We start from the raw sequence: 72,089 nt of genomic DNA, 5'->3' as shown, positions 1-72,089 counted from the left end.
GAAAGTGAAGAAAGGTTTGAGCAAATACAAAAAGAGACAGGCAAATTGCTACATCTGGTGAGTGGCATATAGTTCACTTCATTCTGACTCTCTCTCTCACTTAACTTCATAGACAAGCCACTGTCAGTTTAGATCAAATCTCATCTGATATGTCAAAATAATATTTTCTACATTAGTTTAGGTCATTATGCTATATGGTGTACTGCAGGTAGACTTAAGGTGGACTGCAGGTAGACTTAAGATGTACTGCAGGTAGACTTAAGGTGTGCTGCAGGTAAACTTAAGGTGTATTGCAGGTAGACTTAGGTGTAATGCAGGTGAAACTAAGCTGTACTGCAGGTAGACTTAAAGTGTATTGCAGGTAGAATTAAGGTGTAGCCTACTGCAGGTCGATTTAAGGTGTACTGCAGGTAGACTTAAGGTGTATTGCAGATAGAATTAAGGTGTACTACAGGTAGACTTAAGATGATAAGAATTTTAGCTATCTCAATCGCTGATCTTAATTTTAGAGAACAAAAATATTTTTGTATGACTTAAAGATAAACTTGCACAGAATGTTTACTAGATAATAACAGAAATAATAACATAATAACAGAAATAATAACATAATAACAGAAATTAGTGAAACATAATAACAGAAATTAGTGAAACATAATAACAGAAATTAGTGAAACATAATAACAGAAATTAGTGAAACATAATAACAGAAATTAGTGAAACATAATAACAGCCATTGTTATGGATATTGTTATCGAAATCTGGTTTTAACTCCAAAGCTTTACGGTTATGTTTTGAAATTTTCTTTAAAGATTGCTCATGATAATAAAATTTTCAAAGAGAAAGCCTTGAAATAATTTATAACTGTATCTGGTTAATATCTTTTTCTCATGACAGTAAATCATGTACCAGCAGCTTTTCAGACCAGCCGCATGATGGCTGGTTCTAGCATACTATCTGCTTTAGGTGACTTGAAGCATTTCAGAAGGGCAGACGGGAAAGATGGTAAGTTTATACATGTATAAGGAACTAACGCTAATATTAACAGTATGTACCGTAAGTGATTTATATATGTTACACCTAAGTTATTATGTTCTTTTGTACCTTTTTTTTCTTTATCTGGCAGATAAAGATGGAGCACCTGGACCAGTAGGTCTCCTGGACCTCGTGGCTCACCAGGCATCTCTGCACCTACTCAAGGTGGTTCCGTGTACACTAGATGGGGAAGAACAACGTGTGGGAACAATTCTGAACTTTTGTATAGAGGTATATACATGAAAAAAATCTAATTCTCGTAAACATGTGCTAAGTTCTTTGGCTTGACCGTATATCTCAAACCCCATAGAGACTACATGCTGTATTTACTACAAACCCTTTTACTGCATATGTTGCATGACAAGGGATGGTACAAGCTGCAAACCGTTACGATGTCTATGCTGCAAGTCACAAGATTTTAATATTCACGATCAGGTTTCATGAGTGGTACCAAGTACCAAAATTCTGATGGCGGAGTCAACTACCAGTGCTTACCTGTTGACCCAGAATTCAGCAAACCCTTCACGGGAAATTGGCAGGGTACTGAAATAGCAGGGGTTGAGTATGAAACAAAGAACTACGGGGTGTTTGATGGAGCGGCCCATGATCAGAATGTTCCGTGTGCTAGGTGCTACACCGAAGGGAGGCCTGCTGTAGTAATGGTGCCAGCCATGAGGAGTTGTGCTGAAGAATGGAGCATGGAGTATGAAGGTGTGAATACCTTATCATGATAACTACTGGTTATAGGGGTGACTCCTGAGATACATGCCTTAGACGACATTAGTACAAGGTCCTAATAGTTGGTGTCTCTTTAGGGCACATTGGTGTTACTCTGCATCTGATTGGCTAGGTAAATTAATGGTTGGCTAACTTTATAAGAAATAGCAAGCTTGTCAGCACAATGTATTTTTTAATTATAATAAGCTATAAATGAGTAATTTAGAATGAACTTGAGCAAGTAACTTACATGTAATTGGTCAATATGCATCCAGTTTGAGTGCTATTGGTCAATTAATAGCCAGTGCAGGTGTTATTGGTCTATATGCAGCCAGTGCAGGTGTTATTGGTCTATATGTTTATGTTTATATGCAGCATATACATGAAGGGACACATGAGGCGTACATGATGTACACATGAGGTACACATGAAGGTACACATGTACATGTAGGTACGCATAAAGTACGCATAAGCATATGCATGAGAGAACACAGGATGTATTTAGATTGTTATTATGAACTCCTCACAACTTAGAGAGAATTTTGGAGGTTTTACCTTGATTGTGGTACACAAGGCTATACAGTAACTGAGTTGGTGGGCTGTAATGATGATGTATAAATGAACCTTTATAAATAATGTAAGGTTTTTAGGCTATGATAATTGAATACTCGTCTTATAACAAATGATTTTGACATAAGCTTAAATGTTTTATTAGAATTCAGTCCACAGGCTATATATAGAGTAATTACCATATTGATCACGTGTCACTGAAGGTAGAGGATAACTCCAAGTTTAAGAAAGCAGTTTAACTCTAAGTTTAAGGTTTGGTTTCATTCCGTAGCATGATACAAATGCCAATCACCCACTTCATGCTGTGATGGGTATTTCTTTCAATATTTTGCCAAGGTACGTATAGGAAACCCGAAACCAATCTAGATCTTGTTTTTTACATCTTGTTTAAGCACCGCTTTTTAATCAGACTTGCAAGGGAGAGCATGTAAAACCTGATTGACACTGTTTGTCGGCATTGTCTCCTCAGTGACTAGTCGTCAACTATGTGCACTGTAAACCGTCTGTGCAACGCGCATCACTTCGGCGCAAGTGATTGGCTGCTGCGGATTGCTTAATCTATATTTCCTCCATAATCATTGCTGTGGGACTAGTATTTCATCTTGCTTGTGTAAAGAGAACACTACGCCGCGGACTATATTCGCTGATGTAAACACAAGTAGGTTTGTGGTAGTGTGAACACTGCTATCATAGGCGATCACAGATGTATTGTGGGATTAACACTGACATACCGTGATACAGGGTGAACCGGCCTTCAGGGATGCTTTATTTTTGTTAGTTGCACCTTCAGGGGCCTTACCATTCATGCTTATAATTTTACTACCAAACATTTAAAACTCCCAAAAATTATATTTCTCCTAATGTGCTAAACAGCTTTATTCTATAGACTTCGGTTGGAAAAAAAGTGTCATACTTTTAAAAAATACCCCTGCAATTATAAACTTGGCATGATAAGCTGACATTTTGAGCCGACAAAGTTCTATTCTGAATGATCAGCAAACTGAATGTTTTTACAGGCAAATCTGTTTAATTTTAGATAGTTTTATTTTGCTGAGAGGTCATCAGCAGGGTAAAAACTTATTATAAATACACAGTTCTATTTTAATTATGCTCTGTTTACACCTCTGCTCTAACTCACTAGTATTTAGTTATACTTTTAATTAACAAGGAGTTTAAGGTACCAAATAAGTGACATCGACCCATTTCAAAAATTTATGCAAATTCCTATAAAAATATGATAGGCCTCCATCGTAGATGCAGTAATTACAAGAATGCAGTTTTCTATGTTTATGAATGTAAAGACATTACCAATAAACTGGCATATGTATTTATCATACCCAAGATGCATTGGCTGACAGTTAACTGAACTATTTCAGTACTTTGAAACTACAGGAATAATTCATTTTGCAGTTTACCTCATGTCAGAATACTACAGGAGTACCAGCCCATCAACATTTGAGTGTGTAGATAAAAGTCCAGAGTATATTTTTGGAGAAGAAAGCAATACAGATGGAAGTGGAATATATTTTGTTGGCATAGAATGTAGTCAGGGTGGACAATGTCCACCATATGTGGGAGATACACCACTCACTTGCGTGGTCCGCTCTAGATGATTTCTCTAAACTGTATTGGCAATTTGAATCATGTGGAATTTACCTTTCCTATTGTATTGCTATGACTACATTCATCACATAAAATTCCTATTGTGTTTTCTCTATAAACTACAATTTTTTCTGTGTTCTCCTGTATTCCAGGTTTCTAGAATGCATATAATTATGACATGTTTTACTCATTCTACCATAGGACACTTATGTATTCGCGGCATCTAACTTTCGTGTTTTCGCGGTATCATCCTCTCGCGAAAGTTTCATGTGCGAAACTAAACTATCATAACAAACGAGCGAAAAAGCGAAACTAAATAGCTTTGTTCATTGATACTGTATAATTGAATTTTATAACGACATTTATTTTAACGTTTTTAACGACCACTATAGCATCGTTAAAATATAAACCGACAAAATAATTTGACTGTCAAAATTTATTACGTTATTATTTTGCAATTATTTAGGATTGTTTTCCATTAGGAATGATTTATAATGATAGGAATTTGATGTCAATGCACATGCATTAGTTAGCGTTATCGTTTGCTGGGGACATCAATCAATGCAGTGAGCACCGTGTGTTGAAAGAAAATAAGACACATGCACTGACACTCGCAGTACTACACAAGCAGCATGGCTCTGGAAAAGTTTGGATTCACCACTGACACCTCTCAATAACTTGTAATTTTTTGAGATTTGTTTTGTTTTAAGTAATGTGACTGACGAGACGTTTTTAAATTAAAATAGGCAAAACATGACCGCAGTTAATACGCTAAGAAAAAAAAACATCTTTTCCTTTTGAGCGTTTTAACAAAGATCAATTTTGCGGATTTTATTTTAAGTTCATTCGGAGGCTTTTGCGCTTTTTACGGGACACGGCCAAGCGGGTGATTGGTAAAACTTAATCTTTTGCAAACCTTTATAAAAGTCGTTAACAAAAATATTTTGCCTCTGATGATGATAATAATGATGCCTAAGAACCACTAAAAGTTGATGTTTGTCTCTATGGCTTGGAATGAAGTGACATTCTACAGCGATAAAAACCGCGTCCATGGCCGTTGGGCAAATAACTTTTCGAATAAAGGATGTTGAGGTCGAGTTATCTGAAGGAATTTATCATTGCGTTGGAACTGACCAAACAAATCCGTTTGAGTCGAACTTGCGTTTGAAATGAAATGTTACATTTTATCTGAGGGCGAGTTTTTCGAGTTGGACTGTACTTACCGTAAAAAATTCCCAAAAAGTTGGGGCGGCTCAGCCGGCCAGCTGCCCCAGTCAAAACTGGCTTGTTGATAGTCCAATAAACAAATGGCAGCAAGCGATCAAATTGCATTATCGACCTTGCCCACATCATTCTACCTGCGGTTCAAAATTACAAACTAGTCGCAAATTGAAATTTTTTTTATCGGTGAACCGAACCTGAGGAATATAATTATGTTTGTTCCACTGCATTTATTTTCACATCACTATATTTTCGCACTCATTAGAGCTGCAAAATTAAGTTGCTTCGAAATTTTACTCTGTGAGCTACTCATGAAACGAAATACTAGCGAAATATAAGTGTCCTAGGGTAATGCTAAGCTTATGTATAGAATAAAATTATATTGACAATTTGAAATTCATGTTCCCAGCCATATTACTTTGATATTAACTATTTTACTTCATATACTTCATACTGCTGCGAACAGTATGAAACCTTGTTTTTCTTTAAAGTCAGCTGAGCTTTTATGCCACTGAAAACATTTGAAGCTAACTTCTGCAAGTTTCAGTAAAGATAACTCTCTATATCAGTTTTAAATATCATTAGATAGTTTCTAGCAAAGATTGCTATATAGTAAAGCCCACACTTTTTTATATGTACTCGATGTAATGCATCTGCTCACATGCCTACGCGTACACATATTTATACTTCAGACAGCTAAAAGTGAGCAACAATATCTGATATCTCAAAATGAAAGCTGTTTTATAGCTTAAGGCTTGGTACATTTTAATAGCTTCTGGTCCAAAGACTATACATTAAAAGTGGGTTAAGGTATAAGACAGATTAAATTAAATTTGTACAGAAAGTTAATGTTTAAAAATTTATGTTCTATAAATAGAATAGTATAGAAGCCTACCAACAAGAAATGTCTCTTTCCAAGCATTTCACAAAGGTATTATTTTTGGCAGTGTTAAAAGGATAGCGAGGCAAACAAACATAATTACTTGTATGTTTAACCTCAGAAAATACCTTAAGTGATTTGTTTAAAATGACAGCAAACAACATTTACTTCATGCCCAAACAGCATTTATTGATCACCTTATCAACATAATTTTGTCCACAACCAACATAGTCCTCTCTAACCTAATCAATGATTCAATAGCATAACTGGAAAGATTTTTGGTAAAAATCTTGCTACATAACTTTTTTGGGCATTTAAATTTTGCAGAAAAGTATAAAATGACCCACATGTTTTTTATGTTGAGTTTTAATGCAAATGTCTCACTTAAAATGCTAGAATAAGCAACCCAAAAGGCGCATTTTACGCAAAAAAGGAGAAATAGAAATCCCTATTTTTCTACATGATACCACCAGAAAAGAATCAGAACCAAAAATCAAGCTAGTTTACAGGTAGAATACTGCACCAAGTCTCTGCGAACTAATAAAATTGAAAGAAAATTCAATGAGTAAATTTCTTAAAAATAGTTTTTATGCGGTAATGAACCAATTTCACATTCCTCAGTGGTGAATATAAAACTTGCTGATCCAATATGGCTATCAGCTGATCAGCTCAAGTTACTCAGCAATAACCATGCATAATTAATAAATAACAAAACCTTGTTCACACATTTAAAAAAAAATGTTTGAATGAATATATTTTAGTATAACATACGTAAGTTAAGAATTGATGGCTTATCAATGTTAATTATACTTGCCATTGGCTAATCAGCAGCTGCCCCAACCAATTAAATACTTGACTATGATTAGGCAAACGAGTCAAGCAATTGTTTAAAGAGAGCAGGTTATAAGGCAAACATTCAGTTGACGAACCTTTAGTTTGATAACTCTCATGAAAAGTTGAGATGGAGAAGCTACTTTTTCTCATCTTGCTCATCACTTCTGTAACACTCTCCTCTATTGTGGTCGGAACCTCTGAGGACAGGCCTGCTTCTAAATGGGAGACACCAAGTTTGGAAACAAGACTTTCCCAAATCGAAAATGAACTTGCGCATTTAATCGAGGTAAGTACAACAAGTAAGTTTGATGCACAAGCAGTAAGTTAGATTGAGAGGGTGTAATATTCAGAAGTTGGAAACGTTAATAACACGACTGCAACATCAGAACATCAATAGACCAGAATACAAAGGTCAGGGTTAGAGTTTTAGAAATTTGCTGTTTGTCATCAAATACCTAAGAATTTACTTTACTCCTCCAGCTATGAACGATAAAGCTGTATGTTTTCATTGTTTGCAGTCGTTGAAGAATATCCAGGAAAAAGACGATGAGCTACACGCTGTCAAAAAGCGTGAGATAATAGATGGTGCTTCAGTATCAAGTTTACCATTTGGTGAGTCTGCTTTGTACATACCTAACAGTAGCAGTGTATATATATGACATTTACTCATCTATAAATAATAAAAAAATGCTTATATATAAAATAAAATCCTAATATACATAGTATATATTATATAAAATATATATACTGTATATATGACATTTAATTATCTATAAATAAAAAAATACTAATGCGTATATATAATAAATATTATATGTAATATGTATACTATATACAAATATAGATAATATATATATACAGTCAAACATGGATAACTCGTCCACGGATAGCTCGAACACATGGTTAATTCGAACATTTCCTTTTGTCCGTTCCCACGTAATGATAAATTGCTATAGATAACTCGAACTCAACACTGTTAATTCGAACTGTTTTTTTGCCCAACAGCTACCGAAATGGCTGTTTTCGCTTTAGAAAATCACTTTATTCAAAGCCATAGAGGTAAACTTCATCTTTTCGTAATTCATAAGCGTCGTTATTACCACCATCGGCAAAATATTTTTGTCAACGACTTTTCTAAAAGTTTGGTGAAATTTGATTTATACTGCGATACGATGAATAGCACGGGCTAGCCGGGTCACGCGCGCAAGAATTTTCGCCACGCACATACAAAACAAAAATCGCATGTTGTTTTGTATGTGCATGGCGAAAATCCTTGAGTGCGTGACTCGGCTAGCCCATGATGAATAGTTTTCCGACGTTGATTCCGTGTTGAATCAACGTCGGAATGTTGAATGTTTAAAACGTCTTAAAAAATGTTGTAATTAAACGTATACGTTGTCTGAGCTACAAAAAACTACTCATCGTTTGACCTAAACACAGAATACGTGTGTACATTCAATAAGTATCTATTAAAAAAGCGTGAGTGATATAGAATGTACCGTAAAACCTCGTAAAACTTCTAATTGAACTGCCTCGGAGTGTTGCTCTTAATGAATCCCAGGTAAAGTAAGGTAATCTGCATAAACTTCAAGAAAAAACGGCAAAATTGATCGTGGGTAAAACCCCAAAAGGAAAAAATGTCTTTTCTTTTGAGCATTTCAACAACGATCAAGTTTTGCCAATGTCAATCTGAAAAACGTCCTGGCAATAACATCACCTCAAACAACAAACCAATCTCAAGTGATAGAAAAATCTCTATACTTTTTCATGAAAACGTTTTAAACTTTACATTAGAAGCATTTAATTTGAAACAAGCCATTTGTGCTTTTGATTTATATTATAGTTTGTATATGTACATGTATCTACTAATAAATAAGTAAATATATAGACTTGTGACAGTGCTCTGATAACTTGAATGCTCTGATAATTCGAACACTTTTGCTCGGTCCCTTGAAGTTCGAGTTATCCATGTTTGACTGTATATATATATGCATATATACTGTATATACAGTATATGTATATACAGTAGCAGTAGCAGTGTATATAGTGTGTCTATGACATTTACCCGTTTATAAATATCAAAACCTCTATGCATATTTATATACAGTATATATGTATATATGATATATGTGCGTACAGTATATATGTAGTGTATACATGCTATATATTATATATATACAGTATCTATTTTCACATATATATATATATATATACGAAATATTATAGATATATACTATATATCATTATAAATGCATATGTACTATATATCATATACACATGGATGTATAAAAAATATATATGATATCATTTATGTATGATAGTGAGTATACATTCATGTAAATATAAATTTATTTAAAAATTTTAAAAAATTTATTCTAAATTTGAAAATTTAAAAATTTGAAAGAATAACTGATATAATAGTAATAAAAAGAAAATATATAATATATATAATTGTATATTATTTTTTTATTATATATATAATATATAGCCTATGCATATGTATAACTACTTTTCATTAATATATAAATATATATACGGTATATTACCTTTTTATTGTATAAATATATATAAATGCATAGCTGCTATCACTCTATCTAAACATAAGCTAGACAAATAAAAAAGTACATATAGTATCCACATAGCATTGTACTGTCGCAACATGTTCTGCTATATATGTATATAGATATGCACATAAAAATGCACTATTAATTAATTAATCTTTAATCTATATTTCTCAGAGTATGTCCGTATGTCTGTCTGCATTCCGGCTATAGCTATTACTAGAATAATTGCAGCTGTACAACAATGCTGATGCAATGTCATGGAGTACTGTCATTAGAAGCCTAGCTTATTAAGCGGCTTAGTGGAATGTTCCATTGGTAATATGCCGGGCTAATAGCTTGAAAGTTACAGTTGTTTGACAAAATTTTAAAACCTTTACAGTTGTTTTTGTTTTTCTCTTAATTTATTTAAACTACGCAAAACACTTCTCTCATGATATGTAGTTTGAAAGTTGGAATGGGAAATTTTGGTACATGTTAAATACAAATCAATTTTTTGTCCAAAGACTTTTTTATTACCCGGGCAACGCCGGGTAGCACAGCTAGTATATTTATATGTAGCAATGTACACATTACATGCACTAGTATGTATTTGCACATAGATGTACATATAACATATACAAAACTATATATACATAGTAAGGTACGAGTGACATGTACTTAACAAGTATTGTCCAATCATATATAAACAGTATAATAACATATGGAGCATTTAGTGACAACTTGGTAGGCAACATGAAATATATATATAAATTTGCAGAATAATTGCATATGGCAAAAGTCTCAAAAAGTAAAAAATATTTTAATATTGCAGCGCTAAATATGTCAGGTTGCATAAGTATACAGTTGATCTTATGCAGATATGAACTTACACTAGTGATTTAATTGATAGTACAATAATATATTTTATAATAAATCATAATAAAACAACAGTGATATATCATACAATATGTCATAATAAAAAATAATAATATTATATAATATTTTATGTTGAAACAACAATATTTTATATTAAAATAACAATAATTTATTACCTATTACATCATAATAAAATAACAATAGTATACTATATAATATGTGATAATACCGCAAAATGGTATATTGCGTTGTATATTATAATAATAAAGTAATGTATTACACAACATATCGTAATAAAGCTGTAGTATATTAAATAATATACGCATGTAGCCTCTTTGCATATTCAGAAGGTTTGTTGTAGGTGATATGGGTGCACTTAAAGGATCTCCTGGAAAAGATGGTGAGTGGTTAAACACATCTCATACTGTCAGCAGTTTGTGTCTCATAGATGAATTGCAAAATGAAAATCTTTAAAACTACATTATAAACTATATGTACAAGGTTTACCCGGAGCACGTGGACCTGCTGGCCCTCGTGGACCGGCTGGACCTGCTGGACCTCCGGGAAAAGATGCCCAGTTACAAGGATTAGGAGGAGCCGTATACACGAAGTGGGGAAGAAACACATGCGGAAATGCTGAGCTTGTCTATAAAGGTAAGTGGTTTGCACTAAATATGTCATAGTGATAAAAAGGTGTTGATAAAAGCCCACTCTGTCGGCTAGTGGCAGGGTTAAACGCATTTAATTAAGAAACCATCAGATTGTAATAGATAATTTGAATCAGTAGCCTCTTGTATGGTGACTCTAACATCATACCAGTCTGCCAATTTGCAAATACAATACATATACACGTACATAATATATAGCAAATGAACAATTACTAAATTACCAAACTATTAAATTTTGCTGCAGTGTGGCGCTTCGCAAATAGTGGAGGCCTTCCTTTGGTTGGGCACGAGGTTCCATCAACTGGGTGCATTTGACTTCTAATTTGACTTGAATTTTTTTATTATAATGTTTTTACTGTCCTAGAATAAAGTGTGATTCCCCTTTATAAGATTAGGAGCAATGGCGCTGTCATTTCTAGAGGGGCGGCAGGAAACATTCACTTCGTAATGTAGGTGCTTGGTTTGTACTGAGGATATGCATTGCTCACAAGGCAGGATTATGAAGTGTTAAATCTTTTTCAATAAAATTAATAGTGTTATTCGTTGTCGTAAATTGTCCATGTTTATTTCATTTTTTTCTTTAACATTAATAAGGATACAGTGTTATGCAGAGGTGTACTTGCAACAATTTTATAGATAAACGAGGCTATTTATAATCCACGGGAGAGGCACAATATGTTTTCTTCATCGTAAAGAGGAGGAACAGAAGGGTAAATGACAGAGAATAATAAAACATTGCTCTAGTGTGGAAAGTGAACTTTTAAGATTAAATTGAAGTGCTGTATGTAGCCATCATACGTGATATACGCATCACAAACAAACACTTTGAAACAATTTCGATGAGCAGATTTGCTGATCAGTTCATTTAGTACAAGGCTGTGGTTTGGCAAGAAAGCTGTCAGTATGAAAAAAATACTTTTTTCCCAAAAGGATTTGCTGCCAGTGGCTATGGCTCTGGCAGAGAAGGCAAAGGAGGAGTAGGCTACCAGTGCTTACCCGAAGTCCCTCACTTAGCGGACGTGTCAGGTTTTCATGAATTCAAGAGCTCATATCTGGGAGAAGTGGAATATAATTCTCATGGAGCATTTTCTAGCTCAGTGGCAGATATGAATGTACCATGTGCAAGGTGCTATACAAAAGGTCGAGGCTCTGTGATGATGGTGCCAGCGAGAAAGTATTGCTATAGCGGATGGACCAAGGAGTACGATGGTAGGTACAAACTAGACGAAATAATAATATAGACACAGAATAAAGCTAATTAGCTAGAAGTCACTACAATTTTGTAGTGACTTCTACCTAATTTGTGTTATTTCTTGCCAATATTATTATTAATTTAAATAAATGTATATGGGATTTTACTACCTGGATAGATAGAAAGCCTACCTTTGGTTCCGCTGTCTTGTGACAGCTCATGGTGAGTCTCTTACCAGCTGTTGTAAACCAGAGCATATTTGAGATTTTGTTATCTGAATTGAAATAAATATACATTTAAATATCTTTTTACATTAAAACATTACTTTAAGTTTTTTGCAAACTAAACCAACAAAAGTGAAAAAGTTTTTGTTCTCGCTTCAAAATATGCAAAAAAATGCCACAAAGAAGTCTGCATGTTTGTAAGACAGCTTTAAACTTGAGTCATATATGACGCACACGCACACATGCGCGCATATGCACACACACGTGCACGCGCACACACATGCGTGTATAAGCACGCACGCATGCATGCACGCACACAAACACACATATATATATATACACACATGTATATATACACCGTATATATATATATACTGTATATTGATACTGTATATATTATGCCATGTGGATATACATGTATATGTATTTGTGAGGCTACATTCACTACTCATCTTCATTACATCATATTTTGTTTTCTTTAAAGATTTCTAATAAAAGTCTTAGATTAAAGCGAACAGCACAGACTGTTAAGACTTTTTAAATCAAGTTAATGACAGTCCAAATACCACCTAAACTGAACATTGAGCTGTCAAAGGTTTTAACTGAAACCAACAAAATCTTTCTAACTGAGAGCAGCAGTTATTATAGCAGTGTAAATAGTATAAGGAATTTGCACTTGACCTGCTTGGTTTACTTGCACACTTACTCATCCTTCTTAATAATACTTCTTCATTCAGCATTTGCTAGATATGTCCTTAAGTACTAAGGAGGTGAAACCAAAGCCATATTGATCTATATTGGAGCATATTGAAGGACATTGAAGCATACTAGAGCATATTGGAACATATTGGAACATATTGAGCCATATCGGAGCATATTGAAGGACATTGAAGCATACTAGAGCATATTGGAGCATATTGGAACATATTGAACCATATCGGAGCATACTGAACCATAACGGACATTCCTTGAAGCCTTAATCTCATGTTTAAAATTTTTGTGCAAATTTATGGCTGTATGGCAGTAAAATAATCATAGCTAAACATGCAATAGCGAGCTCTTTTTAGTAGCCATTTGCCTTTTAAAATGGAGAGCCATTGCAAGGCTCAGTTTGTTTAGAACTAACTAGAGTACAATAAGGAGGCGAATTATAAACCCCCTGCATTACGTAGCTTCTCAGGCTAAATAAATTTCTAATTTTTACTTCTCTACCTGCACACTCCTAAACACTCCTGTGTACATCGTTATGTTACAGGCTACCTTATGACTAGTAAGGAACATGAACAGTACAACACGTACATATGTGTAGACAAGAATTCGGAGGGAACTCCCAAAACTGATTCCGAGGAGCATGGCCACGAGCATTCGCATGCACCATCATTCTACATGGTTACTACACACTGTTCCGTGTTTGGTCATTGTCCACCGTATGATGACTACAAGGCGTTGGCATGTGTTGTGTGCTCTAAATAGGCTACAGAGACTCAAACCACACATTTCTGAAACAATTTTAATGTTATACATTTGTTGATTTGGCTATTATAAACTTTGAAGTAACTTTTATGAGTACTTCTTTGCTATCACATATCAGAGTGTTTGAAATAAATCAAAAGGGTTCATAAGTATATTGTCACTTGTTGTTAAATAGCCTGTTACGATAGCCAGGTCAATGACTTGCACAATTGAGTTGAAGACAGACAACTAGGCTTGTATTTGGACTAACAGACTCATCCAAGTATTTTTTTATTAGTTTGGCGGTCACTTCATTTTTCACTTTATGCTAAAATTCAGGATGTTAAAGTTAACAAATGCTACATATGGGCATTTCAATACAAACATAAGAGTTGTTCTACCATTCCAAGTCCCTGGTTTTAATTAGTAAGCAATGTAAAGTGGCAAGCTAGGGTGAAGGTAATTGTTTCCAATTATAATTTCAACATTAAAGTTATTAGAAAATTATCAGAATTCACAGCTACCAAAAATTTAATATATATTTTAATTACTTTTAATTGACTTTGAAATAAAAAAAAAACATCAGAGGGTTTGAATTTTTTGCCATCAAATTTTATATAAGCTGTTTTATAGCAATTATTAAAATGCCTAGTTAAGTGCTTTTTAGTCTATCATTGCTCATAAATCAGATTAAAAGTCTATTAAATTATAAAAAAATCTACTTTTTAAGAATGATGGGATTCTTATGCAAACCTCATTTAAGCCCACACTACAATCCTTTTTTATTTGGTCTTATTCTTTAGCTAAATCATGTTTACGAGCTCTAGATGAGGCCCTATTTAGTTTAACACAAGCAACGAGTGAGTAGTGTTAGGGAGGGCACTCAACTACAATTGCTCCTGTACTACAGGTACATCAGTTCAAAGCCTCTGGACCTTACTAAAAATAGCCCTAGAGTGGTTTATCACTGGGATACTAAAACTTTGTGCACAGGAAGCAATTATGCATTATGAAGACCAGACTGTCTGGTGAAAAATGAACGGCGTGAGAAATAAGCTAAACTTTGTTTTTTTTTAAATAAAAAAACCTATTCTAGCTTAAAAGAAGTTGTGGAGTTGCCCAATCAATTTTCATTAAAACTTTGCTTAATTTAAAAAACTAAATACTTTGATCAAAGTGTAATTTAATTTAATTTAAACTTTAATTTTACATAAATGGTTTGACTTGACGTTTCACTGCTTGCTTGAATTGCATTGCTAGTTTCTCATTTCCCCTGAACTGTCTTGTTAGGTTCAATTTCCTTTATCTGTTAGGGCAGACAAAGGAAATTGAACTGAACATTGTCTAAAATAAGGTTACTGTAGATTAAACCGGTTTTGAAAAAAATCTCTAAAGTAAATATGAAATGATGAAACAATTTAAAATGCCCTCTATGATGATTTTATGCTGCTTGATTTATTGATAACTGATAATCTATGCAGCCAAATTCAAAAGGTTACAGTGCTTTTTTACAAGTGTTTAACGATTGCCTATGAACAGTGAATTTGAAAAATGTTCTCAATGTTTTATAACAGCCAATTTTAACAAAGCTATGAAATTGTGATGTCACACGCTGTCATTAACTTTCATTGTCACTAAAACAAAAATCTGTTGCTAAATTTAACACTGAGATCAATAGAATAAATGTGCTGGCAACAGATAAACTGACATAGCTGCCATAACAAAGCTATTAGTCAACTCTCGTCACTCAAACATCAATCAGTCTCCTAGCAACCCCCCTATCTCAGCTCTTTTTTCAGCAAACACAAAGCGTTTTATAAGATAAAGTGAGGACGGGTCAATATGTAGGATGACTACGAATATCGAACTGTTTGATTTCCTAGATATTTATAGCAAAAAGCCAATGCTGTTGCTATCACAAACATCATCACTAAAGCTGCAATGTTATAATAATTATATGATTAACAAAGTAACAAACATGCATACCTGTTTTCTGTAGATTTGCTACTTGATACTATAATGACTTTGGGAAAATTAGTTTATCGCAAGATTTGACAAAATTCTTATTTTCCCAGAAAGCAAATGATATAACAGCGTGGAAGCAGCTTAACTAGTGGCTACAGGCTCATATGACAAATACTTATTACCTGAAGATGCTTGCAAGTATCATATGATGTACATGTACATGAACTTTATAATGTATTTTGTTGATGATAATGATTAAATGACATGCCTGATCATGTGCTAGTACCACCCCTCCCCTACATCGGAGTACGTGCTACATTCTCGTTTTAAAGAAAGCAATGGATAGTTTTTAAATAAAAACCAAGTGAATCTTAAATTTACTATATATAGATATTGCTGGAGGAACAGTATTTTCATGGAAAATGAAAAACTCAAAATCCCCTTCCTAAAGCAATTTGATAAAATCTTGAATTAAAAAAAATCCCTTTAAAGGTCCACTGAAAAATCTTTCTACAATCATATTTGCCTACTGTATATATTGCTAAAGGTCTTTGATGTGTTAAACTTTAGTATTTAACTGTTACAGAAGTCCTGAGCGCTTCAGTAAGTCTAACATGTACAGGTCTGTTTGAATTGCTGAATGTGAAAGCAACAGGACAACGTCAATTGATGCAAAACTAACTAAAACTAAAGCCCACTGTTTGGTTAAACCAAGTGTCAATATGCAGGGCAGTTATTAAGGTCATGTGACCAGTGCAAGTGTAATTATAATCAGGGTAAATTTCAACATGATGCCATTAGGTGATCTATGCAAAGCTTCAAGTGATACTAGTGTCAGCTAGTAGTAGTAGATGTCATGTGACTAACTTAGAAAAAGCATTGAACTTGCTGGTGAAATTACTAAAATAAATCATGTTTACAGTAATACAAAAAAATTGAAGAAAAAACATATTTTTGAACGAATTCACTATTTTTTCTAACAATTTGAAAGGTTTTGTGAAGAGCCTTGATTGTTGTCTCCTCATACCTTAACATAAATTCTATCATGCTGTAAAACAGCCAATAAAATGTCAGGTGATAAGGAAAAAGGGTATAGGAACAGGATGCCATGCGAATACATGTGCCATCAAGTGTAATTAACTTATTAGAGAGCAGGTAGTCTACCAGAGATGGCGAGGATTGTGTCTGTTGCTCTGCTCTTGCTTCTGTCTACACTGCTGACGGTTTGTGCTGCCGATTCACTAGCTGGTGATGCCCAGCAACAACTAAGTGAAGTTTCAAAGCTGGAAAAAAGATTATTAAAACTGGAAAAGAATGTGGAATCGATAAACGATGTATTGTTAACTCTGGCTGCAAAGGTGAGCGATCGTATGCTATTAGAAGTTTTAAGACCTTTCATAGTTTGTGTCTTCGTCTTTTGCATGACACTTTCAGGTTTTCAACACATTTCAGTTTATGGGATTTGAACAAACTGCATACAACATCAAACAATTATCTTGAGTATATCATTAATAGCTGGTTTAACAACCTTCTACCTAATATCTGTTCTCTTAGTAGAGAAAGGTATTTTAAACGCTACCTGTATATGTCAAACCATTGATTTAATTTTAATTGCTAACTGTCACCCCTTTTTCTTTTTTGTTTTATGGTTTTCGTATAGCATAAATTGAAAAAAATTAGTTTGAAATAAAATTTTTATCAGTAGAAAATATATTGAGATACTATCAAAGTCAAAGTAAAATTCATCTTTATATAAGATAAAGAAATACTATGTCTGGTCTATTAGACTGGTAAAAATACAAAAAGAAATTTAGCAACACTTATAATCTTTCCTGGCTGTAGCTGTTTGAAAGAGAACCTGAAGGTGAGAAAACAGGACGTGTGAAGAAGCGAGAAGCGATAAGCAGCAACTCTATATCAGCGCTACCGTTTGGTAAGTACAGGCTGCATGAGATCAGCTAAGGTCAGATGAGGTCAGATGAGGTCAGATGAGGTCAGCAGAAATGTGGTTCAGTAAAAAATATTGGCGTCAGTTGTGAAACCTGGGCCTAATTTGATTAACACGCACTGGATATCCTTGCAGAATTGGCTTAAAGACACAAAAAGCTTACAGGCTTCATTCTGAAGCCTCAGAATAAATATGTTAACCGAAGAAAAAAATTGCTTTGTATAAGGCTCGAACCCATGGCACTTTGCTTAGCGACTGCGCCAACCAGCCGCTTATTCTATATGCTACCCAAAAAGTGAACAAGAATACACAATGGACAATAATACCTTACACGAAGTTTAATTTACAATAATTTACACAATTTACATGGCGACCCTCCAGTAGCTGGAAATCACTAAAATCACTGGACTAAACAAAAGCTTTTATTGATGTATGATCAAAGTAGCAACTGCCTATGACCCACCTAGCTACCAATGTATTGACACACGCCATTAAAGATAAATTCACACAAAATTTCAATCGATTTTTTTAGAAAGTATTGATATTTTCTATCATTTGTGATTGTTTTTGATGTTTGAAGTAATCTGACTGCCAGAATGTTTCATGATTAAAGTCAAAAAAACTTGATCGTGTTTAAAATGATCAGATTAATTGCAAGTGCAATTATGACGTCCCTAGCTGCAAAGAGACGACAGAATAGAGACAGTTAACACGGTGATTGGAATGGAATAGTTGATATTGACTATAGCAACGAAAGCAACTTGTGATGTCTTTTCACACGGTTTTTCTTCCGAGCGTTTTAATCGCAATGAAGTTTTGTCAATTTTTATCTTGAGCCATCCTATCTATCAAATCACTTCAAGCTCCAAAACAATCACAAATAATAGACAAATACTGATACTTTATGATAGAATCGATTAAAATTTTGCATAAGTTCTGTAGATTAACAGTAATTTAACTCTGTGACAAACTCTTACAAAAAGAAACCAACTCTGAATGCTGTAAAGTAAATACACCGGGCAGATAATTCCTTCCTTCACTATAAACTAATTTTCATAATAGAATGTAGAGTTTTTAGAAATAGTATGAGGTCTCGAGAGTAGATAGCTACCAGATATTATAACCTGATTATTCAGCACTCCTGTCACTAAGGTGGGTTGCCATCATATGCTCTAGTTGGACTGCCTGCTTCGAGATTGCTATCAGATGCTTGAATTGACTATTTAATAATTTGGTCTTAAAGCAAGTAGCTACGAGATACTGTGATTAAATTATCAGCTTGATTGCCTCAGATGCTAGGACAGAACAATGCAATTTACGACTGCTGATTCACCTCCGGATACTGCAGCCAGTTGATCTAACAGTTTCGCTTTTGGCAACAGTTTTCTCTGGCAGCAATAGATGGATACTTGCGTGTTTATATACCTTTAACTTCATTTTAGCTATCAGATATAACAGTAAAAAGTTTAGCCAACAAAACATTTTGAAGAAAAACTAAATTTTTCGAAATGAGGAAGATTACGTACCTAGACAATGTAACAATATATAATACAACATGCGTTAATCAAATGAAGCATATACCATTATATACAGTGAGTCTGAGTGAGACTTAAAATATACAATAAAAATAGACTTAAAATATACGTACCTATAAAATATTTTCTCATATAATTTGGGCTATAATAGGTAACCGAGTAAATAATACAACAGGGAGGACAAATCCAAATATTGTTAGGGCTACCAGCACAATGCTGCCAGGCTGAACATGTTCTACTAGCATTGCAACTCACGTATAAAGAAATTCAGAGTATTAGATTAGAAAGAGTAGGTACCAACATTTTTAATTTTAATATATTACCTGAGCAAAAGTCGTTTAAATGGATTTTTTAAGCTATAATGAAAAAATGCTGAGGAACTGCGATATTTTTTCATGAGTTCAATTTTTACAGATGGCTAAACATTGCTTGTTTAGTATTGCTAGAGCTGCCCAAATTCTCTATGTTTAGTTTCCTTTCTTGGATTATAAAACGTGCTCTGTTTGCGTCTGTCATGATGTTATCATATGGTAATCAAGGAATTGTTTGTTGTAGGTGATTTGGCCGGACTGGCTGGACCACCTGGCAAGGATGGTGAGTTTGATCTGTTTATTTTCGGCACTTGTATGTTCCACCACCACCTATACATTAGCTTGTATTTATTGCTATTTTATCTAGGAAAACCTGGATTACCAGGAAAGGATGGAGCTGCGGGCCCACCTGGCCCTCCTGGGCCTCCTGGGCCTCCTGGGCCTCCTGGGCCGCCTGGGCCTCCAGGCGCTTCTTCTGCATCCCTAGGGAAAGGAGCGGCTGTTTACACTAGATGGGGGAGAACTACGTGTGGCAGCGACTCTAGCTTGATCTACCAAGGTCAGCATTCTATCAATGTTTTAGTAAGAGGGATATAGCACCCAGCCTGCAACTAGCGTTTTAAGGATACTAGCTCAATGCTTCAAATAGCAAAATTTTGAAAAATAGTGGAATACCTCTTTTGTTACTTACATGGACTTACATCAACATGTATACTACCTTTTGAATACATTATATAGACTTAGATGTATAGAGATACATATATACTACAAGTTGAATACATTCTATGGACATACATGTACGTGTATACTACATGTATATCACATGTATACTACATGTAGGATACATTCTATGAACTTACCTGTACCATTTTAGCTCATACAGAAAAGCATTTCATCAAGCAGTTGGCTGACATTTCCTACTAACAACCTTAGCCCTAAAATCATGGTTATGCTTTTTTAAAACTTTGGGATATTATGACTTGAGTAACAATTATATGGAATATGTTACATAAATACTTTAAAAAAATTTTTTTTTGTAATACCAGTAAATAATCCATAGCCGTTTAATTAAAATTTTTTGTAACTTGTAGCCCTAGCTCTAATTCCCTTATTTATACCACTGGCTATACTAATACTCTGTATCATTTAGTTTATACCACTGGCTATACTAATACTCTGTATCATTTAGTTTATACCACTGGCTATACTAATACTCTGTATCATTTAGTTTATACCCCTGGCTATACTAATACTCTGTATCATTTAGTTTATACAACTGGCCATACTAATACTCTGTATCATTTAGTTTATACCACTGGCTATACAAATACTCTGTGTCATTTAGTTTATACCACTGGCCATACTAATACTCTGTATCATTTAGTTTATACCACTGGCCATACTAATACTCTGTGTCATTTAGTTTATACCACTGGCCATACTAATACTCTGTATCATTTAGTTTATACCACTGGCTATACAAATACTCTGTGTCATTTAGTTAATACCACTGGCTATACTAATACTCTGTATCATTTAGTTTATACCACTGGCTATACTAATACTCTGTGTCATTTAGTTAATACCACTGGCTATACTAATACTCTGTGTCATTTAGTTTATACCACTGGCCATACTAATACTCTGTGTCATTTAGTTTATACCACTGGCTATACTAATACTTTGTGTCATTTAGTTTATACCCCTGGCCATACTAATACTCTATGTCATTTAGTTTATACCACTGGCCATACTAATACTCTATGTCATTTAGTTTATACAACTGGCCATAGTAATACTCTGTATCATTTAGTTTATACCACTGGCCATACTAATACTCTATGTCATTTAGTTTATACAACTGGCCATAGTAATACTCTGTGTCATTTAGTTTATACCCCTGGCCATACTAATACTCTATGTCATTTAGTTTATACCACTGGCCATACTAATACTCTGTATCATTTAGTTTATACCACTGGCCATACTAATACTCTATGTCATTTAGTTTATACCACTAGCCTTACTAATAATTTGTGTCATTTAGTTTATACCACTGGCCATACTAATACTCTATGTCATTTAGTTTATACAACTGGCCATACTAATACTCTGTATCATTTAGTTTATACCACTGGCCATACTAATACTCTGTATCATTTAGTTTATACCACTGGCCATACTAATACTCTGTATCATTTAGTTTATACCACTGGCCATACTAATACTCTGTATCATTTAGTTTATACCACTGGCCATACTAATACTCTGTATCATTTAGTTTATACCACTGGCCATACTAATACTCTGTGTCATTTAGTTTATACCACTGGCCATACTAATACTCTATGTCATTTAGTTTATACAACTGGCCATAGTAATACTCTGTATCATTTAGTTTATACCACTGGCCATACTAATACTCTATGTCATTTAGTTTATACAACTGGCCATAGTAATACTCTGTGTCACTTAGTTTATACCCCTGGCCATACTAATACTCTATGTCATTTAGTTTATACCACTGGCCATACTAATACTCTGTATCATTTAGTTTATACCACTGGCCATACTAATACTCTATGTCATTTAGTTTATACCACTAGCCTTACTAATAATTTGTGTCATTTAGTTTATACCACTGGCCATACTAATACTCTATGTCATTTAGTTTATACAACTGGCCATACTAATACTCTGTATCATTTAGTTTATACCACTGGCCATACTAATACTCTGTATCATTTAGTTTATACCACTGGCCATACTAATACTCTGTATCATTTAGTTTATACCACTGGCCATACTAATACTCTGTATCATTTAGTTTATACCACTGGCCATACTAATACTCTGTATCATTTAGTTTATACCACTGGCCATACTAATACTCTGTGTCATTTAGTTTATACCACTGGCCATACTAATACTCTATGTCATTTAGTGATTTTTAATGATTTTTAATGATTTTAATGATTGATGATTAATGATTTTTTAATGACTTTTTAATTGAATATGTTTTGGCAAGATCATAGAAAGCAAATAAAGCAACTGGAGTTTATTTCTTTAAATTAGTCAAAGTATATCCTGCAGTCGCTCAACAGCAAACCAATTACAAACTATTTGATTTTTCAAATTGCAAATTCCTCTAAATCTAATTCACATAAGTGATTTTGTGTGAGTTTATGATCATCGAAAGAAATTCATTTTAGTGTACTATCTTTCTTAACGATTTGAGAAGGCAAACTAGCATTCACTAGCCATGAAAAACATATCTGGTATTTAACTATTTCATAAATTTTCTTCGTCAATTGTCAATTCTTCTTTGAAGTTTCTGCGTTAATCAACTATCTGTGCTTTAAGCAAATTTGGACTTACAGACAGATTTTGAAAGCCTCTCTGCTAAGCAACAAAAATTTGAGACTTGTGTGCTAGTTATCAGTTATCAGTTTAGCTTAGTTATCAGTTTGTGTTCCTTAGTCAAAGCTGCCCGACCAATCTACCATTCTTACTGCAAGTAGCCAACCCTGGCAAACTTGATTTTGTAGGTTTCACTGGAGGTGCAAAGACTGGGAACTCTGGCGGCGGGGTCGACTACCAGTGCATGCCATATGATCCGGAGTTTAACAAGTTCTACTCTGGTGGAAGTTGGGATGGGTCTATTATGGCAGAAACCGCGTATCATTCCAAAAATCTTGGAATCTTTGCTTCCAATAAAGCCCTAAAAAGCGTACCATGCGCTAGATGCTACACTCGTGATAGAGCGGCCGTGATGATGATACCTTCTAAAAGAACATGCGCACAAGGCTGGACCAAGGAGTACGAAGGTAGACATCAATGTTAAAATCTAATCTGAATAAAACTTGGAACTTTTCAAATGCTGTCAGACAAGCACCAGTTTCACATAAAATGTAATTTTTTTAAAAAATAGTTGAACTAAATACGACACATGTTTCACACACAAAAACTACAACTCAAGAGAGCACTGAATTCATAAAAAACTACTTCTTATTTTACTATGCTACTAGACCTTCAATAAAGTTCTTAACAGCCGGAGTAGCAAAATTCACTTTATTCTGTGCTATAATAAGCACCCTGTCTGTCCATCCGTCTGTCCATCCGTCTGTCCATCCGTCTGTCCATCCGTCTGTCCATCCGTCTGTCCATCCCTCTGTCCATCCGTCTGTCCATCCGTCTGTCCATTCGTCTGTCCATCCGTCTGTCCATCCGTCTGTCCATCCGTCTGTCCATCCGTCTGACCATCCGTCTGTTTATCCGTCTGACCATCCGTCTGTCCATCCATCTGTCCATCCGTCTGTCCATCCGTCTGTCCATTTGTCTGTCCATCCGTCTGTCTGTCCGTCTGTTCATCCGTCTGTCCATCCGTCTGTCCATCCGTCTGTCCATCCGTCTGTCCATTCGTCTGTCCATCCGTCTGTCCATCCGTCTGTCCATCCGTCTGTTCATTCGTCTGTTCATCCGTCTGTCCATCCGTCTGTCCATCCGTCTGACCATCCGTCTGACCATCCGTCTGTCCATCCGTCTGTCCATTCATCTGTCCATCCGTCCAACTGTCCGTTCAACTGTCCATCCCTCTGTTCATCTGTCCAAAGCCACAAGTGGATAACGAAAAAAGAGAATGTTCGGCATGAGATTCCCACTCAGACATTTGACATGGCACCAGGTATGCTACCAACTGCACCACTGCCACAGTTTGGAATATTTGTCCGATTACTTATTACACATGATGATCCCTCACAACGCGCCCGTCTGCCAGGGATCGCTAAACATATTATGGAAATGTTTACTTTCCCATATCCATTTTTATAAACATAAATATTTCCATAATTTTATGGAAATGGATATGGAAATGTTATTTTAGAAATATGGAAATGTTATGGAAATGGAAATAATATGGAAATGAATTATGGAAATGTTATGGAAATGGAAAAAACTATGGAAATGAGTTATGGAAATGTTATGGAAATGAAAATAATATGAAAATAAATTATGGAAATGTTATGGAAATGGAAATAATATGGAAATGAATTATGGAAATGTTATGGAAATGGAAATAATATGGAAATGAATTATGGAAATTTTATGGAAATGGAAATAATATGGAAATAAATTATGGAAATGTTATGGAAATAGAAATAATATGGAAATGAATTATGGATTTGTTATGGAAATGGAAATTGTGACAAACACGTAATCCCTGCCGTCTGCCAACGCACTTGTATAGTTAAATTGTGACTGTCAACAGCAGGGAGTGTTGATAGCATAGGTTGATAGTATATTATATTGGCTAAGTCAGTTGCAGTTACAATATGGCAGTAGTGAGAAGTACATTAGTAAAAAGCATGCTTGTGTGGACCTACATATTTCAAAATGAAATAATTAATATTATTTTTGTGCCAAGCACTCAGAGTGAACTCTTGGTAGTGACTGAGGTTATTACAATGAAAGCTTAACTAGGGAACCTAAAAAGAACAAGATTTTTATTAACTCCACTGAAAATAAGCGGGTTCTTTTGGAACCAAATAGTTTTAAAAGGTATAAAAGTTACATAAATTTTGACAAAACCTGGATATGTCCTCCAGTGGCTACAATAAAAACTAAATTTAGAGTAAATATGATATTTCAAAAACTTTTAACCTTTAAACTTTTTAGTCTCTGTCTAATTTCAGCCTTGACCTTAACCATAGATTTTTGAGTTCACAGTCTCTATTCCTAAAATGTTTTGCTGCAGTATCAATGCAGTAAAGATTTTTTATATCCTGATCTTTTTAATCGAAGAAAAAACTTACAGCTTACCATTGCTAGCAAATATTGAAAGGTTTCAAATGACTAAAGCTTTAGATTTTACTTCAAACCTTACATATTTGCTTGTTAGGCTATCTGATGTCAGAGAAGTCAGGCCACAGCCATTCCTCTACATTTGAATGCGTCGATGCAACCCCCGAACACATTCAAGGAAAAAGTGATAACAATGATAAAGGCTTTTTCTTCTTTGTTAGGATGTACTGTAAAAAGAAAGCTGGATGTCTTCCTTACGTCGGTAACAAGGAACTGACATGCGTTGTCTGCTCTAAATAAAGTACTCCTCAGCCTATTGCGATTGGCAACCTTGACCTTTGATTAAGTAGCAAATGGTGACCCCTTTTTTGTGACAATTGTTAATATAGTCTCTGCATTCCTTGAGTACTGTAAACATTTTTATTTACACAGATGCATGGTTATGGTTACCCACAAACAACGCATGTCTACTGCAACGACAGTCTTTAAACATCACTTTTAAAACTGTAGGGCAGCTATCAGGTTTCTTTCATCAATCCTTTTTGCCAATTTGGTCATTGACTGAGGAGAAGATAACTTACACACACCTCTTCTGTACTTATTATTTTAATCTTTATTTTTGCGAGTGCCTCACCATTGTTGCTACACCCCTTTTTGCTACACCCATTGTTGCTACACCCCTTTTTGCTACACCCATTGTTGCTACACCCCTTTTATGATCTCAAAAAGAACTTCAGTTCTATCAGTTCTATCAAATTTCTATTGTGTGGTGGTCATGAGAGGTCAAATTAATTATCTGTTTGCCAAATATAACTTCTATAGGCCTCTGCAAATATTAGCTTTGGTTAATGGAAAAGTTGCTCACTTGCAGTCATTTTTAGAAAGATAATCTATTCAGGCTGACCAACAGTAAAGAACCATTTGAATAATTAAATTGAAGGATAATTTTAGAGAGTAAAAGCATTGTTTGAGGTGGTTGCTAAAACTGTTGAACACTCTAAAGGTGGTTGATCTATTATAATATTCCTAAATCACTGACAAATCACAATGTTGACCATGCTAAGCAAACACTGATAGACTTTCATGCTTAGATGTATAGACTTTTATGCTGTATGTCTTCAATTATGCGCAGCTTTTCGCAATAATATCATAATTCCAATTATATAATAATTCTAATTTTATAATAATTCTAATTATATAGTCATACTAATTATATAATCATACTAATTATATAATCATACTAATTATGCACTAGAAGATTGTCAACTGCTTTTCTCGAACATTTTAAATTACCTTCATTGACAACATTTCAAAATATATTCTTGCACTATATAGTTTGTCTTGACCAGTGTAATTGGAGGTTACTTTTGGTGATTATTTTACAATTATAAAGCAAATCTGCTGGTAGATAAACGAAGACTGTCTTGCTGGTCATTTCACTAAACTTTCTACCGCAGCTCTGAATATTAAATCATAATGTGATCAAAATCTCAAATCAAGCACTAAACTAAAAAGCTAACGTGGGCGTAAAGGTACAAAATTAATAAATAGCAATAAAATGAATTGTTTTCTTAGTTTCACAACTTTTATCGGTTCGGGCTCGGTAAACGTTCCACCAGAGCAGCCTTGAACACATTTCACAATATTTGTCACCTTAAATGCACCTCTGGTACAAATACTGTTTGCCTTTTTAAACTGGGCAAACATGATCGTTTGAACAAAGTGAAACTAGAAAAAAAAACTGTGTATGAATAACAGCCATGAGTTATGCCCTCATGCATTAAATTGCAGCATTAATAAGTACTTAGAGTTATGCTCCCATACACTGAAGTGCCGCTGTGGACCAGTGGAAACATTGACAATTCCTATCTACAATTGCGTTCATCTCATGCAATTCATACATGAGCGAGCAACTAAAATCATACATGCAAATGACAGCTATTTGGGTTACTAGACCGAAGCAGCAGGTGTGCTGCTATTAGATCCAGTAGTTTAAAAGAAAACAAAGTACTTTACTTACACTGTATAAACAAAAGTAATATACAGTGTAAGTAAAGTAATATATAATAACTTAAAAGTAATATAAACAAAGTATTAAATATTTTCTGCTGCTAAAATCTATGCTTTTTAAGAAGTTCAATAACAAGTAGGCTAAAGCCTGGGTCACACTATATCCCAGTACATCGGTGTTAATCACACAATAGTTTGGTGATCATCCGTGATAACAATGTTCACACTATCATAAACCGATTCTTTAGCATCAGCAAATAGCTGGTGGCATAGCATTCTCATTACAGGATCGCCGTCGGGGAAATGCTGTAATACTAGTCCCGCAGCAACTATCATTAATAAACATACCGACTGAGGATCTTCGACATTCAATCACCATAACTGACATGCTACGCATTGCACAGGCTGCAGTGGGTCTGCTGCAATGGGTCTGCTGCCGTGGGTCTGCTGCCGTGGGTCTGCTGCAGTGGGTCTGCTGCAGTTGGTCTGCTGCAGTGGGTCTGCCGTGGGTCTGCTGCAGTGGGTCTGCAGTGGGTCTGCTGCCGTGGGTCTGCCGTGGGTCTGCTGTGGGTCTGCCGTGGGTCTGCTGCAGTGGGACTGCCGTGGGGGCTTAGAAAACTATCATGAAAGTTTGACAACTATAATTTTTCTTGATATATCCGAATTGCCTCAATGATATCATTGGTTTAGGGGGGCACATGGTCGACAAATAATTGCTGAGAGGGCTATAAAAATGTTCTATAATTTTCACTTACAACAATATAATAGCTAGATAATAGATTCTGCCAAATGCTGACCACTGAAGTGTTGATAAAAAGGACATGAGATGGTCAAGCTTGTTACATTTTTGGGAACTAAAAATACTCAATGAAATAAGCTGATGATGTTACCAGTTGTCCTATCTAGTTTAACAAAAACTGGTTCAGTCGTTAGAACACTAACTTCGGATCAGTAGTTCGGTCATTTGAGTCACAAAATGCCTAATTGTGGTGTTAGGAGGGCATCCGACTACAAATGCTATTGTACTAGAAACAGGTATATCAGTACAAAGCCTGTGGACCTTACTAAAAATAGCCCTGGAGTGGTTTATCACAGAGACACCACAAACTTGCACACAGGAAGCAGCTATACATTATGAAGACCAGACTGTCTGGTGAATAATGAAGAGTTAGAGAAATAAGCTAGACTTTGTTCTTTTAAACAAAATAGCTTTTCTAGGTGAAGAGGTCGGGGAGTGTGTGTTTGCACATTCCATGACTTCTTCAGGTTAAATGTGCAAACATTCTACGACCTAAAATAATTTATCATTCGATTTACCTGAAGAAAATCTTTTTTTAGCATGAATGGATCAATTGTCGAAATTGAGTCAGAATTGATCAATTAGTCAATCAATCGAGTCACAGCAATTAGCTCTTATAATTCTAACAAACACGGCAGCAAATGTCCATCAGCGAACATAAATCATGCCTCAACGCCTTTTTCTCATAGCTTTCTTAAGCAGCTATACGTATACTTTTCTCAAACCTACAAGAAGATACTATTTCACTCAGCATATTCCTCAAAAGCACATACGCGGTCACATGTATCCATTGCATTTCGCAAAGGCAAAACCTGAGGCTAAGCCCTGACCCTAACAAAAATTACATTGGCGCTTTTTACGAGCATAAGAATTTGCATAAAATTACCAAATGAAACTAGTGTCACATCCCGCAAGGGAGTTTTTTTCCTAAAATTTTTGCTATGACTATCCATATGATATAACAACTGGCTACTAACAAACTTTCTAAAAGTTGGTTTAAAAACTTTTGTGTAAATCTTATGCAGTCAGCAGGTATTCTAACAGCTAATAGTTTTTCTAAAAGGAGAAATGTGTAAAGGCTTCAACTGTGTAAAGGCTTCAACTGTAAACAACAGAAATATTGTGTTAATATTCCTGTTGATTTTCTCTTTACTTGTATGCCAAAAATGCAAACAATCCAATTATTAGAATTTTGAAACTTTGTACTGGCTACATTTGACTTCTTTTTGCGTAAATAAAACCTAACAAAAACATGCAAGCAGGTTTCGGTAGAGGACGTGGTAGAGGACGTGGAAGAGGTGTGATAAGAGCGAAAACCCCAAATGTAGCGCCTTGCACGAGCGGTCAAGATAGTGCTCCACCAGAACGAGCACTACAATCAGAATGCGCATCGGATGACAAAAATGAGGACTTTGACTTGGAACAAGCAGCCTGTTCTTCTGGGAGGTCTTCGACACCCTTAGTAAGCACAAGTTTCTACCACATGTTACCAGAGATCCTACATGGGGTCGAACTTAATGGCAGAGATAACTTTACTTTAAACCAAATAGCTTATCACAGGAATGACAAAACTAATGTATTTGAAACCTATTACGTTATTAGAGATGCCATAGACAACACACCACTGAGTCTTATCATATGCGACATGACAGGTTCCTGTCGCATTTCTAGTGTAACGGGCGCAAATACGTTAGCTTCTGCTCAAAATTGCCAATTCAGAAATGACGATACAATTGTGACTTGCCAAGCTTTAGGCTATGGGAGGGTTACCAGATCTGCTATCACGGACATGGTTGGCACGGAAATGTACATGATCAAATTTAACTTTTCACGCCGTATGATAAAAGAATATTATATCACTAATGATATTCTTAAGGCAAGGATTTCAACGGTTCCTTCTCACGGAAGATTATTAATACAAACACAAACAGGATTAGGGTGGCAGACTAAAGTATTTAGTTTCATCCTTGCTGTAAAGGTTTACGAACAACTGTCCAAAGACTTTAACCGATTAAATGTAGTTGCTTGTGATTCAAGCTATGATTCTTTATTTAGAATAATTTGCAAAAAAGAAAACATAGCCCCAGTTCCCATACCTCCTTTTGAGCAAATTCTGAAGACACCCGCAAACCGAGATGTTGCCGTGTTAAGCGCTTTTCGTTCTGTTAACATTAAACGAGCTCCTCTGAGTGCTGCTGAAGGCGTAAAGTTCTATTTTATAACTTCATGTGAAAATAACGAAATACTATTTACCGTAGAAAAGAATCTTACAACTCCAATAACTAGAGTGATTGTTCGCTACGTATCACCACCCGATGTGCTCATGCACTTTGACCAACTGGCTACTCATTATGACTCCCGTGTTTTTGTACATAATAATTATATTGGCAAGATAAAAAATATGGATGATATAGTTTACTCGATGGACTATGAAGAATTGATGCAGCCTTGCTTTGAGTCCGGACAATCAGTAGGTTTTCAAAGAAAACCAATATCTCAGTACCCGGATAGCGTCAAAAGTCAAGATCGAGAATCAACAGCGAATATTCAGTTTGATGGAAAGACTGAACATATGACAATAAATGTCAGTGAATATTGGGATGTTAATTGGAAAGCCCTTATTTTAGCTTTTGCTCTCAAATTGAGTTACAGAATTAAAAGTACTCCAAATGATAAGACTAAGCCAAATCATACCATAAAGGATGTTACTAAAATGGCAGAGGAACACAACTCTCGGCTTTAATTTAATAAGAATACCAAGAAGATAGCAAGAATGCATAACAAAGCTTTGCTTCCTAATCTCATGAAAAGATATATTATATTTTAGTATCAAATAAGAATCATTAGTTTTAGTAATATTTTTTGGCACATATAATATAATATATACATACATGTATATAATATATATAATATAATGAGAAATAAAACATTTATGAAAACAAACCATCTAGAATAAAAAGCTGACAAAATCATTTGATAACATTATGTTATTGCTGTTGGACTCAGCTAGAAATAGATTTATAAAAAGAAAGCTTGCGTATAACTTTGACTTTGAAATTATGTGCTCATGTAAATTATCAACAAGTATAAAAAGCAAACGGAATACACTCTTTGACTATTTGTTTATTTTAAATTGACATGAACTTATACATGGGCAGATCTCATGCATAGTTTGCATAATAACTGCAAAGTAAGTACAGTTGACAACTATGAAGCCTGGTTCTCACCAATTCGATGTATGTTGGAGTTAACTTCACAATCATTTAGTGATCGTCTGTGATATCAATGTTTCCACTATCATAAACCTCCTTACTTTAGCGGATAGCTCGCGGCATAGCTTTCTCATTATAACATATGGTTGCAAAAACGATAAAGTACTAACCCCGCAGTAACTGTCATGAAAGAAAATATAGATTGAGCATGCAGTGATGGCCAATCAGCATCACAGAAACGGTACACATTGCACCGGGTGTGGTACACATTGCACCGGGTGTGGTACACATTGCACCGGGTGTGGTAAATGCTCGGCAAACGACCGGAAAAATTTGACAGCTGTTATCTTTCCGGACATATCTGCGTTGCCTTGCCAATGCCAATCGTTGATGGGGCACTTAGTTGACAATTAATCGCCGAGAGGAGACCGCCGACATACGGCGGTATACGGCGGTACAGTACAAACCATACAACCTTACAATACAATTAGAGAGTAAGTGAAGGAAGAGAGCCTGTTCACCATTCGGTGTACAAAGTTTATTGCCATATTTAGCAAACATTGTCTTACAACTTTAAGAAACGCAGGCAGCAATAATGCTTCATTTATGAAAAAAGTATGAATAAATATTTTAAACCAAAGTTTTCTCAAACCTTTGGTATGGGGCCACATCCATGACACAAGGTATCAAAGTCTTTGACTATATTGCATATCAATTGCATGATACTTGTCTGTATGCTATAAATTAGTCTATACAACTCGCTCAACGCTACCGCATCATTTCTGGAATCTGATAACATCACATGACATTCTTGGTGGTTGGTGAATAATCTCTGAAGAAGATGATTTCAGTATTGGCGATCCAGAACCAGAAGCACACCTGCAACACGAAATAGTAGAAGGTGGATAAACTTTGGAAAATCTAGTTAAAAAAATTGTGGTAGCTCACAATCTTTATACATTTTATTGTTTGTGTTCCTATTAAAATTAAATTTTTTATTTGTTTCCTTATTTTTGCAGAAATTATTATTATTATTTACTGACTACCGCTGACTATGATTGCACAGCTGATTAGATAATGTTTTATAAAAAACAATTTAACCAAAACTCACCAATCACGAAAAGTACGAAAAGCATGAAAAGTTTCACATTCTTTGGAATTTTCTATGACGTTATTTCTTTTTTCAGATTTAAGTTTGGCTCTTTAAAATAGTGGAAAAACTCATTGGGCATGAATTTAACAACTTTCTATATATTTTGCCACTTGATGTGTGAGTTATGTGCACGTACATGTAGATCGCAAACCGTAACTGCAGCTGTACAAAGAAATTTAGATTTGTACCAGTTCAGATTTCTTTTAGCTGCTGAATATATGTTAACACTAAACAGCTAACTACAAATTGTGAGTTATAAAAACAGTAGACAGTAACCAAGTAAGTAGGTATAACCACAAATTATAATAAAAGTAGATTACCTCGGGGTTCAAAAGTTAACAGTTTCGTATGCTTTCATTATTGGAATGTTATGTACAACATATCTGAGCTGTGGCCTATCCATAGGGGATAATAGTAATCACGTTTTTTTATTTATATCAACTATAAAGGTGTCAGAGATGGCTTATTCTGTGTGTCATTATTTATATCAACTATAAAGGTGTCAGAGATGGCTTATTATGTGTGTCATTATTCAATCTAATGACTATTCAAGGACTTTAAAATAAGTTATGCCCAGTAAAATGTACAGCAATGTTATCTAATTGGACATAAAAGAGGATTTCCTTCATGGACAGCACCAACCAGGTTTTGAAGCACCGAGTTAAATTCCTAAACGTCTGCTACTGTGGCTGCATGTTTATGTGAGCATTGCTATTGGCTATTGCTGCGTTTCCAGCTTAACAATAAAATGCTTCTGAAGGCATACATCTAGTATAAATTATTCTCCGTCATTGAGTTTCCATGCAGCCCAAGAAGCTAGTGAGTAACAAGAAGCTGTTAACTGCAGTGCCGCTGCCGGTGCCGAGCTAACAGTATTTAGTTCAAAGGTTAAGTTACTGTTCAAGACAATTTGGGTGAGAGATATTGAACTGCTTTAGTTATAGTAGCGCATCAGCAGAAATTCATTTTCATGCTATATGTTTGTTTTGATAATTTATAAGTTTGCACTTTGAACTTCAAATTATACTTATAAAGGGTCAATTTTTAAAATACTGAACATTTATTGCTGCAGTAGAGATTACAAGTACATGTAGTTATCTTGAATTTGATTCCTACCTTTTTTATATCAACTCGTTTTGTTTTATAAATGGACCTATTTTTGGTGATTGAAGTTTTCATAAATTTAGGTGATTTTATTAAACGGTGGATTCTAAAAAGATAAACCTTACAGAAACCTTGCAAATGCTGAAAAATTATTAATAACAGCAAAACCAGCATATATCTATCCAAATATGCATGTATCTGCATATAGATAGATGTATATATGTATATACATGTATATTAATCACGCACACACACTCATGCATATACATGTATAATTATAGACCTACAGCCTAGTAACTGCACAATCAAGATACAGATGTAAGTACCGAATCAACATTTCTAGTAGCTTATACAGCTCCATTTCATGTTATAATTTATACAGTTCCATTTTATGTATATATATACATATATAGCCTATAAAACTATGTGTACTAAAAAACTACAAGTTTTGTTAAAACATTTTATTACTTAAAGTTTTGTGCGTTAGGCTTGCTCTCCTCAGATAAAATGTTAAAAATAAATATTCCACTAGCAGTAATGTTAAAGCGTAGATAAGCGCAACAAAATGCTATCCAGTTGCCGTCATGCCAGTAAATTCCTGCTAAGAAACAGTATTACTTAAGACTCTGGCTTTTAGCTTTTATACTATATTACTGCTAGTGGAATATTTATTTTTAACATTTTATCTGAAGAGTGCAAGCCTAACGCACAAAACTTTAATTAATAAAATGTTTTAACAAAACTTGTAGTTTTTTTAGTACACATAGTTTTATATCAGCTCTGTTTTTACTCAAAACATTGAGCACTCTTTCTACTAATGTGTATAAATATAACTTATATATATATGTATATATATATGTATATATATATATACCCATATTTCAGAGTTAGGAGTTGAATAAATATATACCAGTTAGGAGGTTTCGGAATATAAGGGATTAGGAGTTAACGCAAATATATATGGGTAAGCCTCCTATATGGTCTAATTTATCTACATTGTAGATATATATATATATATTTATTCACCTCCTAATTATTATATATTTTTATGGAAATTTTAGGAGAATATGGTATCATACAATATATATTCATCGCCTTATCATACTTTGTATATATGCATTCTAGAAAAACTGTCAAAACTTGGAGAATGTCTAGATAGTTGTTGTAAATTACATATCAATTTGAAGGAAAAATAATTCATACCTCAATGAGTAAGCAAAAATAATGATTACCAGTTAGCAGATTGCTACAACTTACACATAAATTAGAATGTTACCATTGTAACTTATGTAATAGTCACAATGGAAACATTACATAGCATGGCACAGCTTACCTACCCTTTAGTAAGATGCCGTAATCTATATCATTTAGGAGTTTGCTATAACTTGTTTGTTTGAGAGGCTGCTCTGATTTACATATAATAAAGTATGTTGCTATAACTTATAGATCACTTGAGAAAATGCTATAATTTGAATTTCACATAGTTGGTAGCAATTATCTATATATCAGTGAGAAGGCTGCTATAAGTTATATATTATTTAGGAGGCTGCTGTTATTTATAAATTGTTTTGGAGGTTGCTATAACTTACATATCATTGCAGAGGCTGCTATGAGTTACATATAGTTTTATATCAGCTCTGTTTTTACTCAAAACATTGAGCACTCTTTCTACTAATGTGTATAAATATAACTTATATATATATGTATATATATATGTATATATATGTATATATATATATATATATATATATATATATATATATATATATATATATCTATATATATATATATATATATATATATATATATATATATATATATATATATGCATATATATATGTATACAATGTATATATATATATATACATATGTATACATACAATGTATATATGTATTTATGCATATGTATATATATATATGCCCATTTTTATTTATTTTACAAATTAAGGAGTTAGTTTCACCCACATACATTTTGTGATTTCATCTCAAGCACTTGTATGCAATACATATATAATATATAATAATACATATATAATATATAATAATACATATATAATAATACATATATAATATATAATAATACATATATAATATATAATAATACATATATAATATATAATAATACATATATAATATATAATAATACTTATATAATATATAATAATACTTATATAATATATAATAATACATATATGGTAAACTATAGGAAATATTAGCCTGGCGGTGTCTAAGCCGTAGTTGGCTAGCAAAATTGAATTTCTTAAAATGAATTGGCTAACAAATAAAGTTTTGAATTAAAAATGATGATCTTTTCTATAAACAACTTTATATTAACTTACCTAAATGCCAAGAGCTCGCAGCGCTATCTCATCTAGGCCAGCTGAGAAGCGATGCGCTGCACTACGGGGGTATGTGTCGCGTCTCGTTCCATTTATGTTCAAATTCATGTAAGACTGGCCTCCTCGGAACCTGAACTGTTTGAATTTATTGTTGAGTCGTCTGCAATAAATTGGTGCACAGCCTTTAATAATTAGAGATTATAAAGCAATTGAAATAGCCTAAACCTAAAGAGGGTTCGAACAAAAAGTTTTGACGTAACACAATTTTTGTCGTTCGCTTTACTTTATTTGTGTAATCTTTATGATTTTTTATAAATGTTTCTTCTTTAGGCTGCTGAAAACAGCTCTCTTTGATATCTACATCGTATGCACAATAACTGGTAACATTTAAACCAATGATTATTTTACCTACAGAAACAAATGAGGGCTAATCAGCTACTGAAGTCACTCAGTAAGAGCTGGATTACCTCTTACAAATGATAGTGAAATACGTTTTCAGGTAAATATATTAGTAAGCCTGCTTTTATTAGAAAAAAAGCCATAAAAACCACTCAAAGAAATTATAACTTGACCACACCTAGCTATCTGTCATCTACCTGAAAGTTAAAGAAATAAAAATATGCTTTTATCCGCCTCATCTCTATGTACTCCTAGTGATGAGCTAAATGGAAAAGAATTTCTTGGTTTCAACGGCCCGTTAGCACGAGATTTTTGGTAAAATAATGTAACTTACCCAGTTTTGGCAAATCTAGTCCAGTGGTTCATAAGATTAGTGGCGAACCTCTCCTCTCTTCTGTTGTATCGCCCACCTACAACATAAAAGTATTTCTTCCTGCATTATGACTACTCACAAAGCCTAGCAAAGCCTACAGTTTGTGTTGCTCAAATAGTTTCAACTTTACAAAACTTAAGACACCATTCATGTGTAGAAGACATCTTATTTCACTTTTACCAAAATGAGCACAGATGAGGTGAAGTATATGAGAAAAATGTTTAAGAAAAATGAAGTCTACTCTTCTGGCTTGTTGTAGAGTTCTCGTAAAGTGTTGTTGTTGTTGTAAAGTTGTAAACTCTTTCAGCAATTTTATAGGCTGAAATATTATATTGAAAAGCTTAGTTTTTTCTAATAAACTATGAAAAATCGATCATAATTTTATCCATACATAACATCAATAATTTACAGTTTTCTAAAATATTATAGGAAATTTACACTTATTTTAAGTAAGTCTACTAGTGAAATATGATAGAGGTCATCCATATTATGAAGAGCACAAATAATCTAATTGCACAGTAAACTTGAAAACGCAAATAGTTAAAAAATAAGTAGTATGATGTTACAAGACAAAAATAAATGTATTATAAAGGTGTTCTAAACTTTACTAAAATAACAGACAAAAAGGAAAAAATAAATCAAGGCAGACTGAGACACAGCAATGTAGGAAAGCATAGCATCAAGTGGAGAGAACTATAGAAACTAACAGATGGTAAAAGGCGGAAAATGAGCTGGGAGGAAGTCAGTGGTGAAGCCCAAACCACAAAACAGCCATTGTTAAAACAAAAGAATGCGTTTGTTGAGAGAGAGTGAGAGAGGGAGGAAGAAAGAAAGAGAGAGAGAGAGTGAGAGAAGGAAGAAGGGAGAGTGAGAGACTACAATAACATTCAGTTACCAAAGCTAGTGAACATTTTTGTAATTATAAATGCTCTATCATAAAGACACTGTAATTAAATCGGCTTAAATAGAGGCAAAAACTTACAGCGAGCTAGTCCTGTATGTGAACATATGCTTTCCGGTGCCAAAACAGCTCCAATTACAAAAGGGACTTCATCTCTATGATTAGCAGCTGCATTCAACCACTCTGGCCCAGCAGAACCAGATAGTCCATTACCAGGTGGATTGTAGGTGAACTCATAGGCATATGTTCGTCTGGAGCTTGTCTTACTGTGGATCTGAAGGTGTGTTATAGAAGGAATCTTGAAGCCAATATCACCTAAAAGTTAATCAATTTACAATACAGCTGCTGTTGGCAGCAGAACAGGAGAATGGAAACTGCTGTTGGCAGCAGAACAGGAGAATGGAAACCATCTGAGAGCAAACAAGCACTAATCAGAATAAAAAAACTATTCAGCTTTTCTTCGCTAGAAATTACCATTACTAAATCGTTGCTATAACTGTTCTTGGGATGACATCTTTTCTTTTTCAATACAATAAAGTAATAACTTAACCTAACTGCAAACCTAATCCATGGCTAATCAGCAAATCTAGCAAGTTTGTGCAGAACCACATATAAAACACTTTTCACCTACCATAACCTAGTTACTTAATTAACAACTTGATAATCGAACTTACCAAAAAAGTTTACAAAAGCTTCGAGTCGACGATCATCAATAGAACGACCTTTGCTGATCAAAGGAGTTGGCTCATTCATATAAAATTGGAGTGCAAGAGTAGTGATGAGATCTGCACTTTCAGAGAATGACCCTCTCGAAGATGCTTTAAACACTTCCCCGAATACAAACTCTGAGATACCCTGTGATAAATCTTGGCCAGTTATTGCTCGGTTGATAGCTTCTACAGCTGGAACGTAAACCAACCCATCCATTGTATTCCAACCCGAAAGGATGTCATAATTGAGAAAGTTTCCTAAACCTTGACTGCCATGTTGCAAATAGTTATCTTTGGTAAACTGAACGAGATGCTCCCCAAAAAGGGGTGATATGAAATCACCATCAATGGCAGGATTGTACATTAACGTCGGGGTGCTAGCGAGTAAGGAGTTCATAGGAATGGCTCTAATGCAAGCGAGTTCATCCCTTGTACCATTGCATCCAAAGGTGGTACTCACAAATTGAAAATTTGGCTCTGGACGAATGTCTTGAAATCGAAGCGAAAAAGCGGATCCACTCTGAGTTATACCTCTGTGAAAGAGATTTGGAGGAGTTGTTGGTGAAATCATGTGATAAGTAACGGCAATTGCACCAACTGACTCTCCAACAAGAGTTATGCTGTTGGGGTCACCTCCATAGTCAGCAATGTTGTTCTTTACCCACATAATTGCTAGCTGCTGATCCCAAAGACCATAATTGCCTGGCAGTCCATCATTTGGTGAAGAAAGAAACCCGAATGCGCCAAGACGATAATTTAGTGAGACCGCAACTACATCGTTTGCGGCAGCTAAGACATCGAGAGGGTATTTATCGCTTGATCCTGTTGTTAGACCTCCTCCATGAATCCATATCATAACGCTCTGTAATTAAAGTGACAAGATTAGTTATAAATTAATTTTGCTTGTGTAAGGCTTAAAAACAAACTTGAACAAATGTTTTGTAGATTTTATCAGAAAATATCAGTATTTTTTTGACATTTGCGATTGTTTTTGATGTGTGAGGTGATCTGATTGCATGGATAATTCTTTTTTTAAAATTGAGAAGAAAACCTGATTGTGAATAAAATGCTCAGCAGAAAAATATGTGCGAACTGACATCTCTAGCTGTTATCGTTACATTAGTTGATATCGGCTAGTGCGTTTATGTTGAATTGTTACTCGTCTCTATTTAGTCGGTCTCTTTGCAACTATAGACATCACAATCACACTTTCGATTGATCTGAGCATTTTAATTCTAATATAGTTATATCGGTTTCCATCTTGAAACATCCTGGCAATCAGATCCTTCAAAAAAAAATTTAATGATAAAAAATACTGATACTTTCTTACAACTACCACAACAATTTGGTGTAAGTTCACCTTTAATAATTTTATGCGCAGCAAGTTTATATGTCTGTCTGTCTGTCTCGTAGAGTTTGTGAGTGAGTAAGATTTTCCCAAAACCATGATTGTTACATATAAGAGTATTTACAACCATTATTTTACATATATATTTTTGAAAAAAATATTAAGATGAAAGTAAACTTTTAGTAATTGCGCTACAAATTTGTTTTGCCCGATGCACTCATCAGCCGCAGTTGGACTATATATACATATAAATATATATATATATATATGTGTATATATATATTATATATACATATACGGTATATATTTATATGGATATTTGTACATAATATTATACTATATGTATTATATATACATAACTATACAATATTATACTAAATATATATTATATACATGTATAATACCCCATATAATATATGCATATATATACATTTGTATATATACATTTATTTAGAATTAGTTATTGCCTTTTTACTTAAATACCTTGAGGCCATTTCGACGCCTGCGCTTGGGAGTAAAAACGTTGAGTGTCAGACAATCCTCACTGCCAATAATTTGTCCATTACTAAACTGAGGACAGGGTGAGCCATAGGAAGTAGCAATGAGTGGATTTGAAGCAAAATTTCCATATGGCTCTGGCTTCTGAAGTCTTTCAGCTGTTCCATATGGTATTCCTACAATCATCAATTTTCATTAACAATTAAAATATCAAATATTTTTGGTGTAGTAAAAGACTATAGACCAGCGCAGTAAAACGTTTTTTAACTTTGGCCCAGCAGCAATGGTTAGAGTTAAATTAAATCTTTCACAGCTAGCTGTGTCTTTTAAACATCTAAAAAAGACTAGATATATGACCATTACGACCATTACAACTACAGACCCAATCTTTTACAGACCATTACAACTACAGACCCAATCTTTTACAGACCATTACAACTACAGACCCAATCTTTTACAGACCATTACAACTACAGACCCAATCTTTTACAGACCATTACAACTACAGACCCAATCTTTTGCCGACCATTACAACTACAGACCCAATCTTTTACCGACCATTACAACTACAGACCCAATCTTTTACAGACCATTACAACTACAGACACAATCTTTTACAGACCATTACAACTACAGACCCAATCTTTTACAGACCATTACAACTACAGACCCAATCTTTTACAGACCATTACAACTACAGACCCAATCTTTTGCCGACCATTACAACTACAGACCCAATCCTTTACCGAGCATTACAACTACAGGCCCAATCTTTTACAGACCATTACAACTACAGACCCAATCTTTTACAGACCATTACAACTACAGACCCAATCTTTTACAGACCATTACAACTACAGACCCAATCTTTTACAGAGAAATTTATTTTCCTTGTTCTTGGTTCAAATTCTTTTTCTTTCATTAAAAGTTCTTCATTGCACCGCGTCGTTCAAATTTGTATTAGCCTTGAGAATAAATACAGCTAAGCTTTGAGTTTATGAAATAGAAGCTGCCTTTCATGAATACTAAAGATTAGCAAACAGATTATGCTAACAGCAAAGAATACTGGTTTGTTAATCCTTGTTGACAGACGATTAGTCAGCGTTAGTTCGCGTGCTCTGACAACTCAGAACCGGAAATTAGACATTTTCAAAGCTGATGATGACACCTCCTATAAAGTGCAGTAGAAGGATGAGAGCAAATACTAATAATTTTATTCTGAAGTCTTTGAAAGTTATTTATTAGCAAGCTGTAGCAAGAGAGATCAATGTTAAGGTGTGCACAAACCTTTTTATAAAACCAAAAACAGTACTAATTTTACGCAATTTGCTTGAAATTAGTGCAGTTTTGGTTTTATAAAACTGCACTAATGACATCTTGTATTAGTGCAGTTTTATAACCATTTGTATAATAAATTTGTGTCCGCCGTGGCTAAACTGTAAATTTAGACAAAATTCTAAACTTTCCTTTATGCTAAATTGTCAATTTTGCTCCATCAGGTAATTTGAAAATTATGTTTACATATACTTGCATTTGAAAGGTTTTTAGTGACACCGTTTCCCATTTAATGAATTTTTCTCATTTTGAGCATCAGAAAACCGACGATGAAAAGTGTAAATAGCTTGGTAAATCGAATCCTTAGAGAATACGCAGGCGCAGAAGCTCACTCAGCGAGTCAGAGATAGTGAAGCGGTGAGCGAAACTCAATACATAAAAAGTGTTGTGTGCAACTTTCACAATGAAGTAGTACAGATTTGATGACGCATCGTTATAACAACCCTTCCCTTGAACTCAGCACTGCTGTGACCTAGAAACTAATTTTGTCAACTGGCAGCACCTGCTATGCTTGTTACAACCTTTTGTATAAAAGTTCTCTTATCTGTATTTATCTTGGATTCAAGTGTTATATAGATTGTAGAAGACCAACAAGTCTACAGGCTTATGACACCAAAACTGAAAAATTGGTAGATTTTATGGAACTTTAACGGTGTGAGCAATTTAAAAGCAGATCATTATGACTGACCTTTGAACCTCTCTGATGCATATCATGCTACGCACTTAAAATAAGATAATAATTTTTTGTTGTAGCATTAAATATTTGCAGATATATCATACCTTTTTACATAGACTGCTAAAGAGTCTATTCAGAATGAACAGGAAACAATACAAATTATACTATTAGCATATTTTATATGCTAATAGACATCTATAAAGTTTGTATTTATATTTGCAACAAGCAATGATTACTTAATGAGATTTTGTAAGCTTTGCATAAATTTGATGCAAAAAGTGGAATAAAACTAATATTATTAGAATAAATTATTTAGAAAAAAGTTGTGCGATACAAACTTGTTCACTGCTGCTGAACTTTAATGCTGATTTTAAAACACTAATTAGGCAAATTTAATTTTAACACAAATTTATAAAATACACTTTTAAATAAATTAAAATGCAACCTTTACTCTTCTAGCTAGTAATTTCATTATTAATTAATTAAAGGATTTTTGCGGTTTAACTTTTGATATTGCTTTCAGTTTTTATGGCTAGTCACACCTGTTGAAGATTTTTTAAAAATTACAATATTTTAAATTATAACAGTGATTATGTTCGATATGCAACAAGTTGCCTTAAACATAATGTTGCTTTAAGGCAAAAATGAAAAAGTAAGTTTTCTTTTGCTCCATACCCAAGCAAAGTTAAAAAAACTTTTGCGCAATAATTTGATTTATTGTCATAGCTCCTCTTCTGCACTCGTGAAATCATAGTTTGTATGTGAAGACAGACATATTCTTCTAAACTAACCAACTTACAAAGAATTTGTTAATACAAAAAAAATTATGTAGTATTTTTAATAAATGATTTTCAACTTTATTGAACAAATAAGAAGATTACTAATTAAGTGAATCCGTAACACTAAACACCTGCTAATATTTTACAAAAAATGTTACAACTTACCGAGAAACTTAGAATATTCATCGCCTCTAATAGAATTTTGAGTTCCCGAGATTCGTCCTAAGGATGTGTCAATAGTAACCAGCTGTTGAGCTGCCACCTCTGTGAGTGAGCAGCAGGCAGATGCTAAGAGAAGCTTCCAAATTAAGCCTGACATCATTCAGCAATGACTAGTGTAATGAGAATGAAAGGCTTGTCTCCTCCAGCACTATTTATACTTTGCAATCGAGAGAAGAAGAGATCTGTGTGTCAACATGTGCCAGTGTAGTAAATGCTAGCGTAAATACCGTACTTGAGCGGTTTACATTAACAGTTTCAACGCTTCATGGCTGAGTGCCAGCTGTGAATACTTTTATGATTGCCAAAATCAGGAATCAAGCGAGAAGGATTTGTTACGTCAGAAATGGTTATGACAACATAAAACATGCTCAAGAACAGGAAGCTGGAAAACTGCCACGCAATCATAAGTTATTCAAAGCAAACACGCCTATAGCTATGATTTACAGCATGTTATGACATATTCATGAAAAGTTGTAAATCCTTGAGCAAAATTTTTTTTTATGGTATATTCTTTGGTTAACTGACATTTGGTAAAATACCCAAGGTTTCTATATACATGTGTATGGGTAAAGTTTTTTCTATGCAAATGGCAATTTACGACTTGACAAAATACTAACAGTTTCCCTAAAACTACCCAAGCAGTATAATGATTAATTTAAAACAAAACAATTTATCTTTATTCATTGCTTTAATACTCCCTAGCACTCTATGTTAGCTTCTGACCTACATAGACCTTGCTAATTTAAGTTGGGTAGTTTTTTTCAAAGCATGTCTCTATTTAGTCATACGTCAACTTTTAAAGGTGAACTTGCACAAAATAGTAGTAAATTTTATCAAGAAATGTTAGTATTTTTCTATCATGCGAAATTTTTTTTGATGTTTGAGGTGATCTGATTGCCAGGATGTTTAAATACTAAAATAGACTAAAATTGATTGTCATTAAAAGGCTACGAAGAAAAATACCGACCAAAATTACATCACTAGTTGCGCGGCTGTTGGCTACTACGTGAAAATTGTAACGTTACACGTCTCTATTCTGTTGGTCTTTTGGTTGAAGTGCAGCTCTAGACTTCCCAACCACAGTTCCGGTTGAATTTAAGCGTTCCAATAAATGATATCATTCAAACTATTATAACTCTAGACTGGTTAGGTATACAAAAGCAAATGTTACATCAACGTAAAGCTTGGTGTCGTAGCTTTATATTTACTTTATATTTTTTTCTTTGCATCATTTCAATAGTGTAAGTTTACCTTTAAACTTACCGAAGGCTTTACTAGGTACAGAAGCATGTACTGCATATCTTAGGCCTTTTTTACAAAACTATAGCGTGAAATGATGAAAAGAATTTTTACGAACAAGCTTAAAACGAACAAGCGTTAGACATATGAAGGGCTGCTAACGGATATCATTGCGCTTATATCGTTCAACATCTGTCCAATATATATGATAGGGTTTCAAATATTAGCTGGCATATATTTTTGGCGACATACCTAACACGGTACACTGACAAAAGTTGTCTCCTTCCGATAGTTACCTTCTTCATTTTTACTCTGCGGAGGCTTATATTGTGGTCTATTTAACATGAAATGGTATTCAACACCAGCTCTTCACTGACCCCACGTCATCATTGATGACCACTCAATTGACTTATTCATCATCCTTTACTATGTACTTCAGTTGATCTGTAAAAGGAATAAGATCTACTGTTATCTGTAATGACTGCCTTTAGTCATTATTGCCTCATCTAATTCACGCAAACGCACTCAACACTTCAGTAAACATAGTTTGACATAGGGAAGTCGATCAACCGCTAACACCACCGCACGCACGGATAATTAACCTTAGCACACCTAACGCGCTAGCAGAGGTTATTTTTATTTATTGGCAGGCTCAAGGTGATTGTGTTGGTCAATGATTGGATGACTGAACTGCGTTATTGCTAAGAAATATTGGAAGATATTTCCAAGACATTTCAGTTTTCTATTTTACATTGGAGTTGACTAATCATCTACACACCTGTGCCAGGAATAGTTGAAACCAATGACAATAATTGCACTTTTTCATTTTGATTCAACTGTAAGTTATTTCTTGCGCAAGGAAAACACGAACCAACGGGTTCCTTCGATGGATTATGAAGTTATCATAATTGTTTGGAGCTGGCTGCTAGCCTAACACAACTTGAAAAACTTTGAGAAGGCAAACAGTCGCTAACAGTCTTTGTTTTAAGGTCACTTTTATTTCTGTTGCAGTCGCTGAAGACAGGAATTTTAATAAAGAAAAGTAAAATTTCATAAGTTAACTTTATGTATCCTTTATAGCTTTCTCTGGCTTAGCCAGTCATTTGAGCCAGTTTACATTTATAAACTCTGCTTGTATTTTTGGAAGCTTGTTTGCTTGGGTAATATTTGTTGTTTTTGATTTATTTATTGCTGAACATCCCTCACAGTGTACAAAATTATTTTACCTGAACTGTTGTGTTGTTTACAAGTACTTCTTTTGTAAATATAGTCACCGGAGCAAAAAATTTCATTACCATAATACTTGATGTTCTTCGCTTTCTTGCTTTCAATCTACTGCAATCTGCAGCCTCATTTAGTTCTGACTTGGACTACTCAATACGAATGACATTCAGTGAAATTAATGACATCAGTGCAATCAGTTAACTCTTCTACAGAAATATCTAACAGTATTGTTTAACAACAAGAAAACAACTTCATGCTACAAAGTTTATCGTCTATCAGTCATCATGAATGATGTTGTGCTTTTATGTTATGTGCATTAAATTATGTTTCATTTTGTTATTGATAAAACAAAAAGCTTTACAAAGAGATAAGGTTTTCAGCTTGTAACCAAGAAAAATAATTTTTCATGTCCTATTGCCGCTAATTGCAATAAAGAGATTTAATCACAATAAAAAGTATTAATGAACGGACGCTTATTTTTAGCATGCAAGAAAATTACAGATAAATAAAAAGTAAAGCAACCAATTAGTTGTTAGTTGTTGAGACTAAACATTCCTAGAATAAATCAGTATAGTTATGGGGTTTTATAGTTATGCATAGATATTGAACATGCAGGATATTACTGATGTTCATTTTTTATTCATTTATGTCTATCAGCTTTTTATAACAAACTCAAAAGCGTTTACAAAATCAAAAGAAATTGCATAATTTTTCAAGTAGCAGCTTAAACTAGAAGAAATATCATTAATATGCCTCTGAGAGCTGCCTTGTACAAGCTCCAAATAGAGGCTGACAGAACACCTACTGGCGTGTTACCTGAGGAGTGTGTGCCTCATTACACTAGGAGAGGTTAAATCATAAACATGCTTCAAGCCATGAATCATATACAAGCTTAAAATTGATGAATTGATAGAATGTTAATGATTGATGACGATGAAAATGTTTGTTACTCAAGCGCATATGTATGGAACATGACTCGGTTGCGTAGAACAGAGTGTACATACGTCATTAGAATCAGTTTTCTTGCTTTGTACATGTGAAGCCTTTAAGAATCTTACCACACAGTTGATTATGTTATCTTGTGAGATTCACGTTTTTAATAAATTGCGGGCAATATTTTTATTTGACTCTTTGCTATAGTATTTAAACTACACTGCGCATTACAAAATACTTCGAGCTATAAACTAAACCGTGCGCTATAATGCTCAATCTATAACATAAATGACATATTTCGCTAAGCAGTAAACTATAAAATAGATTGTATGCTGCATTGTACTGTTGCTAGGCAACAGTAACTGTATCTGAAAGTGTTCAAAGGTCAGCTTATGCATACTTTTAACTATTATCGTAGTCGGTTAGTCTGATCTAAAATACCAAGATAAGAGGGGATATTTTTAATGATATGCTTTGATATATACATGAAAAAGATGGAGGCAGCCTTTCCTAGACAAAAGATACAAATTCTTTAGCCTTGTCATTAAGGTACATGTATCCTAACCGCATTATTTTTTAGAAAGAGAGAAAGAAATGAGTTACTATAAAATAGATCAGCTAAGATTGATAACTAACTTAATATAAAATGCATACAGTTTTTGACTAAATACAATTGAGATAAGATTTTTATGCAAATATTTTGGTAATCCTGGTTTTGTTGCGTAGCAAATGGTAACAACCATTTGTGTGATCCAAGACTTGACGCTAAACGCTCATTCATCTTCTAACTAAACATCGGTTCACCTTTCATGTACTACATTCATCTGCATTAACTCTGAGGACTGCAAGATTGCTGAGAGAGATAGCATTTCTATTAAGTGATTTTTGCACCAGTTGACATTCTGTACTATAAGATATGGGGATTGCACAGGATGCCAGGACTTGCCTTCTGAGTAAATTTATTCAGCACCTTTAAATTTAGGCTAAATTTTACAACTGAACTAAATCTTATTAAAGTCTTAATAAGTGCTATTTTACAGCAAAAACTATTTTGTTTAGAAGCCAGTTGAGTATTAATTGCACACTTCTATTATGGAGTACCTACAGTATTCTGATGTATTACTTAAACACTCATGACTCATCTCAATGACTCATCTAGATACACTTTACTGACTTTCATTCAGTATACCTAAATTCACTCTGAATTGTTATAGTCAGAGGACATACATGTAAGACATACTTCTCTTTCTCCTATTTACTAGGTTGACTAATAGTATACATAAATGGGTGAAAGTTCTTTATCAACAAATCTATTTAAGTAGTCTGCCAGCTCACTGAACCAACAATACCTTTCCTCAATGCTTTGAATTACTTACGTGTTTTTTATAGTGGACAGAGATTTTGCGTTCTCAAATACATATGCATAAACTAAAACATTATGTTTGATGATTTTATCTAATGACAGCTAAGTGAAATAACTATTTAGTTATAATTAGAATGAGATACTTATAATAGGTAACCACTATACAGCACTTAAATAGGCTAGTATAGAAAAAGTATTTATTACAAAATAAGGAAACAAAAGTGAGCCAACCATGTAAATGTCGTCTTGAGTGAATTGTTAACCAATAAGAAAACGAGTTTTCTTCGTGTACCAAAAGATCTTGAATTGGTTAAAACTAAATTACTCGATGTTAAAATTAGAATAGGTAAATTCATCATTAAAGAGTTCATCGCCTTCCTCATGCCTAAATACTCATTTCTATTCCTTGTTTTGCAACTCAATAACTCAGCATTAAGATGATTAGAAATGAATTCATGAGCCCTGCAAACGTGTCAGGAATTTCTTTTCCTGCGGCTCTGAAATAGACCTTGAAGCACGTGTCAGCTGAAAGTAAACCAAGCTGCAGTGATCACTGACAAGGCAGAGACATAACCTATAACATTGAGATGTACTACTACCCTGGCAGTCTAATGTGTTGTAAAGGAGTTGAGTTCGAAACTCAGGCTACTATGCTGATTGTGTTAATTTGAGTCGTGTACTAAACATTCTTTTATCCTAACTTCTCACCATGGCTTACAACAGACAGACGGACAGACAGATAGACAGACGAACAGACAGACAGGCAGATGAACAGACACATCTTTTATTATCGGAAATATTTTTCTTTTACTTGCTTCTAAATCAGCTCAACAACTCTTCTCAAGAGAATAATACTTATTTTTATAAAAAATTTCAAAAGCTAATAATACATCTAGTATTAGCTTTCCGTGTGCCTGTAATCTTTTAAAGCATGATAAGTATAGCATAGCACATAAAAGAGTATTTTATGCAGGGTGAATAACTACAGTAGGGTATAAAATGTAAAATGTCAGAGTAGATTGGCAGAGGTTCTGGCATCTCAGTCATCAATTATGATTATGTTAATGCACTAGATACAAATTTTACAAGGATAACAGAAATATGGCATTGCGAATAACAATGCAATACATTATGCATTTCAATGCAATGCCTTATGCATTACTATTCAAAGCGTAATATATTGCAGCCTTTAATAATCTATGTGATGCATGATAAAATTTATAATTATATCGTGTTGTAATATACAACACCTAATTATATATTGCTTATTTCATATATGCCTCCCATAAAGTAGTTAAGATAATGTTTAACTTGATACACAAGGAAATGATGACGTGATGAATAGCCACAGGTGAGTTGATGAAAGTTGAGCTTTCCATCTTAATATAGAGAATGAATAGTCTTAGCATCAGTTCCTGTTAGTATTCTTATACATTAGGTCTGGTTCCTTCAACATACTCCCCTGCTAATTGATATAAAAGTACTTTCAACTAGCTCTTGGTCTGTAAGTACTTGACTTTTTGTTGGATTTCTAAAACTAATGAGGCTATGTGTGTGGCATGCATTGAGTTTTGTAAAAGTTTGAATGACCACTATAACATTATTCTAGCTTCACCTATTGTGAAATAAGTCAGCAGAAATAATATTTACCACCGAGTAGATTGGTTTGTGAAAATTGAAAACTTTGCCAAAAACTAATCACTGCGGAGTGATTGCTGACTCTACACTTGTTTGTTATAGCTTATCTTGAAGAGAAATGGCTGCCAAAACTTCTGTTTAAGAAAATACAAAACGCAAGAAGCCTAATAAAGTACACGTATGTTCCTTTTCAAAGAGAAGCATGATGCATACATAAGAGACATGGTCAAAGCTTATCATTATTGTTGGCTGCACGGATAATTAACCTTGGCACACCCGAACGTGCACGCTAGGCTATCTTTAGCCATTGGCATGCTCAAGGTGATTGTGTTGGTCAATGATTGGTCCACTGAACTGTGTTATCGCTAAGAAATATTGGAAGATATTTCCAAAACACCTCAGTTTCCTATTTTGCATCCGTGTTGACCAATCATCTACGAGTACATACCTGTGCTAGGAATGGTTGAAACCATTGGCATAAATTGCACTTTTTCACATTGAATCAACTGTAAGTTATTTCTTGCACAATCAAAACACCAACCAGCAGGTTCCTTCAATCGATTACATGTATAAAACTAATCATTATTGTTAGGAGATGGCTGCTAGTCCACAACTTAGTGAACTTGAGTAAGATAACAAGAAGCTAACAGCCTTTATCTCAAGAACACTTTTATTTTTGTCGCGGTTGTTGTAGACATGAATTTTAATAAAGAAAAGTAAAAATTCATAAGCTAACTTTAAGTAAGATTTATAGCCTTCTCTGGCTTAGCCAATCAATTGAGCCTGTTCTCTGGCTTAGCCAATCAATTGAGCCTGTTCTCTGGCTTAGCCAATCAATTGAGCCTGTTCTCAGGCTTAGCCAATCAATTGAGCCTGTTCTCAGGCTTAGCCAATCAATTGAGCCTGTTCTCTGGCTTAGCCAATCAATTGAGCCTGTTCTCTGGCTTAGCCAATCAATTGAGCCTGTTCTCAGGCTTAGCCAATCAATTGAGCCTGTTTACATTTAGAAATTCTGTTTGTACCTTCAGAAATTTGTTTCCTTGTGTAATTTGTTAAATAATTTATAATTCATAAATTTATTGCCCAAAAATCACTCATAATGTACACACTGGCTTTATTTGTACTGTTCTGTGACTTACGAGAGCTGTTTTTGCTGCACAATTTTGATCACTACAAAACCTGGCGTTATTTGCTTTTTTGCTTTGAGTTTATTGTAACCATAGTCTGTTTTAGCTCTCAATCTGACAATTCTATACTAATGACATTATACATTTTGTTATGCAATCAGTTAAGTCTTCTACAGAAATATCTAACAGTGTTTTTGAACAACCTGAAAAGAGCTTTATGATACGAAGTTTATTGTCTAACAGTCACCTTTAATGATTTTGTGCTTTTATGCTTGTGTAATGGATTTATAGCATACATTATCTTTGCGATATGTTGGCCATTTTTGTTTGGCTGAGCATTTTGCCTTCTTCATGACAAACAACCGGTAGACTGGAATTACAAAATGATGAATCATGTTGTTTGCTAAGAAAGGTGGTTAGCTTGGTATTTCTGCTGACTCCGGAACTACAGCCTACACGTGAAAGGATAATGATTGGAATAAGTATATAGAGACTTTAAGTTCATTGGTCGACCATTTATGTTTAGAAGGTATATAATAATGTGTTACCTTATTTTTACTGAGTCTTTGTCCTGCTCTTATCTGAATATCATTCTAAGTCATATTCTATATTCAAGGTATGTCTTAGTCTGAACTCGTAAATAAAAGAAATTATAACCTGCAAAATTAAGCTTGTTGTTATATCTATCAATCTAAATTGTGGATAAGAGGTTTTAGTTGCATGCTATGCTATATTAGGCTGTAACGGCTTATCACCGAACAGCGTTGGTCTATCAATATCTGATTATCTCAGATATTGTTTGAGTTTGTACAACTTTCCATAGTCATCATATCACTATGTCAAGTTGATTATCCTATGTCAATTGATTGTCTTAATTACATAGGACTACGTTATTGAAGTGGCAATTATAACACGAAAGTCATCCTTTCGGGGTTATGGGGTTACACTAGTACTGTTCATCACAGTTTAGTGTAGCTGTGAGCATTATCAATAACCCGGAAGTCATCCTTTCAAGGTTATGTGGCTACGCTAACACTGTTCATCACAGTTTAGTGTAGCTATCTAGGCCTATTTAAATATTAGGGTTAATGTTAGTCTGACAGCATTTAAACTATAGCCCGTGAGTTCTTGAAGGTGTATTAATACGTAGGTATTAGGGAAAATCCTTCACACTTTGTGCATTAAATAATGTTTACTGTTGTTATTAATAAACCAAAGAGCTTTACAAAGAGGTAAGGTTTTTAACTTGTACCTTCGAATAAAAATTTTTTATGTCCAATTGCAATAAACTAAGTTCAATAAAGCGATTTAATCTCAATAAAAAGTAACAATGAACGAACAATTATTTTTAATATGCAACAAAATGACAGATAAATAAAAAGTCAAGCAACCAATTAGTTTTTAGTTGTTAGCTGTTGAGACTAAACAACCACAGATTAAATGAACACAATTAAGGTGTTTCTTACTATAGTTATGTCTAAAATATATTAAACATGCAGAATAATTATGATGTACGTATTTTATTTATTGAGACCAATCAAAATTTGAAACAAAAAGACATTTACAAAATAACCAAACAAGTGCTGAAGTTCTCATGTAGCAGTTGATGCTAGAAGGAATTATCATTGCTATGCATACGAGAGCTGCCATGTACAGGCTCCAAATACAGCCTGGTGGAACACCTACTAGTGTGTTACATGAAGGGCGTGTACTACACGAGGAGTGTGTACTAAATGAAGAGTGTGTACTACGTGAGGATTGTGTACTATATGAAGAGTGTGTACTACATGAGGAGTGTATACTACATGAGTGTATATGATATGAGTAGTGTGTACTATATTAGGAGTGTGTACTACATGAGGAGTGTGTACTACATGAGGAGTGTGTACTACATGAGAAGTGTGTACTACATGAGGGGTGTGTACTACATGAGGAGTGTGTACTACATGAGGAGTGTGTACTACATGAGGGGTGTGTACCTCATTACATTAAGACACTGTAACTTTTAAATTTGCTTAGAAGCAAGGAATCATAAACATGCTTAAAATTCATGAATCAATAGATGCTGATGAATATAGAAATGCTTGTAATCCTAGCGCGTGTGTATAGAACATGACTATGTAGCTTTGAATAGGGCATACATGCGTCATTAGGATCAGTTGTCTTGCTTCGCATATGTAAACATCTTTAACAGTTCCACACCCTCAGCACCCCGCTGAATCATTTATTTACATGATTCAATTACTCTAAGAAATTGTAGAGAATATTTTCGTTTGATTCTCTGCTATAATACTTACACTACATTGTAAAATATTTTGAACTGTAAATTATCTGATGCATTAGAATGTTCACTGTACAACACAAATGACATATTTCATTATGAAGTAAATTTTACAAAAGATTGTGTATTGCATTGAGCTTTGTTATCTGTCAATAAATGTATCTGAAAGCATTTAAAAGCTAGACAATGCATACCTCTGAGAGTTCATGTAGTCTGGTAATTTGACCTTACAGACCAACTTAAAAGGAGAATATTAGACTTTATTATGCTTTGTTATAGACATGAGATGAATAAGAGCAGTCTTTCATAGAAGAACGACCCAAATTCTTCAGCTATTGTCACTAAAGTACATATATCATAACTGCATTATAGCCTTATTTCTAAAGAACACACCTTTACAAGCATACATTGCATCACACCTTGCATATAAATGCACTTAGTTGAACAAATATTGAGCATTCCATACCTAAATAGAAAAATAGAAAAAAGGGATTGCTAGAGGGAGACAGGAAAAGGAAGGAAAAGGGATAAAGAGAGAAGAGAGCAGAAAAGTGATAAAAAAAGGACAAGTAGAGAAAAGGACAGAGAGAGAGAGAGAGATAAAGAGATAGAAGCAAAGGTAAGGAGATGAAAAAAGATAGAAAATAGAGCAAGAAGCGCGAAGAAAAAAAGAGATGTAAAAATAAAATGTTAAAAAGAAAGAAAAAGTGTGTGAAAAAGACAATAGGAGAAAATGAAAAAGATGAATCACTATAAAATAGATCAGTTAAGGTTAATAACTAACACAATAGAGAATATGTGCAGCTTCTTAGTAATAAGGATCGTGAAAAGCTTTTTCATACAAATGTTCTAGTAACCCTGATATTGTTGAGTAGCCATAACAGCCATTCATACAATCCAAAACTTGACTTCAACTATACATTCATCATTTAACTAAACACTGGTTCACCTTTTAAGTACTTTTATCAGTGTTAACATTGAGGCCTGTGAGAATGATGAGAGATTGTACTTTTACTAATTGAATGGTTTTTGCACCAGTTGACATGTTTTATCTAGAATTTACAAAGCGGACGCATAACCTACTATATTCAGGTGCGCATGAAGTCTGATGCAAATTAAGTATCAAGTGTGCCATAACAGATCATCAGGTGTGTCATATGAAATTATCAATAAATGGTGTTTTATCAAACCTCATCTATAATATTTCTGTTCACTTTAACCGTCATGAAGCGCAGCGAATAAGCATGTGTACACTAATTATGTCATGTTAGAAGGAGGTCGATTGATATACATGTAGGTGTTGGAGTGTCAGGCTACCTGGCTGAATGTCATGAGTTTGAGTCCCATCCTAGGGAATCTTTCGTTGCGGCAGCTAACCCTGGCTTCAAATGGACGAATAGACAGACAGACGGTAAGACAGACAGATGGACAGATGGACAGACAAACGAATAAACAGACAGACGGAAGAATAGACAGACATGGCTCTTATTATTGAAAATATTCTGCTTCTATCTGCTAATAAATCAACTCAATAACTTTCTCAAGTGAACAATACCTACTTTCAACAGAAATTTAAATGGCTAATAAGAATACAGTTTGTAGTCACTTCCCCTGAGGCTAAGATCCTCTATAGAATATTTCAGGCTCATCAAGTTATGTACACGTAAGTGATAAATATAACACTGTACATAAAAAGTTATTTATAATATATTGCGCATTACATATGCTGTACAATGAATCACGTAAAAGTAGTAAAGATAATGTTTAACTTGATATACAAGGAAATGATGACGTGATGAATAGCCACAGGTGAGTTGATGAAAGTTGAGCTTTCCATCTAAATATAGAGAGTGAATAGTCTATATCACCTCTTAGCAACAGTTTCTGTTAGTGTTCCTATACATTAGGTCGGGTTCCTCCAACATACTCCACTGCTTATTGATATAAGAAAACTTTGAACTAAATCTAGGTCTCAAAGTACTTGGCTTGGTGGTTGGATTTCTAAAACCGATGTGTCAGTAAAAACACACGAGAGGGAAAATGACACATAGTGGACATACATTTATGTAGCATGCTCAACTACATACAGTATGTATAAACTAAAATATTATGTCTGATGTTTTATCAACTGATAGCCAAGTGAAAGACCTATCTAGTTATAAATAGGACAGGATAGATTGATAGGTAATCATTTTACGGTGAGAAATGTGTTTAAAGTACAGGAAACTAATGTAAAATAGGGACATCAACTGGATGTAAATGTGAATGTTCAACTATGTGAATGTCCTCTTGAGGGAGATATTAGCCAATAAGTAGCCCGGTTTTATTTGCATATCCTGCTTGAGTTCTGGGATTGGTTAAATCAAATGGCGCAATGTTCAAATTAAAATAGTTGAATTCACCATTAAAGAGTTCATCGCCTTCCTCATGCCTAAATACTCATTCCTATTTCTTGTTTTGCAACTCAATAACTCAGCATTAGGATGATAGGATGATTAGAAATGAACGTATGAGCGGTGCAAACATGTCAGGAATTTCTTTTTTCGCAGCTCAAGTGTCGGTTGGAAGTAACTCAAACTGCAGTGAACACTGACATGACAGAGACATAACTCAAAATTTTCAGATGCACATAAAGCCTGATGCACAGAAGGACTACTAGTGCCCTGGGAGCCTAGTGAGCTGTGAGGGATCACCAGGTGTGCTGAACAAATTTATCACGAAGTTGTCTTTTTAAAAGTTCATCTGTATTATATCTGTTCATTTTTTGTCAGAAAACACAGGGAATCAGTATTTGCACAATAATCCTGAATGACTAGAGGGCAGTTGATTGGTGCAGGTGGAGTGTCAGACAGCTAGCTTAATGTTACGAGTTGGAGTTGCACAGTAAGGAAACTTTTATCCTCACCTCTAATAGACAGACAAACAGACAGACGAATGCATGAATGGATGGAAGGACAAAAGGACGAATGGACAAACTTGGTTCTAATTCGAAGAAAGATTTTGCTTTTATCTGCCACCAAATCAGCTCAGTAACTCTTCTCAAGTGATTAATACTTAATTTTATCAAAAAATCAAAAGCTAAAAATAGATTTTGCAACAATTTTCATTGAGCTAGTCGTTCTTTATAGAATGTTCCAGACAAATCAGCTTCTCTCAGTGATAAATATAACACATAGCAAGCTATTTTCTACAGTGTGCATAGCTATTATAGCAGGGTATAAAATGTACGGGTGAATTGGCAGAGGTTTTAGAATAGCAGTTATCAATAATGATTAATTTAGCAAGATAGAGACAAATGTTTTAAGGAATACCGAAATATTGCATTTTATGTAAAATTTTAATACATAATGCATTTCAATGCAATTCACTATGCACTAGTTTGCAAGGCAAATTATATTGCAGCTTTGCATACATTATGCTTGATAATGCATTAAAATTCATAGTTAAGTATGTTGTAATGGGTAATGTATAATTGTATATTGCACATTACATATGCATTACAATGCACTATATAAAGTAGTTAAGATGATGTCTAACTTGATGCAAAATGAAAAGAATGTCGTTATGAATAACCGTAGCTGAGTTGACGGAAATTGAACAACAAAAGTATATATTTACTATAGTAAGAGTGGTGTATGTCCGTGTGTCCATTCATCCAAAAGCCATGGTTAGCGGTTGGGGTAAAAGAGAACTTTTAACAAGACTCCAACTCATGACATACAGGTTGGTAGATACTTTAACACCTGCACCGATCGACCACCGTTAGGTATTTCTGAATAATTGTGCACATACTTATTCTCTGTGCTTTATAGGCACACATGACAGTCTCCCACAATATACTAAACTGCCAGATATGTACAATAGAGATGTATATCCATATATGTCATTTTCTCTCCCAAATGTGACAAAAAAGAAAATGATGTTTTATGGCTAACTACGGGACTCTAATTATTCTAATCAGATTTGCGAGCTTGCGCTAACTTGATACTTTACCTTATATGGAAGTTCTTATGCAAGCAAAATCTTTGCACTAACATCAAATGAAGTTTACATTACAGGGTTGCTTACTGTACTTGACTTTGTGGTTTGATTTTTAAACTAATGTGACTGTGTGTGTGGCATGGATTGAGTTTTGTGAGAATTTGAATGGCCATTATGGCGTTATTCTAGCTCCACCTAATGTGAAATAATATATTATACAATATTTAGATTTTCTGGCACCTTTGAACTAAAGGTCTGCACAGACCGAACTGGTTTGTGCTGACCTTTGACTGGACTGGTTTGTAATATTTAAAACTTTGTTGGAAAATCGGATCTGTGGGAAATGATTCTATGCTGACTCCATGTGTTCTTTGGTAGAGCTGTTTGGGAAGAAAAGTGGGTGCTAAAACTTCTGTTGACAAAAATAAAAAGGACTGCAGACATGAAAGAGATTGAACAACTAGCAGGTTATGTGGTTAACCGTTCATTGTTTTGTTCCAAGAAATGGTAAACTCTTTTTCATATACAAACTTCATCAGTTTATGTAAAATGCTTTTTAATGCCCTTAATAAAAATTCCTTTTTCTCTGATGAAATTGCACGAAAAGCATATTTGAGGTATACACGTATGATACATATTAGAGGTATACACGTATGATACATATTTGAGGTATACACGTACGATACGTATTAGAGGTATACACGTGTGATACATATTAGAGATATACACGTATGATACATATTTGAGGTATACACGTATGATACATATTAGAAAGATATACACGTATGATACATATTTGAGGTATACACATATGATACATATTAGAGGTATACATGTATGATACATATTAGAGGTATACACGTATGATACATATTAGAAAGATATACACGTATGATACATATTAGAAAGATATACACGTATGATACATATTAGAGGTATACACGTATGATACATATTAGAGGTATACACGTATGATACATATTTGAGGTATACACGTATGATACATATTAGAGGTATACACGTATGATACATATTTGAGGTATACACGTATGATACATATTTGAGGTATACACGTATGATACATATTAGAGGTATACACGTATGATACATATTTGAGGTATACACATATGATACATATTAGAGGTATACACGTATGATACATATTAGAGGTATACACGTATGATACATATTTGAGGTATACACGTATGATACATATTAGAGGTATACACGTATGATACATATTAGAAAGATATACACATATGATACATATTAGAGGTATACACGTATGATACATATTAGAGGTATACACGTATGATACATATTTGAGGTATACACGTATGATACATATTAGAGGTATACACGTATGATACATATTTGAGGTATACACGTATGATACATATTAGAGGTATACACGTATGATACATATTTGAGGTATACACGTATGATACATATTAGAGATATACACATATGATACATATTAGAGATATACACGTATGATACATATTAGAGGTATACACGTATGATACATATTAGAGGTACACACGTATGATACATATTAAAGGTATACACGTATGATACATATTAGAGGTATACACGTATGATACATATTAGAATATCATATGGGGGATACTAGAGCATGTATGAGACATCTAACTTTAGTAACTAAAACAAGGTTTTATATCTTTGTTGTGCAAAAGAATACATGTAATTTGGACATCAACTTTCTGACTAAAATCATTTAATAAAAAATGCAAAGTGTTTTAAGCGGTTTAAAAAATTGGAGTATCAAAATAATTACATATGTATCTACGGCTAAAATAGAATGAAACTCTTTAAAAGAATCACGTGACTAACATATGAAGAATTGCATGAAAGCGAATAGAAATTCTAAAATAGTAAAAGGCGGCAGGTGCTTTAAGGTGCTTGACACATATTACTGACAAAACTAGTATTCAAACAAAAAAAATAAAACTAAACTTTCTCTTCCTGCCACCTGCTTAAAGGACAGTAAAGTTTTATCAGAAGTTCTAAAATATTACGGTGCTGTTCTTTCAACACATAAAATAGAGGCTGCCATACTGTAGAGTTGAAGGTGATAGAAACATGTTGTATACTTTAGGGCATCAACTGCTGCTGCAGGAATATGCACAAGTGGAACGAATAAATTTACTGTTGGAAATGTTCTCTGTAACCTATCATAGCTTTGGTTTTTATGGTAATTGTCTACACTTAAAGTTTTTTGTTCATCTACTCAGCTTGTACTGTTGTTGTTCTTTTGCTTATTAGTAGTAATACAGCAATCATTACAAGTGCATGCACTAATAAAGCTCAAATAAAACATCGACGTTTAGTAATACGCTGGAGTAAAACAATGTAACTATATAAGGTTATTATAACTTAAGATCAGGCAAAGTATAAAATCTTGTCAGCCATCTAATGACAGGAGTTAGTAACATACCTATAAAAACTACAAAAATATCTAGCTTAATGGGAGTTATGCACTTTTTTTATTCTTATACTGGTGGGAACACAACTCATCATCTGCTATACCACAAGTATTAGATCTACTTGTAAGTAAAATCTTTTATGTGATAATTATGCAGCATTCCTACACGAAACCTTAAAAACCTTATTTAATGAATTATTAAATATTTAAAAAAATTTCTATAATTATGCAATAAAAGATAAAAAACAGCGACATAGACCACAACAAGCTTAATATAGTACACAAATATTCTTTTTTAATGATAGGCATAGTGTATATAAGATACATGGTCAAAGCTTTTTTAAACTTTCTTCAAATTAATAATGGACTAATTTGAACTCCATGTGTTCTGACTGCTCAAATCTGGCAGAATGTAAGGAACAGTTTTATTCATGACCAAACAGCATGAAGAAATAAAAATGGCTAAACTGCGTGAAGTTGTTTACCCTTATTTTACTATAGAGAGCATAATTCCAAATACCAGAAAGCGATGGGCTAAACACTGCATGCAACTTAGATGGCTTTATTGCAACATTGACATTATTTGGTAACATAATGTCAGAGCTTTAAATTCCTGCATATGTAAAAATACATATCTGTAAGAGAAGAGCCTGTAGACGTATCTATAGACACATGTCAGCATATTTACACCTTTCTGTTAGCTCTTGTAACATGAAAGCATCTGGAGAACAATACATGTAAACACAGATTGAAATTTGCTTCTCAGAAACAATGAAATGTTAAAGACAACCTTACAAATGCGTATACGTTTATACTTACCTTATAAATCTGACTGTATTTATAATCTAATAGCCACTAATCTAGCCATATAGGGCCTTACTATAAATCAGGTAAACTTTTAAAACTACTAAAGCCTTCAAAACCTTTGATGCATCTTTTGACTGAAGGGCCAAGGTGCCAATATATTTACACCTTTTCTGAAGATCTGAAAGTAGTAGAACAAGGCACTACTCTCTCACAACTGTAACAGTTACGTATAAAAGAGGTTATGGTGCAGAGACAGAAAAGCAAAGCTTGCAGTTTGAAGGGTCTCATGATGAGTTGCTATAACAGACATAACGTGAACAGCCTTGATTGAAGTAGATGGGAGCTGTTTGGGTCAGTGACCTTTTTCTGAGGAGATATTCTGATCCGGATGCCAACCAGTAGGGGACCTACAATAAATGTTCTGGTATGTAATATTGGTGTCCTTGCAAATGATCTGACTACCCAAATGTAGGTTTACAGAACATGATTATGAGATATATTCCAGCTTTAAACTGACTTCAATGCAATCAGCGAGTGTGAATCAACAGAGATGCATACAGGTATGTGCTGAGTGAGGTGATACGTTTCTACAAATAAGCCAACTTACAGACAACAGCTTGTACTCACTTATATTTTGCCATTTTTAACATTAATATTGACCACTTATTCTCTGCTACTACAGCTTTTTTTATTAAGTCTATTGACAAACACTCAAAAAGACAAACATTCTGAATAGCAACTCGTAGAATTTGGGATGCCACCGTCCTATAAGATTGAGTTTTAAACTTTGTACTGTAAATCACTTGTTGCCAGTTGACCTTAAAATGCACCAGCCAGAAAAATACAGCAATAGGCACATTGCAGTCTCTCACAGTAGCTATTTTAAATTACTTGACAAAATATTTGCTAAAATTTACCCTTACAGTCAGTATGTTTCGGTGACACAATTAATCCGCAAATTTGCAATTTTGCATCATCTGCAAGTCATACGCAAGTCGTACGCAAATCGTACGCAAGTCGTATGCAAGTCGTAAGCAAGTCGTACGCAAGGCGTACGCAAGTCGTACGCAAGTCGTATGCAAGTCGTACGCAAGTCACACACAAGTTGGAAACGGCAAGACATGCAAGTCAAGTGTGTTTTGTTACTCACCAATTATTATCAAATATTTCATGTTTGTGAAAAATAGAAATGAAATGATGAGAAGATGTGCAAGAAAATTTGGCGCAAGCTATTTTATTATAAACAATTTACACACTTCAGTCATTCATATTGCTATTTGAGCAGTTCCACATGTCAAGAAAGAATTCTGCTAAAGGAGTCAGAAGTGCACTTTTGACTTTGGTGTGGAATTCATAATCCTTTTTAAGAAAATGATCGTGTTAATTTGCAGCATGTGAGGGCCCATTGAAACACTTATCAAATGGTAACTTAACGTACGCACCAATCAAAATCTGCATCAGTAGCACAATAGAAATAATGATTGCACTCTCAGTATGCCTGCAATTAATAACCTTCCTGTTACCAGTAAACAGTTTTCTTATAATTTTGCGACTATCGGTCATAAACTGTAGCAACACTGATGATGAGGAGAATAACTTTCACTAAGATAACAAATCAATCTGAGCACTTATTGTCAGTTTATCTATGTATCGAGGGCTTGCCGTGCTATCTCATCTATGACAGCTGCAAAAAGATGAGCTGAATTTCAGAGAATCCTTGAAGCAGGGGGCACAAATCTTGTTTCCTCACCACAATCACTTCTATAGCTCGGACCGAATTGAAAAAGGCCATGGCCACATGGAACCAGGCATACTTAGCAAATTGTATTATTTGCTTTCACCATTAGGAATAATGAAAATTCCTAACTGTGAAAGCGAATAAAACAACTATAAGTGATACAACTTATTATAACTTATATTATAAGTTGTAATTGACTTCTTGGTAGTAATTACAGCTACAGATTAATTGAAAGGACTGCTTGTTGCCATACAATCATTATCTCTAAAAACTGTCGAGCCTTATAACCTGACACTAATCGTAGTAAAAATTATTGATTTCACTTCCAAAAAATGAGACAACGCTAGAAAAACATATTGTTTGAACTTATTCATAGTGCTTAGAAAAATTGATTGTCTTACTCGCCCAGCTTGGCTTCGTAATAACGTTTTCATTTTGATGCAAACCTGTTTGTCTGTTGCCTGTCATTGTTTGCTGCGGTAGAAATTTAAGTAAAGGTCTTAGGGAAAATTCCACAAGAATTGAAAACCCAGACCATAAAATACAAGGAAGTCCTATTTGTGGCTCAATCCAAACCATTGTTGCATGCCTTGAGTATTACTGGTGTGTTTAATCCCGTGATATGAGACCTATTTATAGAGTGAGATATGCAGTGAAGTAAATCATGATCCCTTAACCACATGACTTGCTGTATAACATCAGCAGACGTCCATTCACACCATAGGAGTTGGCACTTGCAGTTTCTCTTTTAGTAGTTGAGGTTGTGCACTACCATGAGAGCCACATATTTTCTTTGTTTCATTTTGGTAATGGCTGGTTGGAGTTCTCTAACAACAGTTGAAGCTCAGCAATTATTTACACAGAGCACATCTTTAGGAAGAATTACAGGGATTCAAAACTCTATCAATGGAGATGAGTATGTTAAGTTTCTAGGTAAGTTGACACGTAACCTCTTACCAATCTGGCTCATAGATATAACAGTGTCTTTTGAGGTACTAAAAAACTTTAATTGAACGTTAACAATTTGTCTGACACTTTCTATAACAACTTGAATAGTTTTGTGTATATTTAGCATAGATCTAGTTGCTGTACAACATTCAGTTAAAAGTTTGTTAATTGCCTTCGCTTTTACCTCAACTTTTAGTTGTAAATGATTTCAACCTGCAACAAGGCTGGTGATGGAACAAGTGTTCGTGACAAATTTTGCTGCTCTTGTCATAAATAGTAGTAAATATGTCTGCTAATGCTTAGTCTGCAAATGCCTTGTACTCCCAAAGTGAAATCAAGTTGTAAAATAATATAACCTATGGTAATAATAAGGATTGTACTAAAAGCAAGGCATAGGTCTTTATAACATTGTACAATCAACTGTAAACAGATGTTATTATTAACAATTGACAGCTTCCAGTATTATTCAACCATTTTTATCATAGGGTTATCCTACCTTATCATGTCCTATTTCAAGGTACTATCTATTATACCGTAAAACTTCTATCTCTAATTAAACACCACTTTTCAACTCCTCTCCTATAGTGGCGTTCAAATAGAGGCTGCCATTGCATTTTTCAAATGGCTTGTCAGAATTTTAGAAAAACAAATTTAACCTTTTACGAGCAAAGCGAATGTCACCTATATTTTGCACACTCCTTTGGGCGGTGCAATGTTAACCCTTTTGGATGCATGCTAACTTACTACCTTCTGATTGTAGATCTCTATAAAAGATATGCATTGGAAGGCCAAGAAATATCTTTACTAGTCGATATCTTTTGCTTGCTTTTTATCCTGCGATAATATTATAGCCTATGTACTGCTTTGAAATTTGTTGGAACTTTAAAGTTTTTATTTCTTCTAAATTTGAAAGCATATTCATTTGATAACTTTATTTAACAATGTTGTATAAAATCTCATTGCACTTATTGCTATTTTGGATAGTTTGCAAACAAAACTGACATTTGATTAACAATAGAAGAGGAGTTATGAGCGTCGATCAATTGTAAGCCAAGTGAAGCTAACTTTAAGGATGCTATCAAATAATATGCCATGAATCTGCAAATTTATAAGTTATATAGTAACACTGTATCAAATGCTACAAATGTATATTTAAAAACAAGAAACATCAATTAACCATACTTATAATACCGGCAGAAAAAAAGTAGCATCATCCTGCTCAGACAGTTGCATTCTGATTGTTGTTTTTGATGAAACAAACAACTACAGGCTGTTCAATACCTTCCACAATGTTTTCTGACCTCATGTTTTTTTCTGCACTGCTAAGCTAGTCTATGTTAGCATCCAAACAATTTTTATCAGAGAAAAAAAACTTTTACGTGTTGCAATTTGCACAAATAATGAAATATTTTGGCTGCATGCACAGAAATTCACACTAAGCACAGCTTTTAGCCTAAAACTAGTTGTTTATACACTATCAAAGATGTAAACATTTTTCACATACCTTGATGTATCAAGACTGCGTTAAACAAGGAACTACACAGTTATCAATTATTCTATGGTGTTGCTTTCAGAGTTTTAACAAAAAGCTATGGAGTTGGAAAACAGACTTTGATACAAACAGAAACAACAAAAGAATTAATTGTTATTGATGTAACTGAGTCATTATTAGTACGATTTTGTGGACAATTTTCTACTGATCACTTCCTATTATGGGTTTGTAAAGGTCAAAGAATGTCAAAGTTGGTGGTCAAATGGAAGTGCTGTTCAATTAAAGGGTGGTGCTCTATTTTTCAACCCTTCGCTTATACTGGCCTTTAAATATTAATAGGTGCATGGCATTCAAATAAACGTGACATTTAATTAGAGGTTTTACGCTATAATTTTGTCTCTCTCTTAGAGCTTAGTTCTCCCTTTAGTGCTTTGTAATAAATCTAAGGAACTCAGACATGGATGGTCTTGCCTGGCATCAACATACTTATAATCTCTGCAGCTATCTGGTCGGGAGAATTTTCTAGAATTATTCAATCGCTTATCTACTGTAGGTATACCATATGGAACAGGAGACAGACTGACCAAGCCAGTAGCTTATGGAAACTTTATTGAGAATCCATTACTAGCAACTTCATATGGTTCCCCTTGTCCACAGTTCCTCAACGGAGAGATTGTCGGTAGTGAGGATTGCCTTAAGCTTGACGTATTCACTCCTAAATGTAGACGTCGTTGCGTTCCCAAGGTATATCCCAGAACTATCATAGCTAACCTCAGACATGTCATTAGAAATGATTAAATCATGAACAATGGCCATAAAACAAGTTTTCACTTGGGAAACCTTGTGTCTCTCCTGTTTCTAACTTACCCATAGTTGAGTGCATGAAAGTTTGCTTTTTGATGATGAAAATCCAATTCTAGATGCAGGTCATTGGTATGTTCTACCTTTGAATTATGGTTAGCATTGGAATTAGGTAACTTATTTGTTTATTGTAATCACTGCATGTTGGTAGTTTTCTTTGAATTCTTTTACAATTATATCTCTGCTTACCTCTATAGAAGTGGTTATAGAATAGCAGTCACAGTGCCAACTAACACTATATTAGTAAACATAGTTACTATTAGAACTGAAATAGAATGTTGTCAATAGTGAGTTTTACGTTCTGCTGCAGAGCTAAAGATAGCAGAGTACTGTTTATCATTGCTAAATTTCATTTGGTGTCTACATGCATAGTCATCAAATATCCATCTTTAGCCCATGTTGTGACTTGCACACACAACACACACGCACGCACACGCACGCCCCCATACACACACCACACACCACGCACACACCACGCAAACACCACGCACACACCACGCACACACACACTCACTATATAAGTGATTATGTTCGTGCAATGTGCCATGCAATTTAGGGCACTTTTGGATTTCATATGCATGCATCTTAGAAGGGAATGTGTGACAAATTGTTTAAAGAAAGTTGTGTTGAATTGGGTTAGCCAATCAATAAAAATAACTTTACCCTTTTGTTGCTTTTATTTGATTGCAAAGCATGCTCTTAGCTTGCATTTTGCTATGTAAAAGTATTAAGGAATTTGTCCAATAATTATCTGAAGGTTTGTTTAGCCTAGTTTTGGTCATGTTCAAAATTTTTATCGCTATAAATCATGACTGTTCTGGTTGGCTAAATTCTTCAGTAGAGTCAGCCATTTTTATACCGCTGACCTTTGTTGGCATGTCATGACAACATCTAAATGCCTTTTTGCAGCATAACCATCTTGAAAAGTAAGGTTGTATACTATCTAGCAGTGTTGGAGGTTATTACAAGTGACCAATTGTAAGAAAAACACTGATAATCCACTTGACTGGCGCAATGACACGATAGTTTGCAGAATAATTTCTTGTTTAGTTCACAAACACGCATATGTATCAATTCATGCGTGATTTAAGGTAAAATGGAATATGATGAAAAGATTTTTTGGACAATATGGTTGCCTTCCTATTAAGATTTGAGCTATTGGTTTAGAAACAGCGCTGTTTTCCTTAAATAAGTGACAGTAATTGCACCTAAATTTTTCTCTGCTCAGAAAGGTCAGTATTCATAAGTTATGCAATGTTTATTGGACTGAAGATATTTCAGGCACAAATGCTGCTGCTAACGGGAAGAAGTCAAACATAACATAAAAGTAAAATGTATTCTCACATCTGTTTAAGTGATATGACCTTTTGAAAATTTACAGCTGCAAAAGTTTTTGATGAACATGAAAAATGAACTGGCAAAAATTGTAATACTGGAGTTGAAACGTAATACTTTTAAGCATAAATTATAAGTAAATCTGCTTTTAATTGCAGAGTGTAATGATATGGATACATGGTGGAAGCTTCAAGTATGGCTCTTCTGACGTCTACCCTCTTGATGTTTTAGCGGCAGCCAATGATGTTGTGGCTGTTTCATTCAACTACAGACTTGGTGCTTTTGGGTTTCTAGCGTCGCCTGAAGATGGGCTGCTTGGCAACTATGGTCTCTGGGATCAGCAGCTAGCAATTCAATGGGTCAAAAATAATATTGCAGACTACGGAGGAGACCCAAACAGTATAACCCTTTTTGGAGAATCAGCTGGAGCAAATGCGATAACTTTTCATATGGTTTCTCCATTAACCCCTCCAAACTTGTTCCATCGAGGAATAATGCAAAGCGGTTCCGCGTTTTCAATCCGAATTCAAGATATCCCATTTCGACCTAACTTCGAGTTTGTAAGCGCCACCTTTGGATGTAATGCTACAAGTGATGAACTCGCATGTATTCGTGCAATTCCAATGAGTTCTTTTCTTACGATTTCTGAACAACTGCAGTTCTATCCTTCTACAGATGGTGAGCTGATTGTGACAAGTTTTGAAGAAAATCTAGTTCGGTTTACTAGAAATAATCACTTGCAACATGATAGTACCGGTCTAGGTAACTTTGCCAACTATGACATTCTCACTGGTTGGAATACATTAGAAGGTTTGTTTTTTACGCCGGTGCTAGAACAAGTTAATTTAGCTATAACTGGGCAAGACATATCTGGAGGTGTCTCGGATCTTGTTATTGCTGAAACCATTAATGCTGCTACAAGAGGGTCATACGCGGAGAGCAGAGATTTGATCACTAGACTATATATTCAGCACTATATGAATGATCCGAACCCATTAGTCAGTGATGGCCGCTCAATAGATGATAGAAGAGTGGAAGCCTTCGTTAACATTTTTAGTAAGTATTATTGATTAGCCTGGTTAGTATACAAACTTTAAAACTCTGGTTCAAAAATGAACAAAGTGCTACCTCAATAAACTGCAGCTAATCATGTTGTATTTAAAGATAACCTGCAACAAACAGATGTCATTTAGCCATATGCCCATTCTGATTGTTAAATAACTCTTTATGCAAAGCCTTTTTTCAACCGATGCTATTTGGTTAAATTGGAAGATAGCCATGGAATGTCTTAGTTCAAAAGAAATCGAAGGGTAAAGTAGGTAAAAAGCAGATAACAGATGCTCATTTAAAATGTAAGCCTCATTAGCAATGTTAATTTTGTAAAACACTGCCAATAGCCAGAACATTCTGGACATATATTTTCACAGGTGATTTAGTGTTCAAAGTTCCTTCTATAACGCACCTTCAGATCCACAGCAAGATAAGCTCCAGACGAACGTATGCTTATGAGTTTGCTTACAACCCACCTGGCTCTGGACCGTATGGTCCAAGGGAACCTGAATGGTTGAATGTAGCCGCTGATCATGGAGATGAGATCCCATTTGTGATTGGAAGTGTTTTGGCACCAGAGAACATCTGTCAACTAACTGGGGTAGAACGCTGTAAGAAATATTGATTTATTTCGTAGGAGCTTTTCAAGGAAGATTCACATTGAACAAGTTGTTAGGGAAACTGCATTCGTCAAATGAAATACTTCATCGAGACATAATACTCTCATTTTAAGAGAGGAGACAAAAATAAAAGCGATAAACAAACTTTCAAATACACACTTTCATGTTTTTTTATGCATTAATTGTGTTTCCTTACATATTATCAACACTCTCATCCCTTTAATGATTTTAACAAACCTAATTGACTAATAGTATAGTCTATTTTCAACTTTCCTTTTCCTAGATTTTACATTTATATACGTATAGCTCTTCATTGCAGGAAATCAATTAGCCATTTCAAGTTAAATCCCTCATTAAGTGCTTGTCTGTAAAGAAAAGCAAACATGATAGTCTACATTACATAAAATAGTTGATCTTACCACTTGTTGCACATAACTCTATGATGTATGGTACAGGTGGGCAGTACAACAGAAGGGAGAGATGGCTCTCTAGATATATAATGAATCTGTGGACTAGTTTCGCTAAAAGTGGGTGAGTAACAATTAAGATATATAACAATAAAATATTAAAATAAAATTGATCTCTCTATATAGTTTCACTGAGATTTTTAATTATTGAATGCGTTCACTACGGAAGTTTGGTACCGCAGCTTCAAATCAGTGCTATGTCACGTTTGAATCTTTTAGTTAGCTTTTAAAATCTTCAACAAAACATTTTCAGACAACTTGACAGAAGACACAAACAGTTTGAATTCCGTGGAGATCAGTCATATATAATTCTGGACATTAACGGGACAAGATCTGATACATACCCTCGCAGTGCTGAACATCGTTTCGCAGCTGATTTAGATGAGGTAGCTCTGCAAGCTCGTGGCATATAGGTGAGTCTTTTACAAGGAAGAGTGGTGATTTAGTTTCTGGAAATAATCTGACTAGCCTGGCCGCAGTAAAGCTTCTTAAAAGTTTGGCTCCAAGGAAAAAGGAAGGCCTATAATTGTCACCACAGAATGCTTCCAAAATGTTGGCTCAAATATAATACACAATGTAATTATGATTATGTTTTAAAATGATCTTGCTATCCAAGTTAATTGTAACTGGTAGTAGCTAGTGATATTTATTATTTACATGTCAGTCATGCCTTAGATCTAATCATTATCGATTCATTATCTATTGTTGCAATTAGCTGTTTTCATTTTCAGAGTTTTCTTCTCTTTATGCTGTAGAGAGAAAAACTCTATTGTCATGTATATTGTAGGTGTGCCATTGCCTGGAAACAGTAATAACTATTCTGATGGTAAAAATTATGTAAGGCAAAAAAGATTGTCACGAGCCATCACTTTTGATACTTGCATCAACATGGAAGCAGCATGACTTGTGAATTGGTTGATCTGTTTACAATGTGTGTTTTTATTCATTCATCCAATTACTTATTATTTAACCAGGTGATTGTTTAAAATTGTTCTAAGTACAACATTTCAATTCAGTCAAAAACTTTGAGTTTATTCCAGCAACCACACATTTCTGATATAAAGTTATGTATGCTAAAATGTCTTAATAAAACTACATTTATCAGGAATTTTAATGTTTGCTTACATATTTTATACTAGTAAAAATGTATCCCACAAAATATGGATATTCAATAAATTTGTTTATAATGTTATTATGTCTTCATGTACTTGTTACTAACCACGATGATTTATAGCCTCTCTTATGTCATCCGTCAGTTCACAGGAAAACTGACTCATTTTTTTAAGAAAGTTACCGGCAGGAAACTTATAGATCACAACCTGGTACTGTTGATGGTCTCACCTTAAGACAGACTGCGCATTTGAAAAAACCTATCCATTTGAGCATACTATATGTATGATTGACTGAAACAAACCAAAATTTAATCAGCATTTCCAAAGCTTTCTAATGAAGCATACATCAATAATACATCAGGCACTAAGCATTCGTATCGCTGAGCTATTTCAAATAATTATATTAAACTGAATTAGCCATTGCTTTGTAGTACAATGATAACGTAATTTTAATGCCTGTATATTTTAAACTGATAGAAGTATGTAGTTACCAAGGTTTTAAGTGAGCATAGTAGTTGTAAAACCAAAAATATGACATATATTATTGCTAGTTGATAGCATCAGTGTCTCAATTTAGTCTTACAGAACCTAAAGGAAATAATAGCCAAGGATGTTAGATGTATGCTACATTGTGGTGCTGATGCGATAGAATAAATGAACCCACTTTACTGTATACAGAGAATTGCACTCTACCATCATTGTATCCGGATAAAGGTTTAGAACAATGCTTACTGACTCGGTTAAAACTTTCGATAATATAATGAGTACATCTCTTCATAAATTCGCTTTGAGGCTGGATTCAAGATTAAGTTAATCATCGATGAAACATGAAAACTGAGGGATATTATTACGCGCAGTTGTTAGGGAAAAGTGAGCTTCTTTGAAGATACATATATTCCAACAAAACCTTTTGGAAATTCAAGGGCCAGAAATTAAAAGATAGTTAGGTTTATTAGACAAAAATTTCCCATTTAGTATCATGGCCTTTCGCGAAAAACTTGCAGACGTGGTATAAAAAATGAGTGATGTTGAATAGTTAAGAGAAACCAATTTATTGTCAGCTATCAACACCTCTATGAATATAACATAGGAAAACCTCTGTGTAGTTAAAATTAGTTTTTATTGATGCGCTGGCAGTGAAGCAAAACAAAAGTAATGCATAATCTAGGTCATAATCATAAGTATACAATGTCAACTGCAATGAATGGTTTTTGAAAATAGTTTTTTGTGCGAAGCCATGTGGTGCATCTAAAAACATCACATGTTGTTCCAATAAATAAAAAGTTTTTTCACCAGAGTATCATTTAATACTAAATATAAAACATAAGAAAAGAACATTGCAATGGCTTCGAAACAAGGATGTTCTCCATATGACTATAGAATCAGTTATAGAAGCAAAAGTGTTTTCCAATATGACTGTGGAACCAGTTATAGATGCAAATATGTTCTCCATATGACTATAGAACCAGTTACAGAAACAAGGGTGTTCTCCATATGACTAAAAAACCAATTATAGAAGCAAAAGTGTTTTCCAATATGACTATAAAACCAGTTATAGATGCAAATATGTTTTCTATATGACTATAGAACCAGTTATAGAAACAAAGGTGTTCTGCATATGACTAAAAACCAGTTATAAAAGCAAACGCGTTCTCCAATATGACTATAAAACCAGTTATAGATGCAAATATGTTCTCCATATAACTATAGAACCAGTTAGAGAAGCAAAGATGTTCTCCATGTGATTATAGAACCAGTTATAGAAGCAAGGATGTTCTCCATATGACTATAGAATCAGTTACAGAAACAAGGGTGTTCTCCATATGACTATAGAACCAGTTACAGAAACAAGGGTGTTCTCCATATGACTATAAACCAGTTATACAAGCAAGGATGCTCTCCATATGACTATAGAACCAGTTATAGAAGCAAAGACGATTTCCATATGACTATAGAACTAGTTACAGAAGGAAATATGTTCTCCATGTGATTATAGAACCAGTTACAGAAACAAGGGTGTTCTCCGTATGACTATAAACCAGTTATAGAAGCAAGGATGTTCTCCATATGACTATAGAACCAGTTACAGTAGCAATGATGTTCTCCATATGACTATAGAACCAGTTACAGAAACAAGGGTGTTCTCCGTATGATTATAGAACCAGTTACAGAAACAAGGGTGTTCTCCATATGACTATAA

General features: G+C 34.3%; 2 protein-coding genes across 2 annotated transcripts; one reads left to right on the top strand and one right to left on the bottom strand.

The window, feature by feature from the left end:
- Positions 1 to 31,913: 31,913 nt before the first annotated feature.
- Positions 31,914 to 43,335, bottom strand: LOC137387238 (cholinesterase-like). The gene is made up of 7 exons (XM_068073577.1): positions 43,171 to 43,335; positions 40,201 to 40,391; positions 38,334 to 39,231; positions 37,741 to 37,974; positions 36,720 to 36,795; positions 35,987 to 36,146; positions 31,914 to 32,269 (listed from the first exon to the last, which is right to left on the bottom strand). Exons 1-6 carry the CDS (start codon positions 43,325 to 43,327, stop codon positions 35,987 to 35,989), a joined length of 1,716 nt encoding a protein of 571 aa, XP_067929678.1. The 5' UTR covers positions 43,328 to 43,335; the 3' UTR covers positions 31,914 to 32,269.
- Positions 43,336 to 62,733: 19,398 nt separating this feature from the next.
- On the top strand, positions 62,734 to 69,953 carry LOC137387374 (carboxylesterase 5A-like). The gene is made up of 7 exons (XM_068073782.1): positions 62,734 to 62,937; positions 64,998 to 65,188; positions 66,799 to 67,696; positions 68,068 to 68,301; positions 68,766 to 68,841; positions 69,031 to 69,190; positions 69,565 to 69,953. Exons 1-6 carry the CDS (start codon positions 62,778 to 62,780, stop codon positions 69,188 to 69,190), a joined length of 1,719 nt encoding a protein of 572 aa, XP_067929883.1. The 5' UTR covers positions 62,734 to 62,777; the 3' UTR covers positions 69,565 to 69,953.
- Positions 69,954 to 72,089: the final 2,136 nt, after the last annotated feature.

The sequence above is a fragment of the Watersipora subatra genome, chromosome 2, assembly GCF_963576615.1.
Source record: "Watersipora subatra chromosome 2, tzWatSuba1.1, whole genome shotgun sequence".
NCBI classification, from domain to species: Eukaryota; Metazoa; Bryozoa; class Gymnolaemata; order Cheilostomatida; family Watersiporidae; genus Watersipora; species Watersipora subatra.
The sequence above is the reverse complement of the archived record's forward strand: the minus strand, read 5'-3'. Positions and strand labels throughout refer to the sequence as shown.

What these genes read in the sequence shown, in the direction of transcription:
- LOC137387238 (XM_068073577.1), bottom strand. Translation starts at nt 43,327, where the DNA reads ATGATGTCAGGCTTAATTTGGAAGCTTCTCTTAGCATCTGCCTGCTGC. An exon ending in TGAATATTCTAAGTTTCTCG is followed by an intron (nt 40,392 to 43,170) that starts GTAAGTTGTAAC and finishes TGATGATTGTAG; the next exon opens with GAATACCATATGGAACAGCT. An exon ending in ACATACAGGACTAGCTCGCT is followed by an intron (nt 36,796 to 37,740) that starts GTAAGTTTTTGC and finishes TTTATGTTGTAG; the next exon opens with GTGGGCGATACAACAGAAGA.
- LOC137387374 (XM_068073782.1), top strand. Translation starts at nt 62,778, where the DNA reads ATGAGAGCCACATATTTTCTTTGTTTCATTTTGGTAATGGCTGGTTGG. An exon ending in AGCCTTCGTTAACATTTTTA is followed by an intron (nt 67,697 to 68,067) that starts GTAAGTATTATT and finishes ATATTTTCACAG; the next exon opens with GTGATTTAGTGTTCAAAGTT. An exon ending in ACTAGTTTCGCTAAAAGTGG is followed by an intron (nt 68,842 to 69,030) that starts GTGAGTAACAAT and finishes AAACATTTTCAG; the next exon opens with ACAACTTGACAGAAGACACA.